At 33.3% G+C, this 72,089-nt stretch overlaps 2 protein-coding genes across 5 annotated transcripts; both read right to left on the bottom strand.

Annotated features, from left to right (window-relative positions):
- Positions 1-25,421: 25,421 nt before the first annotated feature.
- Positions 25,422-42,136, bottom strand: LOC107850817 (probable glutathione peroxidase 8). 4 transcript variants are annotated; one of them, XM_016695583.2, is made up of 7 exons: positions 30,390-34,346; positions 29,601-30,027; positions 27,149-27,225; positions 26,853-26,914; positions 26,471-26,589; positions 25,795-25,962; positions 25,422-25,693 (listed from the first exon to the last, which is right to left on the bottom strand). In XM_016695583.2, the coding sequence occupies exons 2-7, from the start codon at positions 29,622-29,624 to the stop codon at positions 25,661-25,663; spliced, it is 483 nt and encodes a 160-aa protein (XP_016551069.1). In that variant the 5' UTR covers positions 29,625-30,027; positions 30,390-34,346; the 3' UTR covers positions 25,422-25,660. The 4 variants fall into 4 exon arrangements, with proteins under 4 accessions (XP_016551069.1, XP_016551067.1, XP_016551068.1 ...); XM_016695581.2 differs by lacking the exons at positions 29,601-30,027; positions 30,390-34,346 and adding an exon at positions 41,402-42,136; XM_016695582.2 differs by lacking the exons at positions 29,601-30,027; positions 30,390-34,346 and adding an exon at positions 39,341-39,406.
- An 11,341-nt stretch (positions 42,137-53,477) lies between these two features.
- Positions 53,478-57,342, bottom strand: LOC107851096 (glutathione S-transferase T1). Its single transcript, XM_016696013.2, has 7 exons — positions 56,915-57,342; positions 56,743-56,816; positions 56,476-56,536; positions 55,150-55,203; positions 54,824-54,903; positions 54,247-54,452; positions 53,478-53,852 (listed from the first exon to the last, which is right to left on the bottom strand). The coding sequence occupies exons 1-7, from the start codon at positions 56,977-56,979 to the stop codon at positions 53,685-53,687; spliced, it is 708 nt and encodes a 235-aa protein (XP_016551499.1). The 5' UTR covers positions 56,980-57,342; the 3' UTR covers positions 53,478-53,684.
- Between the last annotated feature and the right edge of the window lie 14,747 nt (positions 57,343-72,089).

The raw sequence follows: 72,089 nt of genomic DNA, 5'->3' as shown, positions 1-72,089 counted from the left end.
TGGGGGATAGCGCTCCGGTATCCACATTAGAGTCTGACTAATCCGGATTCACGCCGGATAGGGCCCCATTCGGGGAGTAGCGCTCCCTACCAAGAATTTTTTTATATCAAAGGTTCAAACTCGAAACCTTTGGTTAAGGAAAGAACAACTCCATCCACCGCAACATTCTTTGATGGTGATAAAATATGATATCCGTGATTATAGAAAATTGAAGGAAGTTACAAAATAGTATCGTAGTAATTATTGTGCAATCTTATATGGAAAAATATAGCATCCTTGACTCTAAAAAAGACCCCTTTCATTTTGTTTTACATGATTTTCTTATTAAAAGTAATTATTTTAATTTATTTATCTAATATATGAAATTAGAAGAAATTTTTTCTTTCGATGTTATCTTGTCATTAAATAACTATATAAAGTATTAATAGTCAAATTTAAAATTTTAAAATATAATTAATAAAATTAATTTAGTAAAATAAATTTTTAATAAATATCTCTTAAGGAAAGTGTCAAGTGACATAAATCAAGTAAAACAAAATGAAGAGCCTATAGAATCTCTAATTGCATTTTGCCTATGGCTAACATGTTTACGCATATTAGGGTGTGCTCTGATTTTATTGAGATATAATGTGAAGTTGGATCGTACTTTCCCTGTTCAGATTTATTGAGAAAAGTCATCATTTTCACTTCAAACTTATACTCGAAAAGTCAAAGACACACCTAAACTATTGAAGTGACCTAATTGATACAAGCATGAGGTGCACAAAATTGCACAAGGCATTGTCAAAGGTTCAAACTTTGGAATTGGCAAGTATTTGGAGCATTTTAAAGTCTTGTTAAGTGGAAAGAGGAGAAGGGAACCATTACACTCGAGAGGCGCCTCACTTGAAGGACAAAATGGACTTTGCACACTATGAGTTGACACTCAAGAGGCGCCCCATTTTAGGGCCATTGTTGTCTTTTAAGACTCCCTTTTTACACTCCAAAGGAGCACCCTTCATTAAGGGTATTTTTGTCCTTGTTTGTAATAAGTATAAATAGGCACCTTAGCTCTTATTTCTCCTAAGTTTTGACATAATGAATTAACTGAATTTTCAGATTGAAATATTAGTGTTAGCTTGTAGTATTCTCCTTCTCCTTAAGAGAGAGAAACTGAATTAGGGTTAGCACAATTGATGGATTTCACTTGTGTTGACAAATTGGCAAGAAAGGTGGGTTTTGAGGAGTGTGAATTCCCTTGGTCCACTTAAGAGGAAGGTTTGAGCTTCTATTGGTGAGGTGTGATTGATGATTTGATACACCGTCTTTTGTTAATCACTTGGTAGAAGTAAGGGTCTTTCTATCTATCTTTACGTATATGCAATCTTCTTTTTCATCCCCTTTCTTTTATGTTGTTTATGCTTGCTGATTTTTGCATCTTATGTGTTCATTTCGTGAATTCCTAGTCTTCTCTTGTATCATTTGGTATCAGATCCATGTTTTAGGGTTGTTCCTACATCCCTAAGTCTTGGATTATTGATCACCTTGAAGAAAATCAACAAAAAAGAGTGTAGAAAATCAAAAATCTCACAAAAAAATTTGTTAACCCGTTTTTGTGTTTTGATAGATTTTTAGATCTTAGATCTACTTTGTTTTTGTGTGTTTTGTTGGTTTCAAGTGTTAGATTCTTCTTCTCTAGCACTTAAAGTGTCTAGATCTAAGTTTGAAACAAGATTTGGTTGTGTTTGAGCTAAGATCCACCATTGTTGTGGCGTTTTGAAGCTTTTGTGAAGAGGGTAACATGTGACTTATGGTATTGTAGACGATTTGTGGATGACTTATTGATATTTGAGCTTGTCTTGGCAAAGGGAATCTAGATCTAAAAGAATAATTGAATTTAGGGTTTATTTGCCTAATGGTCAAACCTTGGTCAACTCTTGAATATTCATATTGTTCTTCATCATCTTCAAAACTTGTTGAAGAAGAATATTAAAAGTTCTAGTTTGATCCACAAAAAGAAAGAAAGAGAAGGTGAAAGTTGTTTGTACAAAGAATATTCCCTAGCATATTCACAATTTTCCAAAAGAAGAGAGGACAAAGGGAATTTCAAAGTACAATTAAAAGTACAAGGGGGGGGGGGGGGGGGGCAATCCATTTTGAATTCATTTGAAGCTCCAAAAGGGCTCCAAACCTTCAATTTTTCCCTCCCAAATGAAATTTCATCTTCTTCTAAGTGGTTTTTAGCCAAAACAAGTGAATTAGGATTTGAAAATTTTAAAAAGTGACGTCCAATCACAAGTTGCCATGTCATCACTTATACAAACGATCAAATTGAGTTCTAAATTAGATTTCTAAGTTTCTATTTGTTGTTTCTAGTTGCTTTTGTGTTGATTCTATCACTAATTAGCAAACTAGTAAGTACCTACTAGGTTGATAATTAGTCTTGAGTCTATTTTGTTCGTGTCTTCGCTTTTTGTGTGCTTTTCTTGTTTTTAAGTCATAGTAGTTTGTTGGTTCAAGTCCGTGCATCATTTTATTTAAGTCTTATCAAACAAAAATCGATTCCGGATCAAGGCATATTCACCACTCAATTCACTTACCAAGTATTGCCAAGTATTCAACACTTGTGAGACCAAGTGTGAGGTGAGATCCGAGTGTGAGTGTGTGAGGTTATTTGAACTAACTTATTTGTTCGTTTTGTAGGTTTTTGCCTTTGCTGTTTTTTTGCTCTTTTAATGTACCTTGACAATGGAAGGAACAACATCATCTACTCCGGATAGTTATAGTATTTATACTACCTCGGATCCTTTTGAAAATTTTCATCGGCACCTTGAAAGTCTATGCCAATTGATGATTGAAGCATGCCATCTAAGCCGAATCACCACTAACCAAGATACTAGTATTTTGCCTAGTATCAATTCTCCTTGTGTGCAGGTTCAAGATAATATACTTCCACCGGAGGATTCAAGGAGAGTTCCTCAAGAACACATGGTTGTTGATCAAATAGAGCTCTTGGCTAAGAATTCCAACTTTGGGAAAAATGACAAAGAGGTGATGCAAGAAAGAATTTCTGACAAACTTCCTTATAATGAGAGCTTTCCAAAGGAACAAATGGGCTGCTATGATCCAAAACTAGGTGCAGGTCATACCTCATGTGAGCTAAAAGGTAACAATACTATCTCCTACACTCTTATAAACTTAGAATGTCGTGATGTGGCTAGTAGTAGCCAAATGGATGTAGTTGATTGTTTGCTTGGAGGAGAATCGCATGAGTCTTCCCTTTTTGATACTCTTGGTATTGTTAGATTGCATGAAGACCAAATTCTTGATGTAAGTTTGCAAACACTAGTTGATCCTAAAGATGACAAAATTGATTCTTTTCTTAAGAATGATTTGTATCCATGTAGTGCTAGCACTCATGACTTGAATAAGGTTCCATTACTAAGTGACAAGAGTATTCACACACTAGTTGACCCTTGTGAAAACTGAGGTAAGTCTACGTTGATATGTGAGTTGCCAACAACTAGTGAGGATGTGAATGATGAACAATTTACTCACGAATGCAGCCCACTACTTGAGTTTATGTATGATGTGCTTGATGAGCCTCAAGTTAGTGTTAATGTATATAATTTTGATCTTAATAATGAATATGGTCCCTTGAACTTCTTATGTGGTGAGAACCTTGCTATTAATTGTATTCTTAGTGATCATACGTATGGAGAGATTACAGACGATGAGGTGTATGTTGTTAAGGGAAGCCTACTAAGTCATATGTCCTTATCCTTGTGTACTAATGTTCCCTTAAGAACAAATGCTTTGGGTGAGTGTGATACCTTAGTATATGGAATGAGTAGCTTCGTTTAGTCCCTTGGCCACTTCACACATTTGATCCCGGTGTACTAGTGGGGAGGAAAAGGGATTGTTTCGGCTTGTGCTTATTTTTCTTTGATGTTTGCATTATACCTATCCTTTGTAATGCTCATACTAGATGTTTCATGGTTAGAACAAAGGATTGTTGGTTGTATTTTAAAAGTGTACCCCCTCGGTATGATGTCTTCACACTTGATTTCTTTCTATATTACCTTTTTAGCTATGATGATAAGTATGTTAATTCTGAATTTGTATTGTGTAGAGGTAGGAAGTTTGGTGGCTGGTTTCCTTTTTTGAATGATAGTGATATGTGGGTGAGGTGGACCTTAGGATCAATAGTGGAACCATATTTGATGAGGTCCTTTATAGAAGTAATGAAACAGATGTATCTTATGGTTCTTAAGCCAGAGGTAGTCTTACCTTTTGGGTATAGTAAAGCCGTTAAGACCATTGTAGTTTCCTTATCTCTTGATATTTTCCAAAACCACCTTCTTTATGCCATTCATGCTAAGCTTCTCATTTCACACACAAAGGACCCATGGTTGTATTTCAAATGTGAACAACCTTGGAGTGTTGAAATATGTAATGATTTTGGGTAGCACTTTCCTCTCTTTGATGCATATCTTAGTCATGTCCTTTGTGTTGCTTATAGTAAGTATTTCATGATTATTACAAAGGATTGTTTGATATATTCTAAGAGTGTGCCCCGTTGGTGTGTTCATATAATTTGGCACTAATGCTAACCCTCATACCAAGAGGATTGTGTGCTTGTTTTTCTTCTCTTTTTGATTTTGTAGGATCTGAATTTGAGGACAAATTTCTTCAAGATGGAGAGGATGATACAAGCATGAGGTGGATAAAATTGTACAAGGCATTTTCAAAGGTTCAAACTTCGGAATCGGCAAGTGTTTGAAGCATTTTAAAGCCTTGTCAAGTGGAAGGGGGAGAAGGGAACCATTACACTCGAGAGGCGCCTCACTTGAAGGACAAAATGGACTTTGCACACTATGAGTTGACACTCAAGAGGCTCCCCATTTTAGGGCTATTATTGTCTTTTAAGACTCCCTTTTTACACTCCAAAGGAGCACCCTTCATTAAGGGTATTTTTGTCCTTGTTTGTAATAAGTATAAATAGGCACCTTAGCTCTTATTTCTCCTAAGTTTTGATATAATGAATTGAGTGAATTTTCAGATTGTAATATTAGTGTTAGCTTGTAGTATTCTCTTTCTCCTTAAGAGAGAGAAACCGAATTAGCGTTAGGACAATTGATGGATTTCACTTGTGTTGACAAATTAGCAAGAAAGGTGGGTTTTGAGGAGTGTGAATTCCCTTGATCCACTTAAGAGGAAGGTTTGAGCTTCTATTGGTGAGGTGTGATTGATGGTTTGATACACCATCTTTTGTTAATCACTTGGTAGACGTAAGGGTCTTTCTATCTATTTTTACGTTTATGCAATCTTCTTCTTCATCCCCTTTCTTTTGTGTTGTTTTTGCTTCCTGATTTTTGCATCTTATGTGTCCATTTCGTGAATTTATAGTCTTCTCTTGTATCTCCTAATACACAACTATACTATTTAAAAGTGAAATTATTTACCCCTTCAAACGTTATAATCAGATTTTGTCTTAAATGTGTGTACACGCGTTGACACGTGTCAATAGCATATTTTTTGACTTTTTTTAAGATTAATCTCTTTTCTTTTTCTAGATAAAAATTATCCCATATACACTACTGAGATACATATTTGTTTTTTGGGGAAGCCACATTGTCGGAAAAACATGATTGTCTTAGTTGTCAAAAATTTGAGAAACGAGAAAAGAGAAAAGGAGAAAGAAAATAACAAGAAAACAACTAGCTCAAAAATCTAAAAGAATTCCGATTGAAGTCATCATTGGAAGTGGAAGTCAGCTCCATCAATTTTTTCAGTATCTGCACTAGCTCTCGCCTACTACTCTTCCTTAATTACCAACTTCAATCTTTGTTTTTTAGTTTAAATCTGGGTAAAATCCATTTATTGATAAAAACAAATTTGATCGGATCAAAGCAACCCGAATCAAATAAGCAAAATAACTTTAATTTTTTCACCTTCTGTTATTTTGTAAAATTCAAACTAAATCCAATTCGATAAAATCGAGCAAATCATAACCCAATTCATAAAAACCCCAAATTATAACCCCCAAATTCGAGCAAATCATAAACCTACAATCATAAACACAATCGAATTTTCTCGAATTGGATTTATGATTTGCTCGAGCAAATCACAAATGCAAGAAACTCCCAATTCAACTTTGTAAAATTCGATAAATTCATATCTCAATTTGCAAAATTCAAGAAACCCACTAAGCAATTTAGTAAAATACAAGAAATTCAAAACTCAACTCGTGAAATTCAAGATACCCACAACTCAATTTTGTAAAATTCAAACAACCCACAATTCAATTTGATTTTCAACTACCTACTACAAAATATCGAAAAAAAAGAAAAAAAGTTAAAAGGATAAGTGTGTATGTAAACTCAACGATGAATTCATGGAAGTTCGAGAAGAAATTGAGCTAAGGAATTAAAGATGAAGTTAAGAAAGAGAGGAGAAAAGATGAAGAGAAAAAAAAGAAGAAGAGGAAAACACATAAAAAAGTAAAGAAAGAAAATAAAAACTATATAAATATTAGAAAAAAGTAATTGAATATAATTAGTTGTTAAAACATGTGGACGTTTTAGTAAGTTTTTGATATTTTTTTTGGCTTTTCACGTGCGTGTAGGAATGTGGATATCACTTTCTATGCCAGGTCAGTTACGAGAGGTAAATAGTTTCACTTTTAAATAGTATAGGTGTGTATTAGGCCACTTCAATAGTTTAGGTGTGTTTTTGACTTTTCGAGTATAGTTTGGGGTGGCAATGATGACTTTTCCCCAGATTTATTTGTCACAAATTTTTTAATTAAATTTTTATTTTTATTTATAATTTTTGACATATTAAGAAAAGATAGTTTTTGTTAAGTTTACACTTATCATTAATTATTTATTCTAAATTAATTTTAAGACAAAATAAACTATCAATTAATAGGAATATGTGGTGAAATAGTCATGTTAATAATTATTTTCTTAATAAATATGTCAAGTCAAAGTATGAAAAAGTAAAAGTGAACAAAGAGAGTATAATTTACTGCATTTAAAGTGAAGTTACTGCACAAATCAACAACACAAAAAACTTTTAGAAATAATACAATGCAATTGTTCACATACTACACATTTGATACATTTACGGATTGTTTGGTAGCTAATAAAGAAGTAACTTATTTATGTATTAATTTATGTACAAGTTATAGAATGTTTAGATAGCTAGTTAGAAAATAAGTTATTTATATATAAAATTAGTAGAATATTGAGTTGCAATTTAAAAACTCGCATAATTAATATATCGATTATAATGTCATTAATGTATTATTTTATGCATAATAGAAGTGGAATAAATAATAACTCGTAGATACATGCATTACTAATATCTGCACATTTCTAATAGCTACCAAAGGACCCCTTAATACATAGGAGAATTTTAATAACATAGTTGATTGACTATCTGAATTTTCACCTTATGAGTGAAGGTTTGATTCCCCAATGTTGGGTTCGAAATTAATAGGGCGTTATGTAGAAGTTTATAGTTGCAAACCATCAAGGCGATACATCAGCAGATAAAGAAAAAATATAGTACTAAAAAAATATATTATTGATATGGTTTGGTCAAATGGCCTACATATTAAAATGATATTGAAAAACATAAAACATATTGGGAGAAAAATTTCCCTAAACAAAACTTTCTTTAAGGACTATATCGTGAATGTTACTGTATTATTGCATAAAAGAGGGGGTCTTCTATTTATAGATGTCCAAAATCTTTCCTCCAAGAAAGATGTTAACCAAATGTGGAAGAATTTTATATTTTCTTTTTTAGAAAAAATAAAAACTAATTATGTTATTACTTTTATTTTCCTTTAATAGAAAATTAATACTCAAATTTGATAAGAAAATCAAGGTAAAAACTCTAACACTTACCTTATAATCCCCTCTCTCATTCTCATTCCCATTCCCCTTCCCCTTCCCCTTCCCCTACCCCCAAATTTTAAAAAAGAGAAGATACATTCAATACATATTATATTGTTGCTAACAACCCCAATCCAAAATCATCACACGTTGTGAAGGAGTGATAAATACTCCTTCATTCTTAATCAAAGATTTTAAATTTGAGCTTTGAATATGAAGTCGTTTTTAATGAGGAGCCCTTGCCCACTAAGAGACTTTCCAGCCCGAATTTGAATCAATTTGGCTCCAAAATAAAAATTGAATATTTATCCCCCACCCCCAGAAAGAAAACAAGCAAGCTAAAATAAAAAAACATTTATCAATCACCTCTTCGACATAGATCTTTCAATAAATATAAAAAATTATCCTAAATAGTTGTTCATCCAATTAATGACGAAGTCAGAATTTTCACTAATGAATTCAAAATAAAAAAGAAGTAAAGCGCATGAATAGGCCAAATGAATTTATTATCTACGTTTAATATATACATAAAAAGAAATTTTAGCCTTATACATTCAATGTATACTTACATTACTTTTTTACCTTTAATATTACATGTCAGTTTAATATCATAACATTAAATATTTTTTCTTACATTCTTAAATGTTGTATCAAATTAAATCAAGCCAACAAATTTAAATGAAGGAAATAATATTTTAAAAGATATCAGATCTATCTTTAACTATTGTGCAATATTGTTGTAACATCCCATGAGTTGAGCTGCTATGACCCATAAAATTAGTATAAAACATTTTGAAATAAGTTTGAAAACTTTGGGGAAAGTTTTAGACATAAAATGGGATTGTGCATGTAAAGAGGAGGGTTATGCGTTAGCCCCTCGTCACCTAGACCATCATAGGAGGCTACTGCCTCACCCGCATGATGGTTCTGCGCTGCACGGGCTAGGCCACGCGATGGGCCTGTGCCATAAGGGGGTGGGCCACGCGATGGTATGCACCGTACCCTTCCCCCTATTTACCTGATGAGACTTTGTATTATTAAGTTGTTTTCAAGGTTATTTTGGTCCTTATGCACTAATAACTATCCTACATTATTCTATTACATTCTCCCTAATTCCCACTAATCGTAAAACTATAATAGAACTTGCCTTTCTTCCTTTCTAAGTCAAGAAGCAAGTTAACTCTATAGGAGAGCCCTAAGGTCAAGCTTTTCTCAAATTCTCTCCATCAAAAGGCATATCGAACGTTCCCTATTTCAATTGTTGTATTTATTATGAATTTATAATATTGAATATGTATTATTGTGTTGGTGATTTGGAACTAAGGTTAATGATTTCATTATGAAAATTTACATAAATTCTCCTCTTTGCTTTAAGGGTGAATTTTTAAACATGTATTTGGGGTTTTAAGACTGAAAGATTATTTGAAAATGGTGAATTCTTATGTTTTGAAACTGAACTAAAGTATGACACTTTTAAGATATGAATATGAAATCTCTTGAAAGCTTTAAATTTGGCAAGAAATAACATTTCTCCCGTACTTTTTGGTCTTTGAATGTAGTGTATGTTAAGGTTATCTCAAACTATTATGATGAATTCAACAATAATTACACTCATGTTTTCAAATGACGGGATAAAGAATTTGTAATGTTTTCTAATAATGCTATTGGGCATGATACTATGAAATTGCACCATATGGTTAAATGGATAATGAAATGGATGATTTGCAAGTCTTGGTATGATATTGGTCTATGTCCTTAATGGAAAAAAAATTATTTTCACAATGTTTAATAATGTGAAAGTGATAAAATTTGAGCTTAAAGAGAATTAGATGGTTAGCAAAGAAAATGCGAGTTCAAATGGCTCTACACTTAAAACGTGTGTTTTGCCGACATAGAGATGGTTGATCCATAATTGGATGACCTTATGTTTTACTCTATGAGGATAATTGATGGCCATAATATTTTAATCTTGATTCATGTTGCAAACATAAATTGGGGCTTAGTCGGTTGAGCATTGATCGGACCCATATAGCCTGTTGTGTTTAATGGAATTCAATGATACCATCTAGTTCAGAACTAAAGAACAAAAGTGTGAGTTTCTTTTACTTGGAGTCACAATTGATGTTTTCACATATTGTTTTGGCTTTTACTTATATTATTATATTCATACCTTTAAAATCTTTACTTGTCTTATTTTTATGTTATATGTGCCCATACATTTTATGTATGGACCGTCTCCAGACGGCTGCATCATTCCATGATGTAGGTTCGAAGGTACATTCCTTTGGTACTACACAACAGTAGATTTTCTCCAGTTAGAGAATTGGAAGGTCTATTTTTTCTTGTATTAGTATCTAGATATTTCTTTATGGTATTGTCGGTGCCATGTTCCAGTTTAGGACCTTTTATTTGAATTGTTAGAGGCTTCGTAGACTATCACCGATAGATATTATATTTACAAATATTGGTTAAGTCTTATTTCATTAAGTTGAACTTTATTTATATGGATCTATTTTAGCACTTTAATTATGACTATACTTATGATGTAATGCTAAGGAGTCTTCTCGAGACTTCAATGATTTAGGATGTCCTTGGCGGCCAGGACCTCTGCTCGGAATATGACAAACTTAATCTCAGAGCACGATTCAGGATTCCAGGATGTGTACTAAGTCATGTCAAGTAGAGTCCCTTTTATGGAGTGTGTAGAGCCCCCACACTGATAAAGGGAAGGCTATAAGACATCTAGGAATGTTTTCCTTTCTTCATGTTCTAGTTCATGCTAGAGAGTCTACTTTCAATTGAATTCTCCTAACTCCTAAAATTTTTCCTGCAAAAAGAGCTAATGATGAAAGTGCTCCAACTGAGCCTCCATACCTGCAGGGGCACATATTGAAGAGGTTCACCCTACTCATGGGGTACGAACCAGAAATGGAGTTCATACTAATGATTTCCCTGCTCCCACTAGGGTTCCACCAACCCCGACTAGTCTTTCTTGTGATCTTAGGACCAGTGCCACCCGTACTTAGGTCCCTTAGGATGAAGTTTCCAATGTTGAGTTCAAATAGTCCATTAATATGCTTGCTCAAATTATGTTGACATAGTCTCTCCAGTCAGGTAGTGCTGGCTCTACTATTGGTTCATCAAATGTTACTCGGGTTAGTTAATTCATGAGACTAAACCCATCGAAGTTTACGGGCTCCAAGGTTAAGGAAGATCCTCAAGAGTTTGTAGATAAGATAGAAAAAATATTTAGAGTTATATATGCTAGTGATACTAAGGGGTGGAATTTCCAGTTTATTAGTTGAAAAGAGTGGCTTACCAGTGGTATGATGAGTATGATGAGTGGGAGGAAATAATAAGAGGGGATATTGAGCCTATTGTCCGGGAATAGTTCTCCGATGCTTTACTTGATCACTTTTTCCCTCAGAAGTTGAGGGAAACTAAGTCTAAAGAGCTTGTAAATCTAAAATAGGGGAAGAAGAGTGTTAAATAATATGCGTTGAGGTTCACTCAACTATCTCGTTATGCCTCATAGTTGGTGTCTAATTTAAAGTCTCGAATAAGGAAGTTTGCTTTCGGTCTTTTAAATAATTTAGTGTTGGAATGTAAAGGGGTGATGTTAACAGTGACATGGATATATCCGGGTTGGTAGTGTGCATGCAATAAGTAGAGGATAAAATAAAAAGTAGGTAGAGGCTGAGGAGAGGCATACCAAGAGGGTTAGGCCAACAGATCATGAAGTAAGTTAGCAAAATAGCGATAAGTAGGGCAAGAGATGGTTTAAGAAAAAAAATCTTGAGGTAATATTGAGTCATTAATTAGTGCACTAACCCCCAAGACATTGGGTGACCAATAATTTTAGCCTAGCAACGACCCCAAGATGCAGAGTACTCAATCTCAGGTCAGTGACTCAGTCGACACTATTCTATGATCCATGCCCCACCTGTGGAAAAACTCATCATGGTAGATGTTTGTCGGGTAAATGGGTATGTTATGCTTGTGGACATCTTGGTTACATTCACAAGGAGTGTCTGAATAAAAAGGAGGTATTTGGGGACACCCAGGCCCCAGCTACTACTTTTTTTATCCCCAGCTGTGAAGGGCACTATATTTGGTATAAGGGGGGAGGGGGGATTGCAACCGTCCATAGGCTTTATCTACTCGTCAGGATTTAGAGGCCTTACTAGATACTGTCGCAGATATTTTACAGATTTTCTCTCGTGATGTTTATTCACTACTTAACCCCAATTCTAATTATCTTATGTGACACCTTATGTGGCTGTGAATTTGGATTTTGATCTCAAAAATATTCCTGAACCCTTCTCAGTTTCTACTCTTGTTAGCGATTCTATTGTTTCTAGGAGGGTCTATAAAAATTATCTGATGTCTATCTTTCATCGGGATACTTTAGTGGATCTGGAAAAGCTTGTAGAACCAGAAAAGTTACTTTTTATTTTCCAAATAAACTAGTCTTAGAATGGGAGGGTGGTTCCATGGCACCAAGGGAAAAATTTATTCCTTATCTTAGAGCCTGAAATTTGATATCAAAAGGATATTTGTATCATTTATTTCGAGTCAAAGATTCAAGATCTTAAAATCCCTCATTGTAGTTTGTTCTAGTAATTAATGTATTTCTCGAGGTTTTCATCAATGACCTTTTTGAAATCCCTCCTGATAGGGAGATAGACTTTGGAATTTATCTTTTACTCGATACTCGACCTATTTCCATCCCACCATATAGAATAGATCCCACAGAGCTAAAAAAATTCAAAAGGACAGTTTGAAGACCTCCTTGATAAAGGTTTCATCCATCTTAGTATCTCTCCCTAAGGTGCTACCGTACTCTTCGTGTGAAAGAATGATGGATTCCTTCATATGTGCATAAATTAGCATCAATTGAATAATGTCACAGTGAAAAATAAGAATACTCTTCCCAAAATTGATGATCTTTTGACCAACTTTAAGGTGATAGATGTTTCTCCAAGATAGACCTCCATTTGGGTTACCATCAGTTGAAGGTTAAGAAAGTTGATATCCCCAAGACCATTTTTGAAACTCGATATGGCCATTATGAATTTCTGATTATGTCCTTTGGCTTGACTAATGCACCTGCAATATTTATGGATCTTATGAATAGGGTATTTAGACAATTTTTGGATTTGTTCGTTATAGTCTTCATTGATGATATTTTGGTTTACTCCAAAAGTAAGGAGGATCATGCCAATCATCTCTGAATTGTACTTCAAACCCTTAAGGATCAAGATTTGTATGCTAAATTTTCTAAGTATGAATTTTGTCTTAGTGTTGTGGCTTTCCTTGGGCATTTATTTCTAGCAAAGGGATTAAGGTTGATCCCAAAAGACTGAGTTGGTGAAGAAATGGCCTAGACTAACGACTCCAACCGACATTAGGAGTTTCTTGGGTCTGTCAGTTTACTTTAGGAGGTTCATGAAAAGTTTTTTGTCTATAGCTGCTCCGCTAACTAAGTTAACTCATAGAAAGGTTAAATTTCTTTGGTCCAACACTTGTGAGAACAAATTTGAGAGGTTGAAAGATCACTGACTACAACTCTTGTTTTGACGCTATATGAGGGTATTGAGGGATTCATAGTTTATTTTGACGCATCTTAGGTGGGACTTAGTTGTGTACTTATGATCATGGCAAGGTGGTGGCATATGCTTCCAGGTAACTTAAAGTTTATGAGAAGAATTACACCACTCATGATCTTGAATTGGCGATTATGGTATTTGTACTTAAGATTTGACGTCATTATCTATATGGGGTTTATGTGGAAACTTTCACTGATCATAAGAGTTCGCAATACGTGTTCAAGCAAAAAGAGTTGAATCTTAAGCAAAGATAGTGGCTTGAATTATTAAAGGACTATGACATGAGCTTGCACTATCACCCAAGGATAATATTGTTATTGATGCTCTTAGCAGGTTATCTATGGAAAGTCTTTCTCATGTTGAAAAGGAAAAAAGAAATCTAGTAAAGGACATCCATCGGCTTGCTGATTCGAGAGGTCAACTTTTAGACTCCACGTATGGAGGGGCAATTGTTCATGAAGTGGCCAAGTCATCTTTTTGTATTGAAGTTAAGGAGAAGCAGGCTAGTAATCCCATATTAATGTAAATCATGAAGGATGTTAGTCAGTGGAAGCTTTTAGATTTTGAAATTAGAGGATATGGTATATTGCGGTATCAAGGGAGACTGTGTGTTCCCAATATTGATGGGCTACAAGATAGGATCTTGACTGAGGCTCGTATCTCTGGGTATACTATTTATCTCGGCTCTACTAAAATGTATCATGACTTGAAGGAGATGTATTGATGGAATAGTATGAAAAGGAACGTTGTGAATTTTGTTGCTAAGCGTTTAAATTGTCAAGAAGTTAATGTTGTTCATTTGAGGTCTGGTGGCACATCTCAAACTATTTGGGAATCATGCAAAGTTATATATTCAGGAGATTGTTCAGTTTCTTGGGGCTCCCATTTCCATTATATTCGATAGAGGTACATAATTTTTTTCTCAGCTTTGGAGATCTTTTCAGAAGGATTTAGGCATACAGATGAACCTTAGCAATGTTTTCCATCCTCAAACGAACGGACAAGCAGGGTGCATTATTCAAACTTTAGAAGACATTCTAAGGGACTGTGATATTGACTTTAAGGAGAGTTGGGTAAACCATTTTCCTCTTATAGAGTTCACAAACAATAATATCTATCACTCTAGTATTTAGATGACACCATTTGAAGCTTTTTATGGTAGAATGTGTAGGTCTCAAATTAGATGGTATAAGGTTGGCGAGACTAGACTTTTCAGGCCCGACCTTGTATAGAAAGAAGTGGAAAAGGTTAAGGTGATTCGAAAGAGACTTAAAACCATTCAAAGTCACCAAGATTCATATGTTGATGTGAGGAGAAGAGATCAGGGGTTTGAAATTGGTGATTGGGTGTTCTTAAAAGTCTCTCCTATGAAAGGAGTAATGAGGTTCGGTAAAAGAGGTAAGTTAAGTCCTTACTATGTTGATCCTTATTAGATTTTAAGAAATTTTGGTAATGTCCCCTATGAGTTGGACTTGCCTGTGAGTTTGGCATCAATTCATCCCATCTTTCATGCGTCAGTGCTTAAGAAATGTGTTTGCTCCCATTCGTTTGTTGTCCCTGTAGAGAATATTGGTGTGAAAGATTCTCTGTCAAACAAGAAAGTTCCTATAGAGATCCTGTATAGGAAAGTTTAGAAGTTAATAATTAAGAAAATAGCCTCGGTTAAAGTATTACGGAGGAATTAACGGGTTGATGAAGCTACTTATTGAGAATTGGAAGATGATATGAGGGCTAGATATCCCTCGTCGTTTGAATCTATAGACAAAGTTATGAAAGGTATTAATCTTAAGCTTACTCTTATCATTTGTTATGTTTTAAAAATCATGCTTAATGTGTCCTAAATCAGCATTTGGGGATAAATGATTCCAAAGGAGAATAATGTAATGCCCTGTGAGTTGCATGCCCGATTAGAGCTCAAAAATAAACCCATATGACCCATAAAATGAGTGTAAAATATTTTGAAATAAGTTCATAAATTTTGGGAATAGTTTAGACATAGAATGGGACAGTGCATCGCAAGGGAAGAGCCCTGCGTTTGCCCCGCATCGCATATACCATCTCAAGGGGCTATTGATTTACCCACACAATGGCCTTGCACCGTACAGGCTAGGCCTCGTGATGGGACCGTGCCGCATGAGGGTCGGCCAAGCGATGGGGTGTGAACCACACCCCTCCTATTTACCTGATGGGACTTCATATTTTTAAGTTATTTTCAAGGGTATTTTGATCTTTATGCGCTAAAAATTGACCCCTATTATTCTATTATGTTCTTCCTAAGTTCCATTCACCTTAAAATTATAATAGAACTCTCTTCTCTTCCTCTCAAAGTCAAGAAGCAAGTTAACTCTATATGAGAGCCCTAAGGTCAAGTTGTTCTCAAATTCTCTCCATCACAAGGCATGTCGAACACTCTCTATCTCAATTACTGTATGAATTATTATGTTGGTGATTTGAAACTAGGGTTAAGGTTCCATTATAAAAGTTTATGTAAATTCTTCTCTTTACTTTAAAGATGGATTTTTAAATATATGTTTGGGGTTTTGAGACTGAAACGATTATTTGAAAATGGTGAATCCTTATATTTTGAAATTAAATATCAAAAGTATGACACTTTTAAGCTATGAATATGAAATCTCTTGAAAGTTTCGAATTTGGCAAGAAATTACATTGTTTCTCCCATTCTTTTTGGTCATTGAATGTAGTATATTTTGAAGTTGTTTTAAATTATTATGATGAATTCAATAATGATTACACTCATATTTTTCAAATGATGGAATAAAAAACCAATACTTTTTATAATAATGATTTTGAGCATGATACTATGAAAATAGACCCTATGGTAAATGGTTAAAGGAACAGATGACTTGCAAGTCTTGGTACGATGATACCAACATTGTATGCCCTTAATGGGAATAAATTTGTTCTAACAATATTTAATAATGTGAAAATACTAAAATTTAGGCTTAAAGAGAATTATATGGTTAACCAAAAAGGTGCGAGTCTAAATGGCTCTACATCAAAACCTGTGTTTTGCTGACATAGGGATGATTGATCCTTAATTATACGACCTTATGTTTTCTTCTATGAGAATAATTGTTGGTCATAATGTTTTAATCTCAATTCATGCGGCAAACATGAATTGAGGCTTAGATGGTCAAGCATTGATCGGAATCACATAGCCCATAATTTTTAACGGAAGTCGGTAATACCATCAAGTTCAGAACTAAAAAACTTAAGTGTGAATTTCTTTTACTTGGATCCACACCTGATGTTTTCACATTTTTTTTGGCTTTTACTTATTTTATTATATTCATCCCATTAAAATCTTTACTTGTTTTATTTTTGTGCTCACTATGTTGATACATTTCATGTATTGACCATCTTTAGGTGGCTACATCATTTTATGATAGAGGTTCTAAGGCACACTCTCGTGGTACGTACTAAACAACAATAGATTTCCCCTGATTAGAGCTTAGCAAGTGGTGAGCCCTCCATCATTTAGAAGACCTGTGTTTTTTTTCATTAGTATCTAGATTCTGCTTTATGATATTTTCGGGGTCCTATTCTAATTTAGGACCTTTTATTTGAATTGTTAGAGATTTCATAGACTATCGTAGACAGATGTTACGTTTACAAATATTGATTGTGTCTTATTTCATTAAGTTGAACTTTATTTACATGTGTCTATTTCTGTACTTTAATTATGACTATGTTTATGATGTAATGCTAAGGAGTCTTCTCAGACCTTTAATGGTCTGGGATGCCTGTTACAATCAGAACCTCGACTCGGAACGTAATACTTATACAGATAAAATATGATATCTATGACTATAGAAAATTGAAGGAAATTAAAAAATTATTATATAATATGGATGCCATATGACATATGTATGTGTGAAATGTCATTAATTAGAGATAATAGTTAGTAGTCAATTTGAATTTGAATACCTAAGATAGTTGGTCAAATTGCCAACTTGAAGTTACTTGTTCAATTTGAATTTGAATACCTAAGAAAGTTGGTCAAGTTGTAACTTGATGTCAAACTTGGCAACCTTAGGGAGTAAGTTTGGTGGTTTATAAATAGCCATTCTTTTGTACATTTTTATTGATATATCAAAGTAGTAAAGCAAAAGTACTACTAAATTTCCTAAAGTTATCTCCTTTATTTAAGTTCGATATTGATATTTTATTTTTATTTTATAACACGTTATCAGCACGCGACTCTACCGTCTTAAAATTTGAAGGTTAAGAAAATAATTGGATCAGAAAGTGGAGAAGGTAAGACCACAATAACTATGTGATCATCATGATTTGAATTTCACCTTTCTACTATTTATGATAAGATAAGTTTATTATTAACTCATGTTCTTTAATTAAGTTTGAAAAGAGTATTGATAATCACAAAGTGGTGATATTGTTATAGGCTCAAGTTTTAGTTTATAATACTTTGGCCTAATATGTTATTGATCGAGGGTGTGATGATAGATTTAAATCTCATGCCATTAAGAGGGTAAGATATCAGGTTAGAGCCCAATGCACCATGATGATAAAACGTTGGGTTTAAGTCACATTAATTTTTGGCCTAAGACACCTTTATATGGATAAGACATTGATTTTGAATCTCAATGCACTATATTGATGATACAATGATGACTAAGCCAAAATTTTGGTGAAAGTTATGAAATATTTTTCATTAAATATGCTCTATTCCTTGAAGTGAATGTGGTATCAATGCATAATATGTCTGAAAGAAAACAGGTGATTGAATTTATGAATATTAATATAGGCATAGCAAGGACAAAACCTTTTATTACATTATATGTATGACTAAATTTGCTCATGAAGGAGCAATATCTTAAAAGAAATTCTAAACTATCATAATTTCATAGGCTTAAGGCATGATTATATTTCATTCTTGATAAATGAAAATTTTGATTGTTAAAACTACAGATCCACTTTCTAGAGTGAATGTGATAGGAGTAACACCTGCATAAGAGATAGAGTAATTGACAAGAAATATTATGAAATATACTCCAAAATAGTAGACTTGAAAATTTAATCATGTTATAGTAAATTCAAAATTTACTAAGTAAAAATCATATGTCATGATAAACTTAAAATTTACTAATAAAATAAGTGCATAAGTTGGTACGAACGATTTTGTCATATCGAAGATGTGGACATTGAGTATTACACAATATATTAAAGAATCAGAAGATTATTCGAAGAACTTTATGGGCTCTCAAATAATTCTTCAAATGGTGATGATAATTTTTGCCACTAATGGACATGATATGAAAAGTCATTGCGAACGTGATTGTCGAGCGACCTAATTTGGTATAAGTTTTATATCCTCCATCAAAATAAGAAAATTTAAAGTGATGGTGTACTTGACCATTCAAAGTGATGTTGAGGTCTGTCATGTAAATATAATAAATTGCATGGCATGAGAATGAGCTTCAAATCAAAATTTATGAAGCATGTACATATGATTACAATTCATTCCTTGAAGAAAAAAAGACTTGTGATAAGCATAGTTGATGCTCGATCATTCTTGAAATAAATGTGTCAAGATGGGATAAGAATTATGAATACGGACATGCTTATGCGTGATTGGATAAATATCACATCTCACCTTTGCGGGATATTTGAGAAAAAAAAAACTTCATTTTGCCATAAACGGTTTTGATCGCGTACTTGTAGTATGCCATAAATATTTTGATATGCTTATCATGGATTACCAAAGAGTAAAAACAAGAAACAAACCTTGCCTATATAATGTTTTAAGATTATGATCGTACTTATATGATTTTCTCCTTGAAGGAAATGTTCACCATATTAATGGTGTGTGAAATATGTGATAGTATACAAAATTAATTGAGGGACCCAGAAGAGCTTAAGTGTTACTATTCAAAGGAATGAAATTATTCATAATATTGAGATTGTAGTAAGTTTCAAAAGAAACTTATTAAGTTTCAAAGACATTGACCAAAGATAAATTATATTGAGATTATAACCAATGAAAAAATGTTACATCTTCATATTACTACAATCGACGGAGTTATAAATATTTATGTACAAGGTTATTTGTCCCTTTTCTCCTATTTGTAATAAATAAATATGAGCATGATGACAGACATGATGACAGAATCACATGCAATAGTAAATTAAAAAATTACTGAAATAAGTATCAGTTGGTATGATGATTGATCATCCCGATTCAAAGGTGATGCAAAAATAATTGAGAATTCATGTGATTATATATTGAAAAAATAGAAAGTTCTTCACGAATTCTCTTGTATTGTTTGTTCTAGCAATGAATTGATCATTGTACCAGTTAAGGTTGGGATTGTATTTTTCTAAAATTTTGAAACAAATAAAAAGGTGATTATGGGCTCATTCACTTGTCATGTGGATCAGTTATTATTATATAGTTTAATAGATACATCCATGAAATGGTTACATGTGCTTTTCTATTAACTTGCAATTTAATTTTTTGTAAAGTTACTTGCTCGGATTGTTAAATTAAGAGAACAGATTTAAACTATAATTATGTTGATAATGTTGGTTGATTTAGAAGAGATTGTGTGCCTCCAGTTCTAACTAAATCATTGATTATTTGAACAAAACTCCCACAAAAAATTTGGTGTGAGATGTGTCATTTAAAATATAACAGTATTGGTATGCACCAAGCCAACAAGGCTCCTTTTTTTCACTATTGGTTTAGGCTCAGGAATCAAATAATTTTTATCTAAAAATTTAAATATATGGTATATGATTTAATTACTCCACCACAACGCACAAAGACGAATCCCAAAATAAGATCGGGATAAATGTTAGATTTTCTAACATTAGGGGGAGAGTTGATTAGCAGTTGAAATTATGTATGAAATAAATTATCTAGATTCTCATAAAAATATATATGTGAATTTCAAGTTCAAGAGATAATTCATTTGCAAAATATTATAAATTAATTGTCAGATGTGTTTGCTGACTCTACATGATAATTCAACTGTGAATGCTCCAACAAAAAGTCTGTAAAAGGACAAAGTCTATGACACGCCTAAAGTGTGATAGACCAATCGATTTCAAAGGTAACATTCCTTGAAGGGGGAAAGGAGCAAATAATCGAGATGGTCGTGATAATGAGGTAAGTGGTTTGAAAGAGTATTGACATAACACTTCATAAAATCTTGACAAAGATTCAGATACCTGAATAGTAATGAATATGAAGAGATCTTCATAGGTAATGTCTTATTGAAATCGATATCAAACAATCATCGAAGATATCTTTGATATAATATAGCGCTCAATATTATAAATAGTGTCGAGGATCTTGAATACAAATCTATCAATAAAAAATATGGACAGATAAGTTATTGTCCAAATAAAAGTATGTAATTCAAGTAGTTTGTTTTACTTGAAAAGTGAATATTTGAACTCATAATTTAAAGACCAGAGGTATAATTCCGTACAAATGAGTTATCATGCGAAAATATAATTCACAAGATATAAAGTATGACTTGTGCCTTGAGGCATAAAGTTTTCACGAAGTTCTGGCGTTATTGTAGGAGAATTGTTTTCCTTTGGTGGATGAAATGAGTTTATTTCAGTCTAACAATATTGAAAAGTTTGAATATGTATAATAAATTATTGTCATGTTTAGCTAGATGACAAAGGTTATATGAAAATCGTTAAAGAATTGAAAATGTTATGAAGCAATTTCATTGAATACCCCAATGATTATAAAAATTACTTAACTTGAAAACAGATCAATTTTGATCTGATGAAAATGATTAGTAAGTACAATATTTTAGTGTCGTTGGTGCACTTATAAATTACAGAGAATCATTTATAAGAGTAAAGTGATGTTTTAACTGATGCGAGTATAATACGTGTTGCTCTCTTTTTTCCTTAGTCGAAGTTTTATCCCATGAAATTTTCCTGACAAGATTTTTAAGAAGGCAACTAATAATGCATATTACTGGATGTGTACTCGGAGTGTTTGATAAATGAAATATTTGTCCATCAATGAACATACATTGAAAGAGTATTTATTTGATCCACATGGAATTTAATCTCATATGGGCTATTTATTTAGATATGGAGATACGACTATATCATGACGTCCGATGAAATATACAACAACTGTCACTCCTTCAAATCACATTGCGATAATTGCTATTCATGAAGCAAGCCGAGAATGTGGGTGGTTAAGATTCATGATACATCTCATCCGAGAAAAATAGGATCAAAAATGTGATAAAGTGCCTATGATTTTATATGAAGATAATGCAACATGCATTGCGCAATTAAAGGAAGAATTCATAAAAGGAGATAGAATGAAGCACACTTTGTCAAAAAATTTCTACATACATGAGCTCCAGAAGAATAGTGATATCAATATGCAATAGATTCGTTCAAGTGACAATATTGCTGATTTATTCATCAAGTCTCTATCAGCTGCAATTTTCAAGAAGATGGTGTACAAGATTGGAATGCGGAGATTCAAGTCATTAAACTGAAGTTTTCATCAAGGGGAGTAAAATACGCATAGTACTCTTCTTTCCCTAATCAAGATTTTTTTCCCATCAAATTTTTCGGGTAAGATTTTTAATGAGGCAATATTAAAGCCGTATTACAAAATATGCGTACTCTTTTCCTTCACAAGACTTTTTTTCATTGAATTTTTCTATAAAGATTTTAACGAGACACACTATCTATTAGTGAACATCCAAGGGGGAGTGTTATATAATATGGATATCATGTGACATATGTATGTGTGAAATGTAATTAATTAGAGATAATAGTTAGTAGTCAATTTGAATTTGAACACCAAGAGTTACTTGTTCAATTTGGATTTGAATACCTAAGATAGTTGATCAAATTTTGGAATATCTAAGATAGTTGGTCAAATTGTCAACTTGAAGTTACTTGTTCAATTTAGATTTGAATAATTAAGAAAGGTGGTCAAGTTGTCAACTTGATGTCAAGCTTGGCAACCTAAAGGAGTAAGTTTGTTGGTTTATAAATAGTCATCCTTTTGTACATTTTTATTGATATATCAAAGTAGTAAAACAAAAGTACAACTAAAGTTCTCTCCTTTCTTTAAATTTGATATTAATATTTTATCTTTATTTCATAACAAAAATAATATTATAGTAATTATTGTGCAATCTTATGCGCGGAAAAAAATCTAACATTCTTGACTGTAAAAATAGATTTCTTTCGTTTTATCTTTTTTCAATGTTACTATTACTATCAAATTACTATATAGAGCATTAATATTTAAATTAAAATTTTTAAAATATAATTAATAAAATTAATTTAGTAAAATACACTTCTAATAAATATTTCTTTAAGGAAAGTGTCAAGTGACATATGTCTAAGTAAAATAAAACGAAGAGTATATAAAATCTCTAGTTTCATTTTGCCAATGGTTAACGTTTTGTCGTTTATTAGGGTGTTTTGTGGTTTTATTGAGATGTAATGCGAAGTTGTTGGAGTAAATTTCACTTTTATTTATCTTTTATGATATATTAAGAAAAAATTAATATTTTTTTATTTTATACTTAAAGTAAATTTCATCTATGGTCACTTAATTTTGTGTCTATTACACAAAAGTCACTTTTCTTTTATTTATTACACAAAAGTCACTTTACTTTGCTCCGGTCATCATAAATGTCACTATGACCAGAATTTACAATAATCTCACCGAAAAAAATGATGTAGCAACCTTAATTAGTTCTTAATTTTAATTTAAGAAAATATAATATATTACCCATATCTTGACCCTTTTTATATGTTCCCAACTCAATTTTCTTTATGGATTTTGTAACGGACGACTATCAATTTCTCAATAGATTAGGCTACCTAGTGAAGACTATTTTCATAAAGAAATTTAATTGATATTTTTGTGAAATAAAATTATACTTTTATATTCTTAAAATCCTAAGTTGAGATATGTGTTGGTAAATTATTTTTTTCCTCTAAAATCATGACATTTTGTTGATAAAATTATTTTTTTCCCTCTAAAATTGTGACATGTAATTGATAAAATTATTTTTTCCATACATCTTTTTTTTTCTTGCTACTTGGGCCTTTGCATTCGGTATATCATAATAATATGATAAACTTCTCTATTTATTGAGTTTGTCTTTGTGTTTTTAATTGTTTGACTAATCGATTAATTCTCTTAAAAGTTTTTATTATAATATTCAATTTCTGATAAATTACATATTGTTTAATTAATTCATTGATAAATATAAAAATTAAATATCCTATAATTTCTTTATCTATTAAAGTACTTATATTTTATAACTTTTATTAACACATTTGCTTGACAATACTTATTCAATGATACGATTAAAAAGATTTTATTTTAAAACTATCCTTACCATGTTGATTTATCTTCAAAAAATTAAAATAATTTTTTTAAACAAATAATATCATACATGTATATCTACTTTATGTGTTTTGAAGAATTTATCTTGTTTATCACTCTTTTTCGATGCACCTTTTTGGCAGATGAATGTAGTATTATGAAATATTTCATAAAAGTATCAACCAATTTTTTTTATTTTATGAAAATAGTCTTCACTAGATAATCTAATCTATTAAGAAATTAGTATTCTTTCATTAAATAATCCATATGGAAAATTGAGTTGTGGACATATAAAAAGGGTTAAAATATGAGTAATGTATTATATATTCACTTAAATTAAAATTAAGAACTAATTAAGGTTGTCATATCATTTTTTCGACGAAATTATTGTAAAATTCGATCATAGTGACTTTTGTGATGTTTGGAGGAAAGTTAAATGACTTTTGCATAATGAATGAAAAAAAGTAACTTTTGCATAATATATACAAAGTTAAGCGATCATGGATGAAATTTACTCAATACATACTTATCATTAGTTGTTTATTAGTCACGCTTCAATATAAAAGTCAATCTGACTCCAAAATGAAAATTGAATAGTGAGCCCCCCACCCCCACAGAGAAAACAGACAAGCTAAAACAAAATAAATTTATCCATCACCTCTCCTACATCAATCTTTCAATAAATATAAAAAAAATTAGCCTAAATAGTGTTCATCCAATCAGTGATGAAGTTACTATTTTTACTAATGGGTTCAAAAAAAAAAAAAAAAAACACATGAATAAGCCAAATGGGTTTATTATCTACACGTTATATATACATAAAAAGAAATTTTAACCATATACATAAAATGTAATTATTTGCCGAAGGAGATTTGGATGCCCCTGCCTAGCTCCGGCCCGGCACCCAATCAGTTAACTTAAAAAGTTAACTAGCAGTGTAATTATCATGGCTGGTATCATTCCTTCTTAATCCATTCATGTGGATTATAATTGCAGTAATGCTTCTATATTTCAGCAGCTTTTAATTTTTTTGTTGGAAGATTTCCAATTTCTTATCAATCAAATGGTTAGAATAATATTTCTGATGCTTCTAAAGCAGTTTATCATTCTATGAAAATGGTCCTGGGAATATTTTTTTACGACCATGATGTCCGAGCCAGCTTTCCCGCTACTTGCACCTGCTACCACAACAAGTATTACGTAACTCTGTCCACCAAGATTAGATAAAATTGAAGAAAGCATCTGTGAAACCTCATGGTTCTCAACCCACTTCATTGACCACACTTCGGAAATTCATGTTATATTAGGAAGAGAAGTTCTTGCTTGCCTCCATATGAAAAAAATGAGTATGGAGTCACAAAAAAGCACTGGGATTCTGATCCAGAAATCATGTACAACTCTTCTACACACATTCATATGCAGAACTAACACCTACTAGTTTACATAATGTTTAGATATAACTTCCCAGTGAACAAAATTATAGTGTTAGCCGTTAGCAGGCACGTGATTTACTTTCCTAACGGAACAAAAATGCCTCAAACGAACTTCAACCAGAAGATTTCCATAAATAAACATCAAGAATGTCGATAATATATCAGTTTAAAACTTCTCTTATAGAATGAACAATTTCTGTTGCACAATATTTCATTGGTGATCATCTACGTGATAATAGTCCTTATATGATGTCTCTCACTCAGATAACAAAAACAGGAGAACGGTTTCAAAAATAAAATTAACGAGTGAAAAATCATCCGCGACTTCGAAGGCTCAACCCTTGGCAACTATATGATTTCCAGAAGCTTTTTCATATCCCTCTACAACAAAATCACGGAGCCATAAGTGCATAATTTATGTTATACATAAACATAAAGGAAATTTGCATCGAGTATTTCAATTTTCAAGCAGCTGCTATTACCTCAATAGTCAGAGAAGATGTGGTAGGATAATAGCGATCAACAACCTGCCCGTTCTTATCAACCAGGAACTTAGCAAAATTCCACTGAATGTCATCACTAAATATTCCCCAATTGCCTGATTTCAAGAATTTATAAAGAGGAGATGCATTTTCGCCGTTCACTTCGATCTAATTCAAGAAAGATACATAGTTATGAGTAAAATGAAACCCCGTTGAAATAGTAAATCATGACTCCACAACCATGAATTCTAGAACAGGTAATTTCGAAATAAAATAGTGTCCATTTACAATACAACTGAATGTTTTATAGCGGTTTTTTTTTTCTAAAAAGAAAATGGGACAGGGGAAGGGATTACAAGGTGGGAATCAAGCCCCCACCAACAAGGTGAAAATTCAGATAGCCAACTAACTGAGCTACTAAGATTCCCTGAATGTTTATAACTGATGAGTGGATGCGTATTTATTGCAAATAATCTAATTGATGGATAAAAGAAACTTTCTATTTTCTCAAAATATTCTACCAAAACATTGAACGATTTTACAACACTTACATACATAAGCATGGAGAGAAGATCTGTTTAAAAGACGGGACACACTACGAAGAAAATCACCAATTTGTGGCTAATACAATGACATCTATCAGGACTATTTGTTGGACTATTTGTTCTTTCATTACCTTGTCAAAGATAGGAAATTCTGACTTGAAACGAGTACAAACAAAGTCTAAAATTTGATCATTGGTCCCTGGCTCTTCTTCTCCAAATTGATTGCAAGGAAATGCCAATATTTCCAGGCCTGAGTTTGAATGAGAAAAGAACTCTCAAAATGCGATGGAAACAATTAAAGGAGATCTAAGGCAGCTCAAACCATAATGATTCAAATAGTCTAGAAAGCTTTAACCAAAGATGTCAAATAGTCCACATTTTGAAACAATAACCCTTTTCTTCTCTTTTGGAGGAATTTATCGTCTGTGCAGGAGGAACCAATCCAGGATAGAGAAATGAAAGTTCTGAAACAACCAGCAAGAGTAAAATGGTCAATTAACTAAAGACACGTACCTTTATTTTTGTACTTCTCATATAATTGGTTGAGTTCCGTGTAGTTTGAGTTAGTCATCCCACTGTAGACAACAAAACAGATGATAGTTAAAAGTTCAATTAGGAAAAATATCACTAGAACCACAGAATGTGTGACACGTATAAGCAGAAACAAGAAGGTTATAAATTCATGATTGTCTTCCGGACAGAGGTTGATTCGTTCCCTGGAATTCAACAGGTACCAGCGATGTTGTTTAAAAAAAAAACAGATTCACGAATACAACTACAAATATGATGGTGGAGATTAAGAAATGTACCACTTGGAAGCAACATTCACGATAATTAGTACTTTTCCTTTGTAGATGCTAAGATCTACATCCTTCCCCATTGCATCCTGCAAGCAAAGGAGAGAGTATACTGAGGAAAGGGAAAAAGTACGAAGTTAATTCAAACTCTTTATTATGATTTATCTCAGTGCTTATAGGATCAAGGTGTACAGAGGGACTATTTAAGCATGGGGAAGATCTAGAGCCCTAAGGCATGGGACGAAAACTCCATACATAAATAAATAAAAGCGAGACAAACTCCAAATAAGGTGCAGGGAAGTTAGTATAAATGTCTAAGAATGTCAGCAAACATTAAGGACCAGTCATGAACTGACCCAAAATTCTCCACCTGAGTTCTTAAATGATACTGTTGATCCTAGCGAGATCCTTGCAGTACACTATTATCATTTACCCCATTTCTTTATCTTTTTAACCCAAACATAACTGTTTCCTATCTCTTTAACGTAATACTTCCACTGTATAAACCTTTCTCTCTTTGGTCAGGATGCTTTCAAATCATCCTGACAGATCTCCTTTGACGTCACCAATCTCCATCTCCTAGATGCTTGTCTTTGTATATATTCTCACCAGGGGCATAGTCATGTTTGCGGAAGGGTGGTCAGTTGACACACTTTGGTGGAAAATTATACATGCATATAGACCAAGTGTTACTTTTCATAGATATATACTAAATATTGAAAGCATTCTTGAACACCCTTACCAAAAATTTCCAACTTCGCCACACCCTAATCGAAATTTCTAACTTCGCCACAGATTCTCACTACCTTTTTTCATTCTGTTGTGTAAATGAATATCGTTTCAGATCCTTTAAGATGGAAATGGGAGTTATAAATGGGTAAATGTTGGGTAATAATGAAGGTGATTAGAGCTTAAAATTTTCATAAGGGATGGGACTAAATGAATAAAAAGGACATGCAAAGCTATTACATTTAAGAAAGAACTTAATTTTCAGATCCTGTCACTCTTATCCCAGATAGCATGTGAAATGTCCATTGATTGGGCTGGAGTGTTTTTAGTTCAATAGTTATACAGTCCTATTAACAAAACACAAAACTTTGCAAGGAGAAACATGAACCTGCTTACATTACATGGACAGATGGTTAAAATAGTCAATCACATTTTGATAAAGATTGAGTGTGGTAAAAGGAAGAAAGTACGAAAGAATAGTACACGGAGCACACAAATATGGGAAGTCCCCCTTGGATTCGAGAAGAAGGAAATGAAGAACGGGAATGAAATGTTGCAAAGGAATATCTACTGGTTTCAACCAACAACAACATACCCAGTGTAATCCCACAAGTGAGCCTGAGGAGAGTAAGATGTACCCAAATCTTATCCCTACCTTCGTGGGGTAGAGAGGTTGTTTCCGATAGACCCTTGGCTCAAAAGAGGAGTTAATTCAGGATTGCAAGATCTACTGGTTTCAACCAAAATGTTACGACACATGAAATTTTCACCTCAAAAGGATCTAGTTCCGTTCTTCCAAATTCAATGTGCATAATCCCATCACACAAAGTCCTAAACTCCACCAAGAAGCAGGGTTCCACTTAGACCTAAGGGGGTGTCATAGTGGTCATTAAATGAGTTAAAATCCATAGAATGCCAAGGTTTAAACCTCAACCTTATCTGTTTAAGCATTGATGTCAGAGTTAGCCTGGTACATGTGTTGGTGAGAGGTAGCAGCTACTTGGTAAAATAGTCCAGATACACACAAGCTGGGCCGGAAAGCAAAGTAAAAAAGAAAATGGTTAATTCACTCAATCACAAACTAAATATCATACTTCCATTTATTCTTCCCCTTAAAACTCTGATGATAAAACATAAACATAGGGAACCAAACAGACGAGAAATTCCTTCCGCAGGTGCCTATTCTAGTGTAAGTTGTGTAACATTTCCCCATCCAAAAAAAACTATTGGAGATCAATTGAATACATAATATGCTTATTGTTCATCTCTTAAGAACTTTGGGAAATTTATATTGGGCAGAAACGTAATGAACTTGACTTACAACAACATACCCAGTGTAGTCCTACATAGTCCCATGTAATGAACTTGAGTTAGGGGTTCAAAATTCCCACAGGATTAAGCCTCCATTAGATATTGTTAGCTCGGCTAGTAGCATTCTAATTCTCTTCTTCCTGTATATATATATCTCTTGACATGATACAACAAAGCTAAGCTTTGCATTCGACACATTTGACAATTATTCTTTTCCCTTTCTCTGCAATGTTGATTTACACACTCAAAGCTTCCATTACTGCATTAGCTTGAGCTGAAAGCTCAGTAATTGTTCACATCTTGACATGGTATCAGAGCTCTATTTCTCCATTTTCGCAGATTGTTTGGCATTTAGTATTCATTTGTCTGCTACTCTATTTTCCTCATTGTTTTCACATTTTTGAGAAATCGTTTGCTGTTTTACCTGTTGTTCCTTGTCGAATTTCATCCTTGATTGTTGAACTATGGCGATTGCTGAAACTTTTGGTCAATCGAGTGATTCCACCTCTGCGATTGATTCAAATAACCCCTTCAATATGCATCCTTCTGACAATCCCAGTACAATGCTGGTATCGGTGCAATTTACTGGTGTTGGATATCGTTCATGGAAGAGAAGTGTTTTGTGATCCTTGTCAGTGAAGAACAAATTAGGTTTTATCTATGGTGAATGCGCGAAGCCCAAATTTAATCATCCCACATACATGCAATGGGAAAGATGTGATGATATTGTCACATCGTGGATTCTGAATTCGTTATCTAAAGAGATTGCAGATAGTGTCGAATATGTTGTGGATTCAGCTGAGCTTTGGAGGGAGTTGGAAGATAGATATGAACAAGCGAATGGTGCAAATCTGTACCAAATTCAAAAGGAAATTAATGATTTGTCTCAAGGATCACTCAATGTTACTGGCTATTATACGAAAATGAAGAAACTCTGGGAAGAGCTTAGTACTCTGAACACTAAGGGGTTGTTTGGTTGGGAATAAGTTATCCCGGGTTTAGCTATCCCAAGATTAGTTATCCCACCATGTATGTGGGATAACTTATCCCATCACTAAGGTATAAATGGTTCCATGACTAGCTAGTACCTCCAACCAAACATGGGATAAAATAATCTTGTATTTTATCCCGAAACTATTATACCTTATACCTCACACCAAACGACCCCTAATGCTCAATGCACCTGCGATTGTACTTGTGGAGCAAAGGTTACCTTTCATAAGGCAGAGCAAGATCGGTGATCGATTCAGTTCCTAATGGGACTGAATCAAGTGTATACTGTAATCTGAGGTAGCATCTTCATGATGAACCCCTAGCCTTCTATGGCACAGGCATTTTCTCTTTTGGTTCAAGATGAACAACAATGGTAGATTAAACCCTTTAATCATCTCACTTTTAATCATCTCACTCTAGAGTCTACTGCTTTACATGCTAGTTCCAGTAGATCTCCAACATACAAGACAAAGTTTTCAGCCACAAACCAGTCAGGCTCAATTCAGTACAAGGATAAGTTTTGTGATTACTGTAAGAGATCAGGTCACTTCAAGGAAAAATGCTTTCTCCTTTGTGGTTATCCACCTAATTCTAACTCCAGTAATCAAAACCAGATCTCTAGCCAATCCTCGAAAGTCAATTCTAATAGACAGAATCATAATCAGGTCCACTATAACCACAGCAACAACACCAACAACAACAAACCCAGTGTATTCCCACAAAGTGGGGTCTAGGGAGGGTAAGATGTACGCAGTCCATACCGCTACCTCCGAAGAAGTAGAGAGGTTGTTTCCGATAGACCCCCGGCTCAAGATAAAGAATAATAAACAAGGAGGATGGATGACACAAACAGAAAAAACGGGAATAAGAAATAATATAAATGAAACCAAAGAAAAAACGAAATACGAGAAATAAAGGCAACACTAAATAAGAAAATAGGAACTAAGAAATAGGTCCCCCACCTAGTAGTAACATACCCTCACATACCAACGACACCTACGTACACAGTCCTAGGGTTACAAACCCGGCTACACAAGATCTCTCCTGACTGCCTGCTACAACCCACACACTCACACTAGCCTTCTACCCTTATCCGCGACCTCCACACCTTCTTATCCACTATAACCACAGGAACAACAATTTTCCAAATTCCACTCCAAGACCTAATGGTTTTAGAGGCTCCTCCAATTATAATCGCCAAAATTATGCCCAGGCTCACAGGTACAACAAAGGAAGTGGAAACAGGACAGTGGCTAATGTTCATTGCTCATCAGATCTAGGTCCTAAGAAGGGAGTTACAAATGACCATGAAGAAATGTACAACGTGAGCCTTACTAAGGATAAGTATGGTCGAGTTAAAGACAGGTTACAACATTTTCATAAGGAATGCACTGATGATAGCTCAGTTAATTTCATCAGTGGCACCAGTGGGACTATTATTTTGCAGGTATTGTAGTCTGTATTTCCTCTACTAACTTTGGAAAACTATCATTTGAATGTTTCACTAACAAATCTGCCTCATGGATACTAGACTCAGGAAACTCAAACCATATGCCTTTTAACATATCCCTATTGCACTACATTGTCACCCTTCCTTACCCATTGTTAGTTGTATTACCTAATGGCTATAAAGTTAAGGTTACACAAATTGGTAATGTAACATTAAGTCCTGAGATCAGTTTGAAGAAAGTACGCTATGTGCCATCTTTCAAGTATAACTTGATTTCTATTCATAACATGACTATTCATTCAAATTGCATTGTTAGTTTCACCAAATCATCTTGTTTCATGCAGGATTCTTTAATGAAGAGGCCTCTGGTGATTGGTAGAGCAGAAGATGGTCTATACCTCTTGTGTCCCAAATGTCTGCAGAGTTCTACACATTCTAATAACCTTGTTTCATGTAGTAGTTTACCTTTATGCAAGTCTTGTACTGACAAATGTTCTTCTCATGCGTTGACTTCTCCTTTTCCTTTGACAAAGCAAGAATGAATTCCTTTTTCAAATAAGCAGACATCTTGTTCTAATACTCTCTTTTTCTACTGATAAAAATTCCCTTACTGCACCTCTTATTTCTTCTTTTACTGCTTCATGTGATAATACATCCTATGCATGTACAGGGACTGATATGGACATCTTGTGGCAAAATAGGTTAGGACATGTTCATTTCATCAAAATGAAAGTTATTTCTACCATTCCAATTCCTTTTTCCCCTAAGCAACCTTTACGTGTGTTCTGTAAGCCCCATGGCAAGACAGGAAAGATTACTGTTAGGAATCGGGCAGAAATAAAGCAAACAACAAGCAGAAAGAAAACAAGAACACACAGATTTACGTGGAAACCCTTGCGGGAAAAACCACGGGCAGAGGCAAAGGACGTTTCACTATAATGAAAGGAGAGGAGTACAATGTGGAGAATGAGTATTTTTTGGATACACAAAACAACCCACTAAATGCACTTATATAATATGTGCAAACAAATAAGTCCTAGGCCCAAAAAACATAGAGGTCCACGGGCCTATCGGCCTGATCCCTACACTACCAGCATAAACCCCATTGAAAATCACCAACATGGGTCACACCGCAAAACTTTCTGGGTCGGATCAACAAAATTCGGGTCACAACTCTAACAATCTCCAACTTGACGCGAATTCTAATTCAGAACTCAAATCCATTTCAAGACAAACTCTCCACCTCTTCTACAAAAGCCCCTAAGAACACATCTTAACAGCCAACACCAACCAAATCCAAGCAATGCTCAAACTTGACACTTGGTAGTGTCTTGGTCATCATATCAACAGTTATCAAGGGTACTAATCTTGCTTACCACAATATCACCACGAGCAATAATTTCAAGCACAAAATGATACCGAACATCGATGTGTTTTGTCCTCTTGTGAAACATCTGATCTTTCGTAAGGAAGATAGCACTCTGACTGTCGCAAAAAACCATAGTAATCTGTAAGTCTTTGCTAAGTTCACCGAACAGACCCTTCAACCAAATAGCTTCCTTGAAAGCCTCTATAATAGCCATGTACTCTGCCTCAGTAGTTGACAAAGCAACCGTAGTCTGTAAGGTAGCTTTCCAACTGATAGCACAACCACTAATGGTGAAAACATAGCTTGTAAGGGATCTACTTTTATCATGATCTCCTGCAAAATCAGAATCAACATACCCGATTACTCCATCTCTACTTCCCCCAAACTACAAAAAAACATCAACAGATCCATGCAAGTATCTGAAAATCCACTGAACTGCTTTCCAATGTTCTTTGTCAGGATTTTCCATGTATCTGCTAACTGCACTGACGGTATATGATAAATCTGGTTGGGAACACACATCGCATATATAAGAGAACCGACGGCACTAGAGTATGGAACTCGGGACATATAGTCACACTCATCATCTGTCTTTGGAGATAAAGTGGCTGAGAGTTTGAAGTGAGTTGCCAATGGAGTACTGACAGGCTTGGCATTTTGCATATTGAACCTGTGAAGCACTTTCTCAATATACCTTTTCTGACTCAGGTATAACTTACACTTCTCTCTATCCCTCATAATTTCCATGCCAAGAATCTTCTTTGCTACTCCTAAATCCTTCATCTCAAACTCCTTACTGAGTTGGGCTTAGACTATTATTATCTCTCTCATATCCTTTGTTGCAATCAACATATCATCAACATACAAGAGAAGATACATGAATGAACCATCACTTACCTCCTTGAAGTAGACACAACTATCATAGTTGCTCCTCTGAAACATATGAGAGGTCATAAAAGAGTCAAACCTCTATACCACTGCCTGGGCAACTGCTTTAAGCCATAAAGAGACTTTTTCAGCAAGCATACATAGTCCTCTTTTCCTGAGACTACAAAACCCTCTGGTTACTGCATATAGATATGCTCTTCAAGTTCTCCTTGTAAGAATACAGTTTTGACATCCAACTGCTCAAGCTCAAGATTATGCATGGCCACAATACCAAGCAATGCTCGAATCGAACTATGCTTTACAACTGCAGAAAACACATCTGTGAAGTCGATACCTGGAACCTAATTGTAACCTTTAGCAACTAGTCTTGCTTTGTACCTAGCATCTTCAACTCCCGATGTTCCTTCTTTCTTTTTGAATACCCACTTGCAACGGACAACTTCCTCATCTTTAGGCAATCTCACCAGATCCTATGTGCCATTCTTATAAAGTGATTCCATCTCCTTTTGCATAGCAATCATCCATCGGCCGGAATCATCACAACTAACTGCCTCTGAGTAAGAAGAAGGATCTTCACCGGAATTAATACTTTCTGCTACACGCAATGCATAAGCAACCAAATCAGCTTCAGCATACTTCTGAGGAGGTCTAATATCTCTTCTAGGTCTGTCTTTAACAATAGAATATTATGGCGCCACTGATGATGAAGAAGAAATAGTATCACTCTGTATCTCTGAGCTAGACTGAGAAGTAGGCACTGGTGTAGACTCTGCTCCAATCTGCAATTCAATATGGGTGCTTAACTTTTGCTGATTCATGTCACTAAGCTCATCTGGAGGCGAAGCACTAGATTTGGAGGGAGCCCGAAGCATGGTAGATTCATCAAACACAACATCCCTGCTAATTATAACCTTTCTGCTTTCTGGGCACCAAAGCTTATAACCTTTAACACCAGGCTTATAACCCATAAATAAGCACTTGACAGATCTAGGTTTCAACTTTCCCTTATCAACATGAGCATACGCAGGACATCCAAATATCCTCAAATCAGAATAACTAGCAGGAGTACCAGACCATACCTCTTGTGAAGTCTTTTTATCAATCGCGACTGAGGGAGAGCGGTTAATTAGAAGGCAAGCAGTGGAAGCAGCTTCAGCCCAAAAGGACTGGGGTAAACCAGCATTAGAGAGCATACAACGCACCTTCTCCATTATAGTTTTATTCATTCGTTCAGCCACACCATTCTGCTGCGGAGTATGACGAACTGTCAAGTGCCTCACAAGTCCTTCTAACTTGCACAAAGCATTAAATTCATTAGAAGAGAACTCTAAACCATTATCAGTCCGAAGGCATTTTACTTGCTTCCCTGTCTGCTTTTCAATCATAGTCTTCAACTCCTTGAAAGTAGGAAACACATCATTCTTTTGCTTCAGAAAGAACACCCAAACTTTTCTAGAATAGTCATCAATAATAGTCAACAAGTAATCAGCGCCTCCTCTAGAAGGTACTCTAGCAGGACCAGAGATCAGAATGAATGTAATCAAGTGTGCCCTTAGTTGAGTGGATGCCTTTAGCGAATCTGACTCTCTTCTGCTTCCCGAAAACACAGTGCTCACAGAACTCCAATTTGGTAATACTCTGTCCATCAAGAAGTCCTCTCCTGCTTAGTTCAGTCATCCCGTTTTCACTCATATGCCCCAAGCACATATGCCAACGTTTAGCAATGTCACTTTCTGATAGAGAGGAGGTAGAAACAGCTGCATCACCTGTAACCGTAGAGCCTTGCAAGACATAAATTTGCAGACTTTCTTTGTCCCTTCATCACAACAAGAGCACCTTTAGTAACTTTTAGGATTCCACCTTCACCAGTGTACCTATAACCGTTCAAATCAAGGGTACTCAAGGAAATAAGATTTCTCTTTAGGTCTGGGACATACCGCACATCACCAAGTGTCCTCACAACCCCATCAAACATCTTGATCCTGATTGTTCCAATACCAACTATCTTACAAGGTGTGTTATTTTCCATCAACACAGCACCTTTAGAGATTGTTTCATATGTTGTAAATCAATCCCAATTATGACACATATGAAACGTGCAAGCTAAATCAAGAATCCAATCCTCACAGGGTTTGGAGTTACCATCAAAAACTACCAAGAGTTCTCCATCACTACCGCCATCTTCCACAAAACTGGCTTTACCAAACTTTTCTGGTTGGTTTCCCGTCGGTTTTGGAGCTTCTCTTTTCTCTCTATTTTGTAGCTTCCAACACTCGCATTTGATATGGCCCTTCTTCTTACAGTAATTACAGGTTTTGTTTCTATTTTTGAATTTCGACCTATTCCTGTCATCACCCCCATCACCCCCAGAATTCTTCTCACGAGTCCTTCCTCCTCAAACAATGAGACCATCTCCTTAGTCTCCGACCCATTCACAAGATGCTTCATCTTCTCCTTAGAGAACAACATCATAGACTTCATCAATCGTCAGGGTATCACGACTATATAAAATCGTATCCCTAAAGGTTGTGTATGATGCAAGCAGAGAACACAACAAAATCAACCCTAGATCTTCTTCATCGTACTTAACCTCCAGAGTCTCTAAATCAGAGACGATTTTTTTAAATACAGATAGGTGATCCTCCCAGGACACACCCTCAGACATACGATGGGAATAAAGTCGTCGTTTGAGATGCAACTTACTTGTTAGACTCTTTGCCATACACAGTAATTCCAGTTTCAACCACAATGCAGCGGTTATGGTCTCCTTCAAAACATCCTGTAGAACTGATTGGATAAATGAAGGTGGATCTGAGATAGAGTCTTCCGATCCTTATGTCATTTGTCCTCGTCCGTCCACGATGAGGGCATCTTCTCAAACCCAAATAAAGCATCGTCCAAATCCATCTACACGAGCACAGCCCGTATCTTAACCTTGCCATAACAAAAATCTGGTGTTGCGATCCAACAACGGAATATCATACTTCATGGTTGTCATCCCCGAGAAAACAATCGAACAGTCTCTGATACCAGTTTGTTAGGAATCGGGCAGAAATAAAGCAAACAACAAGCAGAAAGAAAATAAGAACACACAGATTTATGTGGAAACCCTTGCGGGAAAAACCATGGGCAGAGGCAGAGAATGTTTCACTATAATGAAAGGAGAGGAGTACAATGTGGAGAATGAGTATTTTTTGGATACACAAAACAATCCACTAAATGCACTTATATAATATGTGCATGCAAATAAGTCCTAGGCCCAAAAAACATAGAGGTCCACGGGCCTATCGGCCCGATCCCTATGCTACCACCACAGACCCCATTGAAAATCACCAACATGGGTCGCACCGCAAAACTTTCTAGGCCGGATCAACAAAATTCGGGTCACAACTCTAACAATTTCCTTTTAAACAAAGAACATCCCTGACTACACACTTTTGAACTAGTCCATGTTGGCCTATGAGAACCCTACCACACAGCTACACATGATCATTTCAAATACTTTATTACTATTGTAGATGATTTCAGCAGACCCACTTGGACTCACCTTTTAAGTTCCAAGAGTATGCTTTACAAGTTCTCAAGGCATTCACTGCAATGGTAGAAACTCAATTTCAAACTACTATTAAAACTTTTAGGACAGACAATGGTCTTGAATTTACTAATACAGAAACAACCAATTTCTTTCACACTAAAGGTATACTCCACCAGAAAACTTGTTGCTATACATCACAACAAAATGGCGTGGTGGGGTGGAAACACAAGCACTTGCTTGAAACTGCTAGAGCTCTTTTATTTCAATCTAAACTACCCTTAAAGTATTGGGGAGAACGTGTCTTGTGTGCCACATATATTGTAAATAGATTACCATCTACTGTATTGAAGAACAAATGCCCTTATGAGATTCTTTATAATAAGAAACCTCTTTATTCTGATATGAGAAGTTTGGGATGCTTTTGTTACGCTACCGTTCCTATACCTCTCAGATCAGAATTTGAACCTAGGACCACTCCATACATCTTTGTTGGCTGCCCTTTTGAAACCAGAGGATACAAGGTCCTCAACTTTACCACAAGGAGTATATCAGTTTCCAGGGATGTTTTTCCTTTTAATGCTTCTGTTAGTTCTATTTCACCTTCTTCTATACTGCATTCCATTCTTTTCATTGATTTTCAAGATCATACCAGCATTCCTAGCACACATGACTCTTCAACTGTAGTAGAAAGACCTGATGTTACATGCAATTTACCATCTGACTCTATTGCTCATTCCCCTTCTTCAGTTCCTTCTTCAAAAATATCATATGTCGATCACATTCCTGAGACTAATCATCATGCTGAACCTAGGAGATCTACCAGGAGAATTCAAACTCCTAGTCATATGTTTGATTATGTCCACGCCATCCCAAACCTCAAATCACATGTTCATCGATCATCCCACACTAGTTCACCAAACACAACTTCTCTTAGAGCTCTCTTTTCTAACCACCACTACTTGGCCCATAATGCTCTAGTTCCGGATAGTCAAGATTTTGTGAGAAATGTTTGCATTGACAGGGAACCAAATTCATATGAGGAGGCAGCTATAGACCCTTCATGGCAGTTAGCCATGACACAAGAATTTGATTCATTACATTCCAATCATACATGGGATTTGGTTCCATTACCCCATGCGATGAAGGCTATCAATTGTAGATGGGTATACAAGATTAAACACAAGGCCGATGGGAGCATTGAAAGGCTAAAAGCCAAGCTTGTTGTCAAGGGATACACCCAACAAGCAGGCATTGATTACACTTGATTACACTGAAACATTCACTCATGTGGTCAAGATGACCACAATCAGAGCTCTACTTATAACAGTAATCAAACAAGGGTGGACCATGCACCAATTGGATGTTAACAATGCATTCCTCCATAGAGATTTGCATGAAAAAGTATATATGGAGGTAACACTTGAACTTGCAGTTAGTAGTCCTAATCTAGTGTGCAAACTGAACAAGTCCTTAGATGGCCTAAAACAAGCCAGTGGTATGTTAAACACCCTAAGGCACTATGTTCAAGGGGCTACACACATTCCATGTATGACTATTTGTTGTTCTATAAAAACAAAGGCAATTCAGCAGCATATAGTATATAGTTGTATATGTTGATGAGATAGTCATTACTGGTACTGCCACTAGTGAGATTGAAAACTTGAAAACTTATCTGGATACCAAGCTCAAGATCAAAGGTTTGGGATTGCTTCATTACTTCCTAGGCATGGAGGTTTTACATACAAATGCAGGTGTTGTTATTTCTCAGAAAAAATTTGTACTTGACATGCTAGAGGAGTATGATTGCTTGCATCTTAGCCCCTTAACCTCAACTCTTGATCCTAATGTTAAACTAAACGCTCGTGAAGGATCTGCTCTTAGTGACAGTACTTATTCCAGAAAACTAGTGGGAAAACTAAATTTTCTCACCAACACAAGGTTGGACGTTGCTTTTGGTGTCCAACACTTGAGCCAGTTCATGCAAGATCCCAGAGAACCTCACCTACAGGCTGCTTTTCACCTTCTTAGCTACTTAAAATTTGATCCTACTTTAGGCTTGTTTCCATCTAAGGATGCAGACTTCACTATTAAAGGCTACTGTGATTCAAATTGGGCTTCAGGTCCAGACTCTAGAAGATCTATTACTTAGAGGCAGTCCCATCAATTGGAAATCAAAGAAACGGGAATTATTTCTTTATCATCTTCAGAAGCTAAGTATAGGTCTCTCAGGAAGGTAGTTGGAGAATTGGTTTGGTTGATTAGATTGCTTGATGAATTAGGTGTTCCATTTTCCAAGCCTATTGCAGTTGTTTGTGACAATCAATCAACTAGACATATAGCGAGGAACCATGTGTTCCACGAAAGGACTAAGCATATTGAAGTGGGTTGTCACTATGTGAGGCACATCTTACAGCAAGGACTCATCTCTCTGCATCATATTGCAACACAGGACCAGTTGGCTAATATATTGACTAAAGCACTGACAGGGGTCAAGCATTCCTCCATTCTTGACAAGTTGGCAGGAATTGTAATGTATAGTTAGTGGAGTTAGATCACCAGAGGCGAACCCAAGATTTAAGCTTGACGGGTGCACCTCTATATTTAAATATAGTAATTAATAGTGTCAAAGTTCGACATACATTTCTTTGAAAACTTATTAATTATAGTATTTTATAAGCAAAATTTTAATATTATTGAATATCATTAATTAGATTTAATATGACAAAAGTGTGTTATTCACCGTACTTAAATTCAACGTACTTTTATATTTTGAACAATAATAGAAAGTTTTCGAAAAATATGAAATTCGAGAGATTTGTTTGCTAGATAGTTGCAACGGGTAACGTTTGATTTAAGCCTATCTCAAACTTTAAATTGCTAATTTTTTAAATAAAAAATAACTCAATGATCAAAAGATTAAAAGAAAATAAATATTATACAGTATAAGCTAGCGAGAATATCTACCTAGTTTGTATTTTGAAATAAAATAAAAAATAGCTATCCACAATACATAAAAGAAAAAAGAAAAAGTATGAAATAAATGACTACTAAGTAGGAAATCTTTTTTAATCAAAAGATAAATATATACATTTGCACAATAAGTGTAAAGAAACTTGGAAAATGGAAAAAGGAGCAACAAAGCAATAGAAAATTGGAAAATGATAAAAGGAGCAATAAAACGTTGTTGCTGGGGTTCGAACTTGAGCAATCACACATTAAGAGCAACTTTCAAGTGGCATACCGAACCATCTCACCAGCCAACCTAGTTGTTATTGTGGGTGCACAATATATATTTAACATAATACTCTGATATATATAGAGATATAGGTCCTCTGATATATATATAGATATAGGTCCTCCTCTGTAGATCACAGCTTCGGTGGAGCTATCTTACAGCTGGCATCCTAGCTAGCACGAGTTAGGCTTTTAGACAGTTAGTGGGGAGGTTAAGCCCCCATTAGATATTTTTAGCTCGGCTAGTAGCATTCTAAGTCTCTTCTTCCTGCATATATATATGTTGACATAATACAAGATACAACAAAGCTAACCTTTGCATTCCACAAATTTGACAGTTATACTTTTCCCTTTCTCTGCAATGATTGCCATGTTTTCGGGGTAATCTTAGTAGCTCAATAATGGTTGGCTACCTGAATATTCACCTTCTTAATAAGGGCTCAATTCTTAATCACTGTCATGTTTTCAAGATAATCTTAGTGGCCAACATTCAACTTGTTAGTGAGTGTATAGGCTAATCTTAGTGGCTCAGTTACTTAGTTGGTTACGGAGAGTTTGATTCCCAACTCGTCACCCCATCGCTCATTTCTCATTTTCCTTCCCCTGCTCTTACTGTATTAAAAAAATAAAGAAAAACTACAGTTGATATTTAGGGAAGAGAAAAATCGTTCTTTTCCCAGTTGAATTGAGAACCTAAATAAAGTTGATGGGAAAAATAGAATAAAAGAATGAGTAGATTATTGGGAGCTAGCTAACCATCACAGCAAAATCATACACAGATTGTGGCTTCTTCTCTGATTGGCTGGCCATCCTCCTGGAATTTAGCCTCAGGTACTCAATCTGAAATTCACAAACCCAAAACAAAAAATTGCATTGACCCAATTTCTAAGGAAAGTTGAAGCCTGAAGGTTAAACTGATTGTTACTTTCCTCCGTTTAAAAATAGTTACACCACTTTAAAAAAAAATATTTATTTTAATTTACTTGTCATAAAATCAAGATCCTATGGACTAAACAATGTTCAAATTTATATTTAAAAAGAATATATAATAAAATAAATTTTTAATAAATATATTTTTACAAAAATATCAAGTTAGTAAAAATCAATTATTTTGAAACGAAAAAATATCTTATTTAAATTAATAAAGAAGGATATTTTCAAACACAGCGTGGTACATGCTATGCTAGTAGTTGAAGATGTCTTCCTTTACGTAGATCATTAACCTTTTTCTTTTTTAAATACTCTCGTGTTAATATTTGTTTGATTTAAAATTTAAATAATAATTATATATTCAATATATTTTTATAAAGTGGGTCTGAAGATGATAAGTATATGTGATCGTACCACCTATTTTGAAAAGAATATTTTCCACTGATTCTGAAATCAAAAACAAAGATAGTTCATAAAAAATATTTTGAAACTTATGATATAAAATAACCTTTAAGATTGTGTACATATAAATTATTTCGTTAAGAATTTAAAAAAAAAAAAAAAAAAGCAATACTTAGCTTTGCAAAGTAAATTCATAAAATCAAAGTGAAGGATTCAATTTCTATTATTATTACTCCATAAAGTAAAACTTCAGACGTTCACTACACAACTATCAACTCTGAATCAACTAATGCTTAATAAGTTGGGAATATACTATGTTTAATTATTATAAAGTGCTGAAAGTTAACCTACAAATACTTCTGATATATTTCCCCCGTTTCATTTTATGTGTATCATATTATTTTATTTTCATTTCAAAAAAAGATATTTTTTTATTTGATAACTATATAAAAATACAATTTCACTTTTACTTTTATTGGTCTCACTTATGAGGCTCACTTAATTAAAAATAGTGGTAGTATATTTTTTAATAAAGAATAATTTAATAAAAATCATCAAGTCTTTATTTATTTCTTAAACTTCATGCTCGATTAAATTATGACACATAAAATAAAGCGTGAGAAGTATTTATTAGTTCGACATAACTTCGATTGCGGCTAAAATTCTATCGCTTACTAAAGCTCTATTAAGTTCACACTTTGTTTTACTTGCTCGGACGCACCAAATATAATCAAATAAATAATCAAGCAAGTTATGAGACACATCACATGTCAAATAAATTAGAACTTTACTTATATTATTTTCATTTATTTTTACTTGTCACATTTTGATTTAACACATCTTTAAAAAAATAATTAATAATATAGCTATTTTATTAAAATACTCCTATTAAATAATACTTTTATTTAATCTTGAAATTGATTTTTTTTAAAAGATAATTAATGTTAAGGGTAAAATAGAAAAAAAATTGTCTAATGTCAAAAATGACAAGTAAAAGTAGAAATACAATTAGAAAATTAGTGACTACTAAAAGTATGTTACAAATATATTATTATATATAGTGAACGTCCACTTTTCTATACATAGTGAATGTCTATTTATGAAAAAGTTATAAACCCAAGATTAGTTTTTCTCAGGGGGTTTTCTTTATTGTGATTTACCTCTCAAGAGAAATAAGAGAGAAGTAGCAATTACCCCCATGAAGTTGTCTAATTTTATTCATGGTACACCTAAACATTAAGTCGTCTTAAGTACGCCCGAACTTGTTGATTTAGTAAGTCACATGTCCATTTTTGGTCCAAAAACCACAACGTTAAAACACGTGCGTACATGTGGAAAAAACTGCTTATGTGTCTGTTCACGTGGATAAATACCATCCACTTTCATCATATTTATCCTATGTCAAAATATCCACTTTTACCCTTAATTGTCCGATTTTTCTCTAAAAATAATTGTGTTTTTGAGTTTTTCTCTGCTCCAAAATAGTGAAAGTTGACTTTTCGTCGATCAAGTAAGCTATTATCTAAAATAATTATGTTTTTTGTTTTTTTTTGTGCGTTAGAAATATGAGATTGTTTTTCAGTTAGTGTTTCATAATAGTTTTCGATTACTGTTTCGATTAGGATTTTGAGGAGACTCGCATGCACAAATACGTTTTCTATGATAATTAATGGAGTAAGAAATCACAATTTAAGTTAGGGATGTACAAAACTCAAACCGATAAAAGTGTTATTGATTTATCGTTATTGGATTAACAATTTTTTAATAATTTTATAAAAAAAAAAAATTGGGTTCGATTTTGAATTTTTTTATTGCATTATTGGGTAAATCGATAACCCAATAAGATTCTACTAAATTATTATTTTACACTATATATATAAGTAGGATTTTGGTTGCAACTAAGATTCGATTTCTTTTCTTGTTAGATACTACTTTTTTTATTTTATGAGTATTTTTCTTATCGGTTAAATTGAATCATTAAGAACTAAAAATTGATAAATCGAAAATCGATAAAAAAATATCTTATTGATTTGATTATTGATTTAGCATATTTAAAAATCGATAAAATGAACCGATAATATAAAATCGAATCGATCGATTTATACCCCTAATTTAAGTAGGTAAAATAGAAGCAATTAAAAAAAATTACACATTTAAAAGTGATGGGAAAAGAGGGATAATAACTAGGAAAAGAAAAGAGAGGAGATTTTGAAGTTTTTGAAAAAATTAAAGAAAAATGAGTGTTTTCGTGTTTGACCATTAAAAAATACTTATTTGGCAAAAAATTTACTCCATCATGAGCCTCATGGAGTTTGAAATCACACATTTGCCACGTGGATCAAAAAGGGGCATGCGACTTACTAAATCAACAAGTTTGGGGGTACTTAAGACGACTTAAAGCTCAGGTGTACCATGAATAAAATGAGACAACTTCAGGAGGTAATTGATACTTTTCTCGAGAAATAATAATCACTCTCTCTTTTCTCTCCATTCTTCTTCTTCTTTTTTGATTTATATTTCATAACACGTTATCAGCACAAGACTCTGTCAAACAAGGTAAGATTATAAATCTAAAGGTAATCTCAAGGTTAGTAATTCTTTATGTTATTTATCTTTTGCTACTAATGATATAATTATTGTTGAATTTGAGGAAAAATAATTGATTTGGAACCACTTATGCTTTAAATTTGCTCATGAAAAACAATATTGTTAAACTATATGATGATGAATTTAAGTCTCCTCTCATTAAGAGGGTAAGATATTGGGTTAAGAGTTTCAATGCACCATGATGATAAGATGTTGGGTTCAAGTCTCATCGAGTTATAGCTTAAGATGTCTTTATATGGATAAGATATAGAGTTTGAATCTCAATACACCATATAAATGATGGCTACGGTAAAATAATGAGTGTTTAGCGAAATGTCATGAAACATATCCCATTGATATGCTCTATTCCATGAAATGAATATGGTAGTAATGTTTGGTTATGGTTTTCTCATAATTTAATTACGCTTTAATGGTGGTTTTGGATAATTGGTTGCATGGGAATTATTATTTTGTAATGGACTTTGGTTTTGGAAATACTATTCCCCCAATGTGTTTGATAAAATGCCTATAACATGTTTTCACTATAATATTAGTTTTTTTTAATGGAACTTATGCGTTGTTTAAACTTGGTAATGGAATCCTAAATAATATAAATAGTTTTGAAATGATTTGGCTTAATAAACACACTTGTGGAGTACATAAGAATCCACAAGTTAATTGGATAATATGATCTATGGGTATATGGAAATCCCTTATCTCAAAAATGTTTGGCTAAGGACAATACTTGCAAGTTATAGTCGGTATAACGATACCACTACTAGTGGCCTTGGTTAATAATAAATGGATAATGATTTGGTTGTTTGTAATGATTTTAATTAGGCTTAACGGAGGAAAGACAGTAAAGCCGTGAAAGGTGGAGGTCCCAGGGGGATCAAAATTGAAAACTCATATTTGCCGATGTGAGGTTTGGTCCTAGTGATTGTGTGCATGATGTCACACTTTATATTTTGGAGGATGTACTAGTCATCCTAGGTTTTTTTCTCTAGTCGTGCGGCTTCACGTACTGGGGCCCTTTCAGCAGGGGGAGCTGAACCCATATAGCCTATGGGTGGTTTAGGACGCCAAAGTTATATAGCCCAAGTAAAGGTTTTAATGTCATGCTAAATTCGGTTCCCTTTCCCGGCATAGTTATACATATATATGTATGGTTTGTGTGCATATGATTGGTTGTACTTGATTTTATAATTGGTATTATTTTATTCGTATCCTGAGCTCATGCGAGCATTCACCCGCTAACGCGTCTTTAGGCGGCTGTATCTCTACGCGATGCAGCAACCGACCATTCTACTACCCCTGCTTAGCATTCGGACACTCGGGGGATCAGTTTTGGATTGAAGTGGTGAGCTTTTATCTATTCGTAAGGCTCTATTTCATGGATATTATTTCATACTCTGGATTATTTATGGATATTAGTTTTGGCTATGGTTGGGGGCATGTCCCAATTGAATTTTAATATTCTTTTGGTTAGAGGCTTTTGTGAATCTACTATGGGTTGATATGAGCGAGATCGGTATTGGTGTTATCCTTAGTATTGATATTGGTATTGAGGCTGACATAATTGGACAAAATTTCTCAGTGCTCCATCGTATTTTATTTTGGGATTATTTAATTATTAATGAAACTTATTTAGTTATGGTTGGATCTATGATTTAGTTAGGCTTGGTATGGGACGGTCGGACTCGGTTGTGTCGATCTCGGTAATAGACCTATCTCTGAGTCTGTAATCTGGATAGTTACGCTATCTTGTTATATATTTGAAATTCAGCCAACTCAAAGTAGGCAACTAGAGGCTGGGTTGGGTGACGAGGGATGGTCTCCAGTCTCGGGTGGACTTAAGACGCCCATTACGACAAGGCCCTGGTTTAGATCGTGTCACACAGATATAAGCGGGAGGGACAATATAATAATAATAATCATCAAAAGTGATAATATTTTCACACGTTTATTATAATTATAAGATATATTAGTGAAAAATTCTCTACATATATTCACACCTCAATTTACTCTTGAATTAGCAATATTTTGAAAAAGGTTACAAGCTAGCATAATCTGATAGGATTACAAGACGATTATATACCATTCTTGGGAATAAGAATTTTGATTGTTATAAGCACAGATCCATTTCCTAGGGTGAATGTGATAATATTTAGTAAAGTTTATTGATACAACGTGCACTTGATTGTGATGGTATCCAACTCACTTCCGAAAGAGGTAGAATAATTGAGAAGAAATATTCTACAATTTGCTTAGAAGTCGTCAATATGATGTTTATTATTGTAACGTAAAACTGAAATTTACTAAAGCAAAGAGCATATGTCATGGTAAACTTGGAGTTTACTAGTATAAAAATTCATAGGTTGACATGAACTATTGTGACATTCCGAAGATGTGTATAGTGAGTATTAGACATGTATTAAGGAATTAAAAGGTTCTTCAAAAATTATTTATATTGTTTGTTCTCGTAATAAGTTGGTTGGATCAACTAATGTTGGGATTGAATCCCTTAAATCTGAAAAGTATAAAAGGTGAATATGGACCCACTCACCTGTTATGTGATCTATTAAGATACATCGATATAAGATGATCATATGTGAATTTATTGTCAACCTACAGTTTAACATTCATAAGGTTACTTGCTCAATATAAATTGAGTTAATAACATAATTTTTAGATTGTGTAATCAGGCTAATTCATCTTGATAATCTAGTTAAGTTGGTGTTAAATGCCTTCGATAAATAATTGAACCATTACTTATGAGAAAAAATTCTCATGTGTTGGTCTAAAGTATGATATATTGCATACAATAACATTGGTTTGCATTAGAACAAAAAAATTATGATTAATTTTTCCCTCTCAATTGGTTCAAGGTCAGGAATCAATTATCCCATCTAGTAATTTTAATTTGTGGTATTTGATAAATGGATATACCATGATACACAAAGATGGATTCTCTAAAGTGAATTAAAAAGTATGTTAGTTTTTCTAACATGAGGGAGGTATAATAAACAGCTAATAATATGTTGTGAATTATCATCAGATCCTCATTCAAAAGATAATTCAAGTTCAGATGCTAGGAGCATTTGATGACCCAATATTAATCTCATATTTAGCTGTAAATGCTCTAAATTGAATGTCTCTGAAGGACAAAATCTACTACATGTATGAAGCATGATAGATCAATCGGTCTTAAATGCAATAATTTTCGAAAAAGAAAACGGAGTAAATAATCATAATAAGAAGGCAATATGTTCTTGAAAAGTTTGCGACATAACACTTCATGAAACTTTATGAAAGGTTCAGGTACTTGAAATAATAAAGTGATGAAATCTCAAAATGTTATGTTACATTGTGACCCGATACAAAATAGTATAGCGTTGACAATATCTTTGATACAGTATTGATACAATATTGTAAAAGATTACGAGGATCTAAATTCTATGTTTATTTAATCATGCTGACGTAGAAATATCTATCAAGTGACATGAAAGGATGCATCTTGGTAAGCATAAAACTAACTTAATTTGCAGTCCATATACTTGAAGATGTCACACATGAAATACTGAATATTACCACTTGACAAAATTTATATGAAAACTTTTAAGGATTCAAAATGTTTGAAGCATATAAAAGTTTCTGAGAAACGTATCTATAATCCTTATATTGAATAAATTTATAACTTGAAAATTATTGAAACTGTTGGAGAGTTTTCAAAAGCAATAGATTATTTGCTGAAACGAAAAATATATCTAATTGGATTGGTTATATATCTTAGTGCAATTGGTGTACTAATGTATCTTGTAAATACTACAAGATCCGATATAGTCTTTCGATCAATTTATTAGCAAGGTATAGTTTTGCTCATACTATGAGACATCAAAGTGAGATCAAACATATGAACTTATTTTATTCTAAAGATTGTAGTCCCGATCTTGTTGGTTATGTTGATGCTGGGTACTTATTTGACCTGTATAAAGCTTGATCTCAAATAAATTATGTGTTCATATATGAGGGTATTGTCATATCTTGGAGATATACAAAGTAGTCTATCGCAGTCACTTCATCGAACCATGTAGATAATAGTTGTTGACACCTAATTTTTGCCCTCCACAACTAAGTTTAATTCTGAGTTTCTTCGATTTTAAGTAAAATTTCAACATTTTTGTTTTGTCCGAATAAAAGTGTTTCAAAGCATTTATCTAGAAAAATTTTTTATTTTTAAGTAGAGATTATATATTATCGTATTCAATTATGAAAAATTAAATAATTTTTCTATTTAAATATCTATTTTACGAAATATTAAATTTTAGTCAAGCCTTATCTTGAAAAATTAATTCAAATGGGTAAGATCTTATTCAAATATATTTTGTTCCCAAAAATAATTTATTTGGATAAATATGTGTTTGGTTTTATTAAATTAAGAACTTCGGAATTAAAAAAAAGTATTAATTTGTATCGAATTTCAATTTAATTTAGTCAATCTATTAAATTTGACCATAATTGAAATCAAATTAGCCATAATAGCAATGCAATCCGTCAATTGATTTTTAATTTAGTCAAAATTAAATAAATTTGGCTAAATTTTAAATTTCAATTGGGGTTATATTTTAAATAACCCCAAAATTTCCAAAAACTCTCATAACTTCTACCCGATTCCCACAAAAAATAATTTCAAATTTGTACTAGATTGTACAATTCCTCCTCGACCTTGTCCTTTTTTCAAATTCAAATTTTCAAATTCAAAAATTGTACTACATTGTATAATTTCCTCCTCAACCTTGTCCTTTTTCCAATTTTAAAATTAAAAAATTATACTACATTGTACAATTTCCCCCCACCTTATCCTCCACCCCACCTTATCTTCAATTTTAAATTTCTAAAAAAATCTTTAAATTCTCTCTCCCACATTGGTGGATGAAAGGAATTGAATCCCCATCATTTTCTATAAATATTACCACTATTTTAGTAGAAAGACCAAGTCTCAAGGTTGGAAAAAAAAGTTTTGTGCAAAGAAGAGTTTTTCTTTTAGTAATTTTTTTTTCCTTTTTCATAAAATTCGTGGGTTAATCGAAGTTCTCGAGTTGAACGTTTTTCGGTGGTGATCAAGACTCCAAAGAAAGCTTGTAGTCCCGTTTTGCTGTCCCCAAAAAGGTAAACACACCCTTTCCTTTTTTAGTTTTATTATCGTTTTCTTCATCTTTTTCTTCTTCGTAGTTCGTAGTTATAATTTTGTTTGTTGGGATTGTTTGTTGTAGACAGTCTTGAAGTCCATAGAACGTTGTGGTATCGATATTATGATTATTTTCATGTTCATGATATAAAAATGAGCTAGCAATAGTTGCAAGTGCCTTTTTGTCTTTATTTTTTGATTATTATAGATAAAGTTTCAATCTTTGCTTAAAAGATATACTTATGCTTTGTTTAAATCATTGTTTTTAGCATGTAAAGTTGTTTTCTTTATGTTAAAAAGAATAGTTAATATTGATTGTTTCTACTTTTTGACTTTATTCTTTGATTATCATATATAAAGTTTTAATCTTTGCTTAAAAAGGTGTACTTATGCTTTATTTAAATTCATTGTTAGCGGATATATTTGTTTTTAACATGTAAAGTTGTTTTCTTTATGTTGAAAAGAATAGATAATATTGATTGTTTCTCCTTTTTGACTTTATTCTTTGATTATTATGGATAGAGTTTTAATCTTTGCTCAAAAGACGTTCTTATGCTTTGTTTAAATTCATTGTTGGCATATATATTTATTTTTAGCATGTAAAGTTGTTTTCTTTATGTCAAAAAAGAATAGTTACTATTGTTTGTTTTGCCTTAATAAAATAGTAATTGGTTAAGTCAAGAACTTATCATTTGCTTGCTAATTATTTTAATGGATTTCAAAATCCTCACATGAGAGATGAAGTGCTAGCTATTTGTTATCCAAGATGTTTATTCCTTTTTTTTCGCATGTTGACTTGTCAAAATGATGAGAAAGTTTAGGCTTTTGTGGCTAAATAAAATTATTTAGATATTTTCGAGTCATGAATAGTATGATTGTTGAACGATATTTCACTTTTAGAGATGCTAAAATTTTATTCTAATTTTCTTACTCTATTTGGATTGTTATATGTGCTCTTTGTATGTGTAAAGACTTGATTCGTATCTCTTTTTGATTCGTAATATCAAAAGAGAATCAAATATGTCTTAGAAAGATAAATCATAGGCCGTTACACGTTTTTCCCTAAAATGTTGGTTGTAATTTAGATGTATGAATCTTCGTTAATGTCGCCTTAACTGAAATTTAAAGATTTCCTTTCTTGAAAAGTTAACCTTTATTTTCTTTTGTTATATGGATTAATGTCTGTTTGTTCAATTTTAGAAATCATGGTATTTTTCTTATTGCCTCATCCTTTTACTTTCGCAAGCTTATGTTGTTTGTTCTCGCATTAATTCATTGAATATGGCCTTCATCATTTTACTTTTATTCATTCTTAATATAAACATAAATCATGAGACATGTAAGTGGATGTCTTTGCTTTACATTTTATATGTTGACTCTCATTCTCTTTATACGTGTGCAAGTGTGTTTATCATGTCAGTCAAAAAATGATTTTTGATATTTTCTTTTGCTTTGAATTATGTCACTTTTGCGCCTTGAACGCATATTAATTTCTGTATCTTTTCTTTGCATGCTAACAATATTTCGAGTTCAAATGGACTCCTCTCCTCTTGCATTTCGTAATGGCCCAATGAGGCCCACCTTTTTGATTCAAGTCCGAAGTTTAAGTCCAAAGTTGATTATATGGCGTGCAGGGTGCAAGAAGATGGAAGAAGAAGAAAAATGAGTCAAAACCTATTGATGAGGTCGCTAAGAGACTTGAAAAGTCTCGATTTTTATTATTGTCTTATTCTTTCTTTCTTTATTTATTTATTTATTTGGGCCTCGAAGTCAAAGTTGTAAATTAATACAAGTAAAGCAGGTTGTGGATCAAAAAACCAAAGATCTAGATTAGGACAGGCGAAGATGGACTAAAAACCCAAATGAATACTCTAGGACAGGTGCAAGTGGACTTGGGCCTAAAAGCCTAAATCTCGTAATTTTTCCCGTGCCCCCTTTCTATGCTTAATTGTTATTTGTTTTTTAGACTTGGTTAAATTCATTACTAAGTCGTCAAAATTGATTTTACACAAGGTTTTTTTTTTTTCATAAATCACTTTCCTTTCAAAAAACCAACTTCTCTTTTTCCAAAATTAGTCAAAATAATTTTTCAAATAGTTCGGATAATCGCAAGTTAGCGGACATTTTAGGTGCCTTAAAAACCTTCCTAAAATGTTAATAAGAACCTGTTACCTGGGATTTTCTTAAAAGCCGAAGTCTTTTTTCCGTTTTAGGACTTAGGATTTTTCTTAAAAGTTTTCTTAATTTCTTTTTCAAAAATTAAGTGGCGACTCTGTGATTTCTTAGATTGTTTTAAAATTTTCTTTAAAGTTTCAAAATAGTTTAAAAAGTCGAAATTAATGTTTGCCAACCCTTCGAGTTAAAAAGGGATAAAATAATAGTTATTCATGAAGGAAGCCGAGAGTGTTTGTGGTTGAGGTCCATGATACATCTCATTCGCGAAAAATGTGATTTGAAATGTGACAAAGTACCCATAATTTTTTATGAGGATAATGCAACTTGCACAATAGAACTTAAGGGAGGACTTAAGGAGATAGAACGAAGCATATTTCACCAAAGTTTTTCTATACATACGAGCTACAAAAGAATGGTGATATTAACGTGCAACAGATTCGTTCAAGTGACAATGTGACTGATTTATTCACCAAATCTCCTCCAACTGCAACTTTCAAAAAAATAGTGCACAAGATCAGAATGAAAAGGTTCAAGGATGTTTCATTAGGCGAGTTAATACGCGTTGTATTCTTTTTTCCTTACGAGGTTTTGTCCCACTTGTAAGGTTTTTAATGAGGCAACTTATATGTTTATTGTTATAAATGTATACTCTTTTTTCTTCACTAAATTTTTTTTCTACTGAGTTTTTTCTAGTAAAGTTTTAACAAGGCAAAGTATCTATCAATTAAATATTCAAGGGGAGTATTATAAATATATTACCATATATAGTGAATGTTTAGTTTAATGTCTACTTTACTAGATAGAGAGGAAAAAAGATAGATAGTAATTCTCTATTTATGAAAAAATTAGAAATCCTAAGGTTAATTTTCCTTATAAACAAAGAATTTTTCCTTTACTGTGATTCACCTCTTAAGAGAAATAATAATCAATTTTTTTATTTAGTGCGGTTCACAATAATCCATAAACCAATTGGATTGAACATTGCCAATTTAATTTATAAAATATTAAGGCAGGCTTTCGTCATGCGAAATTCCCGTTGTCCATTCGTCCCCTTGCTTTTTATTTGACTTTTGGCATCAATTCTTTTCGAGAATAAGCATCAAGAAAATTTGTAGGACTCCATACTTTTTCATTGTTTCCTTTAATGTTTTACGCATAAATTTCTGTGGCATAATATAAAAGTAGACTTTTGAAGTGTACATTTAGACATCTCAACTCATTTTCATTAGGTCAATTGGACACCCCAACTTTAAATTAATACGCGTTAATATTGAGTGTCCACGAGACACACAAGGGACAAGTTAAAAGTTAAAATCAAGTTGAGATGTCTAGATATACACTCTCAAAGTTTGAGTGCTTATCAATTTAGGCCAAGTTTGAATATTTGTTGACATATTATGCTAATTTCTATTAAGCCCAACTTACCTTTCATGACAATTGACAGCGGTGGATTACTCATATGAATGGTTATTATGCATAAATATCGTGTTGTATAACACCATATGTTGATTGGAGTTAAACCAAAAGGAAGAAGTGGAATGCCTCTCAATATTTGATACTCAAAATAAGAACTTTAATTCAAAAGATCAAAAAGATTAACGTCACTCAGCATTATCACCAGTTTTGAGAATACAAAGCATACTGCGAAATGCTTAACCTTGAAAGCACACAAAATGTTATAATGCAAGCCCCTTAACACAATGTAATAGATTTCACATGACTTTAGATGCAGATAGATCTTCAGCTTGATCATGTAGCCTAACTGCTTGGTCCGGCAGCCCGCTGCTTCGTAACCTCTTTAACTTTGAAGAGGGTTGCATGCATTTCATCAAAATAAGGTGTTGTGGCACTCTTCACATCATCGATCCACTTCAAAACGTTCTTGTGCGGACTAAATATACTGCCACGATCCTCCTCATTAAGAAACTGTATTCAACAAGAAACCGATCTTTAGTGGACGTGATATTCAGGAACGCATCCTGATCAGCATAGAGACATGCAATAAAGCTCTTGCTATGCACGGAGTCCAGAGAAGGCCCAGACCATAGGGGTCTTCTGTACGCAATCTTACCCTGCATTTCTGCAAGAGGCTGCTTCCGCGGGTTGAACTCATGACCTCCTGGTCACATAGCAACAACTTGCAAGAACTTTACCAATTACGCCAAGGCTCCCCCTTCCATAGCGACATGCAACATATTTTTGAGAAATAAAGAAGATGGTTTGCCAGACTCAAGTAAGGTTACGCAACTGTATTCTGACCATTATATACTATCAAATAAGTTGGAAGATGCAACATCAAAACCAAGACTTGTCTTTATACCTCAAGCTGCATAATTTCACAAACTAAGCTAAGATCTGCAAGGGAAGGTTGGGAATTTCCAAGCAAAAATCTCCCATCTTTCTGCAGCCAGTAGGTATCGATTGTTGCAAGAGATGCTGAAAGGAGCTTTTTACCTTCTGCAGCAGCTTGTGGATTCAAAGGTAGTCCAAATGCAGGTGCTAGTACACTGTTAAACACATATCCGGCTGAAAACATAACAGAAGCATTCCTTGAGAATGCCAAATTCAGGGGAAACAACAAAAGAAGTGCATACATTGTCGCAGAGCTAATGAGATCACAAGCAAACTAGCCATCACTGAAGCCACCAAAGATGCATTTACATGTTTTTCAACATGGCATTTATGTCAATCACAATATGGAAAATATAGCTAAGAAAAGTATAAGACGAGAAAAAGCAAGTGGCGCTTTTATTAGGCTTAATTTCCCATACAATTCTCACCTTCAAAATCTGATTCAATTCGTCCTCAATAACAAAATCAAAAGATCATACTAAACGGACCAGCTACGAACAAACAAATAGAGAGATAAAAGCATCTTCAACATAAGCAAAAAGCACCTGAACCGCGACGTAAGTTAGCATGGTGCCAATCCAAGACACATTCTACGCTTGCTCTTTTCTTCACGTCACTTGGATACCTTCAGGATATAAAGCATAATAATGAGGATTACAACAACTACAACAACATATCTAGTGTATTCCCACTAAAAGGAGTCTGGGGAGGGCAAAGTGTACGCAATCCAAATCACTACCTCGGATGAAGTAGAGAAGTTGTTTCTAATAGAATCCCAACAAAATAATGAGGATTATAAGATTAAAATCTTAAAAGAAATTTACTGCTCAACTAAAATTGAAAATTAAGAAGAGGGCAGAACTAAACTTACCAATGATCAGCAACTTCGGGAAATGCAGAAGCTAGATATCTAAGAATTGCATGACTGAAAAGCACAAGCAAAAATCGTGAGCCTTGCTATTAAATACTAAATAAACAAGCAATAAATTACATCACTTGAATAACTGTTAAGCAACTCTTCAATCAAAAGGATCACTCTAAGAAACATCTGATGCAAGTACAAATCATTTTAACATCAACCAAAAGAGAGAAAAATAGATAACAACATTCTGCTTCAAGCTCTCATAGTGTGTTAAATCAGTCTATGTTGCTCGTACTCTTCAAAAATGTCGTCGGGTGCGTGTTGTATCCTTTAAATGTAGCGCATTTTTTAAGACGCCAATATGGGTGCAACATTTTTGGAGAGTCCAAGCAACTTAGGAATTAGTCACCAAATATCTTAAAAGTGCAAATAGGAATCCACTTTCTATTAAAACAAAAAAAGAGGTCTAAATCATAAAATTGACAAACGTGAATTCTTCAATATTGATCTTACCCAGTCACCAAGTAGGGCAGGACGCAAATACTCGACAATAACAATACACTTTTTATTTTATTATTAAATTAGAGTTAGGGAATTGAATTCTCACCAACATGAAAGTCCATACAGTCAATCAAATGAGCTACTAAGATATCGTGAGAATAACAATACATGAACCTCCACAACCACGTTTTACACTCTTCATGATCGTTTGATATGAAGATGGGATAAGTAGGGATATCCCACAGAATTATTTTACCCACCTTTTATATGAGATAGTAAGCTCATCATTTAAGTAACAACAACAACAACAACAAAAAACCCAGTGAATTCCCACCAAGTGGGTTTGGGGAGGGTAATAGACCCCCGGCTCAAGATAAAGAATAGTTAATGTTAAAATAAGCTCATCATTTAAGTACAAAAAAAAAAAAAAAACAGTCCCATCGAAGCTCACGCTATGTGCAGGTCTGAAGAAGGGCCCTACCACAAGGGATCATTTAAGTACAAATGGTGGAATAAAATAATTAGGAGATTAACTAATATCTCAAACCAAATATGAGTTAAAGATCTCAAACTTTATAAGGAATTATTATTCAAATTTCACGTACAAACAACTTCGGGTTATACCATATGCTAAAGCTAGTATCACATTAGATGAAGTGAAGCCAAAATTTGAAATTAATATGTTCAAAATTGGATTCTAAATTAATAATTTATACATATTAAATATGTTTATTAAGGCAAATACAAAATTTTGAAGCAAAATTACTAAGTCCGTCAAACGATCTACTGGTCCATCCCAGCATATGATAAGTAATTTAATATAAGAAAAATTACCTTTCAAAAAGCTTAAAATCGCCATGAACTATAGCTGGTACTTGCTTCATGATATTAACCTCTGCACATGAAATAAAAATATATTCAAAAAACAACATATTAAAGGGCTTGAAAAGGCCGGATCATAAGGCCTAAAGTACACAACGTTACATTTCTGCAAGAGGTTGTTCCACAGCTCGAATCCATGAACTCTTGATTACTAGGCAACATCAAAAAACAAAAAAAGAAAAACATAAAACACAAAATTTAGGGGAAATTAATAGGAACCTTGATATTCAGGAGTGCGATGCTGGCCTTTAGAAAGTTCAATATTAACCTCCTCAAATTCAATTCCATTTAACCTTACAAAAAATATATTTAAAAATTCAGATAAATCAGATTATGACAATTAAGAAAATAAATAAGGAAGGATGACGAGGAATGAAATTCAGAAATATACTTGCAGAAGATGAGAAGAGCACGAGAAGGTTGAGAAAGACGATCTACGTAAAGTTTGAGAGACATGGCTATATGGCTATGAATGAGTTTTGAGAAGATTTAATTATTTGATTTGATTGGATCCAATACAGTGAGGTGTGGAGTACGGAATGGAAGTGGGAGGCCATGTATTAAAAGGCTATTTTTTCGGCATCGGGTATTCCGACTGTTTGGGGGAAGCAATATTTTAATGACATTTCTGACAGGTGGCAGCTAAATAGGAGTCAAATTATTTTTTTTAAAAAAAAACGCATCATTTCAAATTTTGTAAAAAAAAAAAATCATGTTCAGTGTGAAAGATAATTCATGTCATGGGAAATGAGGGTCATTAGCGTCAATAATGATCTTTTCATCTTGGCTTAGCCTTCCAACTGAGCAACATGGCCTTGCAGCCTGTCCGATGCTTTTCGACCAAATATGATATACAAGTGGGATCTACACTATGAGTAAGTTGTGTGAAAAATTACTTCTTTTTTTCGGTTTCGAAATAACTTGGGCGAAATAGGGTTCTATCGGGAAACCATGAATTTTTTAGTTTTCCCCATTGGTTACTATGTCACTTTTTGACGTGACAGCTTATTAAGAAAATATTTCTCAAAATAATTAAATTATTGGGATATGACATTTCTTAAGAAAAATCTTTTAGGACATAAATTGTAGGTTACTTTTCAGTATTACTCTTTTAATTATTTTTAAACTAGCCTCCTAGAAAATGTGAAGTACTCAAGAACGTCATTAAATGAAAGCGTAAAATTGAAAGAACTTTCCAACATTTCTCTTGAAGAATGAACAATTTATTTATTTTGAACATTGAAAAATAGCTCAACAATTCATTTATCTTTGAATGGAGGGAGTAATTATTAATATAGTTACTAACCATATTGTTCCTATTAATTGATATTTTAATTTTAAAAATAAATAATAAATGATAAGGGTAAAATATGAAAGATTTCTTTATATTTTCTTAATATGTCAAAAATGTCGAGTAAAAATAAAAATTTAATTAAGAAAATAATTACAAGTAAAAGTGAATGAATGAAGTATTGAAGAATAGTTCTAGTGTTATGAAATATAAAGTAAGAACAACAAGAATAGAGAGAGAAGAGAGAATAATTCTTATTTCTCTTGAGGGATTTCTTGATGGATTAATTACAATGAAGGAAAATCCCTTTATTTATAAGAAAAAACTAACCTTGGGGTTTCTAACTTTTTAATAAATAAATATTCACTATATATGGTAGAGTACACATTCACTATATATGGTAATATATTTATAACACTCCCCCTTAAATATCTAATTGATAGATAATAGGCCTCGTTAAAACCTTACTAGAGAAAATCCAGTGGAAAAAAAATCTAGTGAAGAAAAAAGAGTACACATCTCTAACAATACGCATACAGACTGCCTCATTAAAAACCTTACAAGGAAAATCCAGTGGGACAAAATCTCATAAGGAAAAAAGAGTACAACGCGTAGAGAACATTCTTGAAACTTTGCATCCCGATCTTGTGCACCATCTTCTTGAAAGTTGCAATTGAAGGAGACTTGGTGAATAAACCAGTCACATTTTCACTTGAACGAATCTATTGCACGTTAATATCACCATTTTTTGTAACTCGTGTGTATAATAAAGTGTCGGTAAAATGTGCTTCGTTCTATCTTCACGAGTCCTCCCTTAATATGTGTTATGCATGATACATTATCCTTATATAAAATCATGGGTACTTTATCACATTTCAAACCACATTTTTTGCGAATGAGATGTATCGTGGATCTCAACCACACACACTCTTGACTTATTTTATGAATAATTATTATCTCAGCATGGTTCGATGAAGTGGCTACAATAGACTGTTTTGTATATCTCTAAGATATGACAGTACCCCCACATATAAACATATAACTTATTTGAGATTGAGCTTTATACGGGTCAGATAAGTACCCAGCATCAACATAACTAACAAGATCGGGACTACAACCTTTAGAATAAAATAAACCCATACGTTTGATCTCATTTCAATGTCTCCTAGTAGGAGTAGAACTATACCTTGCTAACAAATTGATCGGAAAAGTCATGTAAGACCTTATACTATTTGCAAGATACACTAGTACACCAATTATACTAGCGTATAGTACTTTAGGACCAAGGAGCTCCTAATTCTTTTTTTGAGGTCGGAATGGATCCTTATTCAATTTTGCATGTTTCTTATTTAAGCAAATATTCTATTACTTTTGAAAACTCTTCAGGAGTTCCAATAATTTTCAAGTTATAAACTTATGTAATATAAGGATTATAAATAAGTTTCCTAGAAACTTGTATATGCTTCAAAACACTTTAAATGCTTAAAATTTTTCATATAAATCTTGTTAAGTGATAATATTAAACATTTCGTGTGTGACATCTTCAAGTGTCTGGATTGCAAATCAAATAAGTTTTATGCTTACCAAGATGCATCCTTTTATGTTACTTGATAAATATTTCTATGACAGCATGCTTAAATAAATGTACAATTCAGATCCTTGTAATCTTTTACAATATTGCGCCAGTATTGTATCTATTCACAATGTGAGATAACATTTTGAGATCTCATTACTTCATTATTTTTAGGTACCTGAACCTCTCATAAGATTTCATGAAGTGTTATGTCGTAGTCACTTCAAGAGCACATTGCCTCTTTATCATGATTATTTGATCCTTTTTTTTCATAGATTATTTCAGTTGGAACCGATTAATCTACCACGTTTTACATATGTGTAGACTTTGTTCTTTAGGGATACATAAGAGGAGCATCCACAACTAAATATGAAGTCAATTTGGGGTTAAAAAATGCTCCTAGCATTTAACTTGAATTATCTTTCGAATGAGGATCATATTGATAATAATTCACAACACATTTCTGAGTTGTTTATTATCTCCCCCTCATATTAGGAAAACTAACATACATCTCACTTTACTTTAGAGAATCCAATTTTGTGCTTATACTACACATCAAAATTATTATATGAACAACGTGTGGTTCCTGACTCAGAACCAACTTTGAGGGAGATTTAATCATAATTTATTAGTTTGATGCATACAAGTACTTTTGTATATAATATTTCAAACTAACACATGAAACTTATGTTCTCATTATCAATGATTCAGCTATTTATCGAAGGCATTCAATGTCAAGCCGGCATTATCAAGATGAATTATCTTGATTACACAATCTGAAGAATTATTCTCCTAACTCAATTTTATTGAGCAACAACTTTATGAATGTCAAAATGTAGGTTGACAATAAACGTACAAGTGATCATCTTATGCCGATGCATCTTAATAGATCACATGACTAGTGAATAGGCCATATTCACCTTTTATACTTTTCAGATTTTGAGGGATCAAATACCAACATTAGTTAGTACAACCAACTTATCACGAGAACAAACAACATAAACAATTGAAGAATCTTTTAGTTCTTCAATATATGTGTAATACTCACTATGCACATCTATGGGATGTCGCAATCGTTCAAGTCAATTTATGAACTTTTATACTAATAAACTCCAAGTTTACCATGACAAATACTTTTTTCTTTAGTGAATTTTAGATTTATTATTACATGAATAAATTTTAGATTTACTACTTTAGAAGTAGATTCTAAATAACTCTTCTCAATTGTTCTGCTTCTTTCGGAGGTGAGTTGTGATACCACCACAATCAAGTGCACATTTGCATTGATAAGATTTTCTAGATATTATCACACTCGCCCCAGGGAATGGATCTATACTTATAATAACAATCAAAATTCTCATTCCGAGGAATGAAATATAATCGTGCCTTAAGCCCATCAAATTATGATAGCTTATAACCTCTTTCAAAATATTGCTAATTCAAGAGCAAATCGAGGTGTGCATATAATATAGAGAATTTTTCTCTAACATATCTTATAGTCATAATAAGCGTGTGAAAATAGTATCAACTTTCGATTATTGTTATTATATTGTCTCTTCACGCTTATATTCGTACATTCAATTACTTGTCTTCTTTCAGGCATATTATGTACTGCTACCATATTCACTTCAGAGAATGAAGCATATTTAATGGGACATGTCTCATTACTTTTCACAAACACCTATTATTTTGCCTTAGCCATCATAATATCATCAATATGGTGTATTGAGATTCAAACTCAATATCTTATCCATATAAAAAGGCGTCTTAGCCTATAACTCGATGTGACTTGAACCCAACATCTTATCATTATGGTGATTGAAACTTTTAACACAATGTTTTGTCCTCTTAATGAGATAAAATTTAAATTCATCATCATGTCTTTTAACAATATTGTTCTTCATGAACAAATTTAAAGCATAAGTGATTTCAAATCAATTATTTTTCCTCAAATCCAATAATAATTTATCATTAGTAGCAAAAGACAAATTACAAAAGGACTTACTGACCTTGAAATTACCTTTAGATTTATAATCTCACCTTGTTTGACAGAGTCCCGTGCTGATAACGTGTTATAAAATATAAAGTAAGAACAATAGAAATAGAGAGAATAATTCTTATTTCTCTTGAGAGATTTCTTGATGGGTTAATTACAATGAAGGAAAATCCTTTATTTATAGGGAAAAACTAACATTGGGGTTTCTAACTTTTCCATAAATAAACATTCATTATCTATGGTAAAGTAGACATCACTATATATGGTAATATATTTATAACAACTAGGTAATTGTCATAAAATTATATGTATTTCTAAGTTTGTAATCTAAAATATTTCTTTATAAAAAGAAAATTTTGATATTTGATCTGTCAATGCAGTGTTTTATAGGTTATTTCAATATCCTGTTTATGAATTATGATTTGTTACTCCATCTATTTTAGAAAGAATGATTTATTTTCATTTAAAAAAAATCACAAGATTAAAGAATATTTTGGTATATTTGACATATGTTTAATTTAAGACCACAAAATTCTCAAAATCTTCTTTAATTTTTTAAATTATGTGTCAAGTCAAAAATATCATTTTTTTAATCAAAGTAAATATTACACGAAAAAGGATCAAAAATACCCCTGAACTATTTGAAATGGATCAAAAATATCCCTCGTTAATTTTTTGGCTTAAAAATACCCCTCCGTTAAATATTTAGCTAAAAAATACCCCTCCCTCTAATAAAATTCCACCAAGCATGCCACCCGTGCAAAAAAGGCCACGTGGACATGCCACATCATCGTCCATGTGTAAAATTTCCTCTTTAATTTCATCAGCCAAATTTGAAACCCGATCCGATATAAAACAAAAAAATAATCGATTCAAAAATAAAATAAAAAGGGTCGAAGGAGAGCAACAGTGATAGTGATGAAAATGATAGTGATGAAGATCTAAAGAAGTCTTCTGTAAAAGCAAAACAAAACAGGAGCTCCAAGGGAAAAAAATATGGTGATAAAAAAAAGAAAGCTAGAGGAATAAATACGACTGTTAAAAGAAAACTATAGAAAAGTGATGATGAAGATGACGACTATAATGATGCCAGTGGCAATGATGATGATTATGAACAGGGCAAGGATCACAAGCTCTCTAGTAGAACACAATCAAAGGTGAAGAAGACCATCAAACCAGCGGCTGAACCCAAACAGACTGAATAAGCCGACCAAGAAGAAGAAATAACTTTTCATCGAAGTATCAAGTGTGCAATCTTATCAACTTTAAGGAAATAGCAAATGTTGGAGCTTTTTGTTTGGATCACAAGTTTGTAATCGCTCGTGAATAGCTACTAAAACACAATGACATGACAAATTTTTCACCAACGGTTTAGACCTAGGCTAAGGTTCACTGTGGGATTTATGTTGCAAAATTATAACTTCCCTCAGAAAAACGTTAAGTAATCGGCATTAGTTTCTCCTGTAGTACTGGTTTCATCATCGTTGTACCTGAATTTCTGACTGGAGAATCCATCTCTGAAGCCGCTTTGACGCCTTCTTTAGCCAATTATTTGATCCACAAAAACTTTTCAGTGTAATTTCATCATTACCCTTTTTTTATTTTATTTTTGGATCAATTATTTTTTTTTTTGGATCGGGTCGGGTTTCAAATTGGGCTGATAAATTAAGGAGGGAATTTTACACGTGGACGATGTGGCATGTCCACGTGGACTGTTTTGCACTGGTGGCATATTTGGTGGAATTCTGTTAGAGGGAGGGGTATTTTTGAGCTAAAAATTTAACGAATGAGTATTTTGATCTAAAAAATTAACGAGGGATATTTTTGATCTATTTTAAATAGTTCTGGTGCATTTTTGACCCTTTTTCCGAATATTATATAAGAATTAAAAAATTTTTAATATTTTTTATAACTTGTGGAGCTTTCATATTTATGATCAAAATACAAACTTAACAAATTTAAATTATATATCGAACAAAACATAAATTTCAAATCACGAATATTCCAAATCATGTCCAAATGAAGCCTAAGTTTAATCAAGGCCAAAGTTATCGATTGACACTCAAACTTGTTGCCAAAATTCACTTAGAAACCTAAACTAAGGCTTGTTCCTATCAGACCCCTAAACTCCCCACATTTTGTTCCAATTGGACATTTTTGGCCTGCGTGGCACTGCGTGTGTTGTTTAGTCGCGGGTGGCGCGTGACTTGTGAAAAAGCTGTCTATGTGGCAAAATTTAATGTTATTTAACGTTACTTTTGTCATCCCCTTCAATTTTCCTCTATTTTTAACCTAATTTCATCTTCTTCTTTCTTTATTCTCTCTTCCATAGCTGATTTTCCCCTTAACTTCTCTCATTTCACTATCAAATTTATCTCATAATTTCTCTTAAATCAATTTTTTCTTTCATTTTTCATGAGAATGTCGAAAAATTCCGTTAACATTGAGGTTCCCGATTTGTGTTATTGTTCCGAATTTTGTCCATTAAGAACTTCAAGGACTCCATCAAATCCTGGTCGTAGATTTTTTGGATGTAAAGTTCCAAAGGTTTGTGTCATTTTGACAGATTTTAATTTTATTTTTTTGATAATTTTTTATTATTCTTTGGTTTTTGCATTTTTGGAAAATGGTGGATATGAGTACTTTAGATGGATTAATCCAAAACCTTCAATTTCTGTGCATCAATATCATGAGGTAGAATTGAGCTTAATGATAAAGTGCAAAAGTGGTGAAAATTTGTGTGATCGATTGAAGCAAAAGCTCAAAGACGTTGAACAAGAGAGGGACACTTTGTGTGAGAAATTGAAAGATAGTGAAGAGAAGTTGATTTCATTGAGGCAGAAACTCAAAAAAGTTAAACTTGAAAGGGAATGTGCTAAGCCCAAATTGAATAGACTTGTTCTACTTCTTCTCATTGTTCTTACTGTAAAGTGGTTCTTTAATATGGTGTAATGGTTAGTTTGTTGTAGTTGTTTGGTTAGTTTAGTTCGTAATGGATTTGTAATGGTTAGTTTGTAGTAGTAGTAGTAGTTTGTTATAGTTGCTTGGTTAGTTTGTAGTAGTAGTAGTAGTAGTTTGTTATAGTTGCTTGGTTAGTTTGTATTAGTAGTAGTAGTAGTTTGTTGTAGTTGCTTGTTTAGTTTGTAGCAGTAGTAGTAGTTTGTTGTAGTTGTTTGGTTAGTTTGTAGTAGTAGTAGTGTGTAGTAGCTGTTTAAATGAATCCACATGTTTTGTATGACAATCTCATTGTCAATTAGCTACTTTGTGTCTAGTTGTGCAGCTACTTAACCATATAGCCTATTTGTAACTACTGAAGGTATTGATAAAAATAAACTATATTAGAAGCAACACATCCATCTTATTAAAATTGCTCAAGATTGAACTAAAAGTGCAAGCAGCTGGATATCATATTAATACAACTCAAAATTGAGCTAAAAACTGCATACAGTAAACAAAATGTTCAAATAAAGCTCAACACTGAGCATAATAGTGTTCAACTGCAGCATACACCAAAATCATTAACTGTTGCCTAAGAAAAAGTTGTTCAAAAACTAGTAACACAATTGTTCAAAGTCATTAACCCTGATTACAGTACAAATCATTTATAAATGAACTACTTCTTTAAAGATCCAACTGATGAAGAAGACTTGGCTGCATCCACTTTTTTCTCTTATTTGCTTTTATTTGTTGCAATTGTGTGTTGGTGACTGCATATTTTCCATTCCATTTTAGGTCACTAGGTTTAAAACCAATATCTATATTGGTTGGTGAAACATTCTTTAAATTTATACCCCCATAAAGAACCCTCTTAGTTGATGTACCAGGCTGCAAAATTAAAAATAATTGTAAGACAATGAACATTGAAAACTTGAATGAAAACATTGTTATAGGTAAATAATGAAATAGAGGGAAATACACTGTACACTTGGGTTCTAGTTATTGGATCATAGTAAACACCAAAACCAGCTGTAGGCCTTTTGTATGCAGTAACAGCAACAAATGAGGTAGCATTGTATTGCCTCTTGTTGGTTGGCAAAGGTGGTACTTGACTAGAAGAAGTATCTCTTCCACTTTCAAATGGGGTCCCTCTTGCATTGGCTATTTTTCTTGCCAATCCTCTACCAATCCTTCCTTGACCTCTACTAGAACCACCTTCCCTCTCAACACCACATTAACCCCTACCAGAACCACCTCCCCTATCAGCACCACATTGACCCCGTCCAGAACCACCTCCCCTATCAATACCACATTGACCCCGACTAGAACCACCTCCTCTATCAGCACCACATTGACCCTACCAGAACCACCTCCCCTGTCAACACTACATTGATCCCTACCAGAACCACCTCCTCTATCATCACCACATTGACCTCTACCAGAACTACATTTACCTCTACCAGTAGCACCTTGACCTCTACCAGCAACACTTGATGCCTTTCTCTGAGGTGGTCTTAGCATTACAGCTGTGTCAGCACAAATAGATCCTGATTGACTGGATTATGTAGTTGCATATGTATAAAAGGTGAAGCTTGACTGTGAATAAATGCAACACAATATTTTCAATAGTTTTTAATAATAATATTAAGAAGGAGAGGAATATTAAGGTAGCAGAACATATATAACTTACTCTTGTTGTCTGACTTTGAGTGTAGGTATCTCTTGCCATTGCACTGGTGTCACTACAAATAAAACTTGATTGTGGTGGTGGTGGATTCCATGAAGCTGCAGGCTGAGTGCTAGGTTGACTACTATTACTGCTTCCCATACCATTCTAACATACAAACATAAATATAAAAAATTAAGAAATATGTTAACTTTACAAAGTATTATGAAAATTCATTCAAGGCTTACCATTTTGGAACACATAGTCTTGTTATGGCCAACTTGCTTGCACCTTGAACAGGTGATCTTGACACCTTTTTTTGAGAGTTTGCCCTACTTTTTTGGCTCATCCTTGGTTTTTCTTTTGTTATTGCCAGGTCTGCCTGGTATCTTTCTTGGTTTAGGAGGTTTAATTGATGGGTTTGGGGTTTCTGGCCACATTCTCATGTTGGTAATTGGTTGCATGAAATGGCTATAAGACTTAAGAAAGGTTTCTTTACTATACTAGTGCTCTACATGCTGATCAGGATCTTCATTCAAGTAATAATAAGCACAAATGACATGAGGACAAGGAATACCTCTTAACATCCATAACCTACAATCACAATACTTCTTGTCCAAGTGAACAACAAATGTGTAACCCCCATCCCCAATTTCAAAACCATTAACTCCATTCCATAATACTCTACACCTATTTGAATATTCCTTATTAGTTTCTAAAATAGTTCTTGCCATAGGTGCAATGTCTGAAATCCATGTTTCTGCAAATTTGATCATATCTACATATCAATTCATCATTTTATGCCTGATATCCTCTAACATTGTGATTATGGATTTATGTCTAGCAGCTAAGATCCAAGAATTGAAAGTCTCACACATGTTATTTTCTACAACATCACATTTGAAATGTGTTTTGAAATATGCCCTACACCAAGAAGTAGAAGGATTAACTAACATGTCCTCAACTATTTCTTTCTAACCTAGATTTGACATTGCTTGCATCTCCTCTCTAAACTTACTTTAAAGCTTGCTTTTGCACATTTTCAAAACTGTTTTCTTCTCTCTTCTCCTCTCCAGTGCACATGCCAATTGCTCTAACTATGTCTAGCACATATTCTTCTCTCAGCATTTGGTAACAGATCCATCAAAATAGGAACAAGACCCTGTAATAAGTATTAAGTATTATTAAAACATGAATATTATTGGAAAATAAAGTCAAGTAATGAGAAAAATAATTAAGTAATAGTACCTTTTGTTGGTCTGACATTACAGTCAACCCTTCACCAGTTCCCATATTTAGATCACCAATCAGATGTCTTATGAACCAATCCCAGCTATGTTTTGTTTCAGTATCCACAACTGCCCATGCAATAGGATACATTTGGTTGTTGCCATTTTTCCCCACAACAACTAATAACTCACCCTTACAAGCTCCTTTTAGAAAGTATTCATCAAAACCAATAATTTTCCTACACTCATCTAACCATCCTTGCTTGAAGGCATGAAAGCACACATAGAAATAAACAAAGAGGTTCTTCCCTGGTTCAGTTTCTTTGTCAATTTTTATCAAACAAGAACTTCCAGGATTTGTTGTCTTGATCATATCTTCATAGTCACATAATCTGGCAAATTTCAGCTTCTAATCTCCCATATTCTCCCTCATAACAATCTGTTTAGCCCTAAAACAAATAGTTTTACCTACATAAAGACCCAACACCTCTCTTACCAAATCCTGAATTTCCCAAATCCTAATGTATGGCTGAGAAACAATGCTCTCCTTGAACTTTCTAGCAACCAACTTTGAATCACACATCTTGTTCTTGTTTAGAGGTATACACTTGTGAATAGGGTTATAGTTCTTCACAATAAAATCACCCGAATCCCTATCAGTAGAAGCAAACAGCAACCAGTTGCAATTGGCTGCAATACACTTCACCCTTATTCTTTTTTTTATTAGGTTTTAACTTCAACTGCCTTCTATACTCTATAGCATAATCTGCAACAACTTTTCTAAACTGTTTTACACCCTAAAAAATCATCCCAAGCTCAAACAGAGAAAACTCACAATTTTCATCATACCTAGTTTTCTTACTTCTTCTTCTTCTAGGTAGATCTACTCCTCTAATGGCATCCACATCTATATCTTCACTATTTTCACTCCAACAATCAAAACTATTAAGATATTCCTCATCTCCACCCAACTTTACAGAATATTTGCTAGCCTTATTTTTACCAATATCCTTAAATCCTCTATCTACATAACCAGCAACTCCTACAGGTACTTTTTCAGTTTCAACAACCTTTTTTCTTACTTTTTGGTTTCTTTCTTTCTTGTCGGCTTTGTTTTTCCTTCTTTATTGTTTAAATGAACTCAACTCCTCATCAATATCTGAGCCATCTTCTGAAGGAATATCTCCAAGATTTGAATCACTACTCAAGTAATCTGACAACTCATTTGCTAGCCTATTAACATCTTCTGCATGAATATCTTGTACATCAGCCTCATCACTTTTTTTTACACCAAAATATTCTAGGATCAGCCTATTAACATCTTCTGAATGAATATCTTGTACATCAACCTCATCACCTTCTTTTACACCAAAATATTCTAGGATAACATCTTCTATATGGATATCTTTTATATTAGCCTTATCACCTTCTTCTACACCAACATCTTCTACACGAGTCTCCCTTTCTTTACATAAGTTAACATTTTCTATCTCAACATCTTCTAGGTTAAAATCTTTTATATCAGCCTCCATCTCTTCCTCTACTCCAACAGATTCCCTCTCTATGTTAGCACTATCATTAACACCAACACTTTCTCTTTCTAGGTCTGCACACTCAATAATATCAGGTGCAGGTAAAAAACTAGTGGGACCATCAGGGTCAAGAATTGGTTTATCTAAAACATGATAGGCATAAAAATCAATAGAGTCCTCATGTTTTAAGTCTTTAACTAGTTCAACGAGATGTCTGTCACTCTTCACCAAGTTGAACTGCTTAGTTACTGCATCTTGATAATAAACCCCCCTAACAGTGTCATACCCTAATTCTTTAGTATACAATAACAATTCCAGCATGGAAAAATAGTCCTTGTCAATATACCTTAGCTCTGGCACACAACTTGCAACATATGTAGGGACGCCCTTGTTGAAAAAAGACTCCCCATGGTAAAATTTTGTGAATATTATCTCCATTTGTTACGTCACCTGCAACAAAAGGGTAAGAATTTAAAGTTAGTTAACGGAATATACTCAAAGTACACACCAATAATCTAAAAGCTACAACCTTTAATGCATGTTAAGAAAGAGACGGAATATTCCCAAAATCACAGCCCTAACAGTGAAATTTCAAAACCCTAAAAACTGAAATATGCTAAAATTCAATAAAATTTAACAAGTATAAATCATAATAACACTTACACGAGGAAAATCTGTGGAAAACCCCCAAATTTCTCTTCCGATTTGAGTGGAATTTTCGTTAAATTAAAGTTAATTTTAGGGTTAACGGCGAGAGAGAAACAAACGGTCCAAAGGATTTTTTTTTCATTTAAAATGTAATAAGTATATGTGGATTTAGTTTATCCACATGGAGAGTTTTATGTGGACAACTTTCCACATCAGCTGCGTTTGGAGACACGCGTGAACAGGCTGGTGAGAACAGCGAAAAAAATGTCCAATTAGAACAAAATATAGAAGGTTTAGGGGTCTGATAGGAACATGCCTTAGTTTAGGTGTCTAAGTGAATTTTGGCAACAAGTTTGAGTGTCTATCGATGACTTTGACCTTTAATTAAAGTACTATAGGTGTTTTCAATCATAAAAATAATATTGAAAAAAATAATTATAAAAGACAAAGGATAGTTTGGTTTGGCAGTCCGTGAAGATTAACAAATAATGGAGAAGTTTTGAAATTTATACTTTGATTTGAGTATGTCATGACATTTATGTGGTTAAATTTGTTAATGAGAATAATAGAAACTTTAAATTAAATTGCTTTATGAATTAAAATGTTGTCTTTTTTCTTAAACAAACTAATGGAACGTTTGGTCAAGCTTATAGAAGTTAAAAATATATATTTTTTTAAAAAAGATATTTCATATTTAGATATTTAAGGTGTTTGGCCAAATTTTGAGAAATAATAAGTTTTTGAGTAAAGCTATTTCTTCATAAGCTAAAGTAGTTTTTTTTAACAAAACTTTTGGGACCTTGACCAAATATAAATTACAACTTTAACATTTGAAAAATTATTTTTAAAATTGATTGGCAAATAAACTGCTACTCTCAAAATTAATTTTTTGAAGAATATTTCTAGCAAAAAAACTTTTTCAATTGAAAGAAAATGGTCAAATAAATTAGTACTATAAATAAAGGCATCTTGCCGCATTAACTGACATGAAGGCGGTACTAATCTTTGATTGAATACCAAATTTAAGAAATTTAATTTTAGATTAACAAATTTAAAGCAAAGACACATATCACTTGATCAAAATGAAAAGAAAAATATTCACATGTGAGCAGACTATGTTTTTTCCTTGTTTTCACTTCACTCAAATCAAATAGCAAGATTTTATCCAAATTATTTGATCAAGATTCAAGGGTGATGGAGAGTGTGAACAAAATCTTCAGAATTTTGGAGTTTACCTATTTTTAGTGTACAAATAGTATCTTCTTATCGACTAAAATGTACATACCAACATCAATAAGTTAAGTTGATACCATAAATATCAAAGCATTTAAAAAATAATTAAAACATTTAAAAAATAAATCATCAATTAAGTTAAACTATACGACACAAGTTGGAATTAAAATTGAAAGATAAGAAATCTAGAGTTATTTCATTATTAAAGTTCAAAATTTTATGGCGAAAACAAAAGAAACAGGTATTCGGTGATTAATTAGTAAAAAATCATATCATGAGTAATTGATAATGTAAAAATGAAAACTAAGAAATTAATGCAATTCATTGTTTTCATTTTGGGAACTAAAACTAAGATGACAATTAAAAATTTAGTAAAGTAATATGAATTAATGTACTCAATTAGCGTATTATAATATGATATGATTTAATTTTTTTTTAATATTATCCGCGCATCGAATGGATATTAATACTAGTATCACTTAATCAAAATGAAAAGAAAAATATTCACGTTCGAGCAGCCTATGTGTTTTCCTTGTTTTCACTTTGCTCAAATCAAATAGCAAGATTTTATCCAAATTATTTGATCAAGATTCAAGGGTGATGGTGAGTGTGAACAAAATCTTCAGAATTTTGAAGTTTACCTATTTTTAGTGTACAAATAGTATCTTCTTATCGACTCAAATATACATACCAACATCAATAAGATAAGTTGATACTATAAATATCAAAGCATTTAAAAAATTAAAACATTTAAAAAATAATTCATCAATCAAGTTAAACTATACGACACAAGTTGAAAATAAAATTAAAGGCCAAACACATCAACAGACCTCTTAACTTGGCTCGATCTTTCACTTGGGCACCTCAAGTGAACGGCAGTCATTTTAGGCACCTAAATCAGCCATCAACTATGTTATTTTGACATTTTTTTTATAATCAGCTGATTTTATCAAGTGTGTGTAATACACACGTTTGCTGACATGACGTACGACCAATTAACAAACGGCATGTGGCGTTCTTTTGTAAAATAATAATTTTAAATAAATTATAATTTAGAAAATCAATTTTTAAATAATTAATCAATTTTTAAATAATTAAATTAAATTTTAAATAAAAAATTATTAAATAAATAACCCCACCCCCCCCAATATCATCTTCTCCAAGTACCACCCCACCCCCCCCCCCAGCATCATCTTCTCCAAGTATTCCCACCCCACCATCACCCCAAGATTACCTTCTCCAAATACCCTACCCTTTGCTGCAACACCCCCCTTCCCTCCTCCTACCACCACCCACAAATTAATGTTGCAGCAACGCAGCCCTCCACCTCAATCATCTTCTCCAGTACCTCATTATGAAAATTATTGCTTCAAAACTTCTTCAGATTTCTTCATTGACGATGGTTATAACTGAATGCAATAGCAAATTTTTTTTAATATTATTCACGTATCGCGTGAGTAT

This window comes from Capsicum annuum, chromosome 12 (genome assembly GCF_002878395.1).
Source record: "Capsicum annuum cultivar UCD-10X-F1 chromosome 12, UCD10Xv1.1, whole genome shotgun sequence".
Classification (NCBI taxonomy): domain Eukaryota; kingdom Viridiplantae; phylum Streptophyta; class Magnoliopsida; order Solanales; family Solanaceae; genus Capsicum; species Capsicum annuum.
The sequence above is the reverse complement of the archived record's forward strand: the minus strand, read 5'-3'. Positions and strand labels throughout refer to the sequence as shown.

Bases quoted from the DNA above. Each gene is read 5' to 3' on its own strand.
- LOC107851096 (XM_016696013.2), bottom strand. From the start codon at position 56,979: ATGTCTCTCAAACTTTACGTAGATCGTCTTTCTCAACCTTCTCGTGCT. The intron at 56,537-56,742 runs GTTCCTATTAAT...TTTCATGTGCAG, and splicing joins TCGCACTCCTGAATATCAAG to AGGTTAATATCATGAAGCAA. The intron at 54,904-55,149 runs GTAAGTTTAGTT...TATATCCTGAAG, and splicing joins CCCGAAGTTGCTGATCATTG to GTATCCAAGTGACGTGAAGA.
- LOC107850817 (XM_016695580.2), bottom strand. From the start codon at position 32,186: ATGTCTGCTTATTTGAAAAAGGAATTCATTCTTGCTTTGTCAAAGGAA. The intron at 27,226-32,084 runs GTAAACTACTAC...CTTTGCTTGCAG, and splicing joins AGTACAAGACTTGCATAAAG to GATGCAATGGGGAAGGATGT. The intron at 25,963-26,470 runs GTAATGAAAGAA...TTCTTGAATTAG, and splicing joins AATTTCCTATCTTTGACAAG to ATCGAAGTGAACGGCGAAAA.